Consider the following 72,089-nt stretch of genomic DNA (forward strand, 5'->3'; position numbering starts at 1 on the left):
CACTGTGCCTGCTGCCACTGCTTGGTGGTGCTGCTGCAGATCACCAGCCATGAGCCTGGCTTCTGGCTAAGCAGCGCTCCCCCTGTGGGAGTGCACTGACCACCAGAGGGCAGCTCCTGCATTGACCGTCTGCCCCCTGGTGGTCAGTGCACATTATAGCGACTGGTCAACCAGTCGTTCTGGTCCTTCTGGTCATTTCTCCGTAATAGTCACTGGGCTTTTATATATATGCATGCTTCTTATATAATTTAAAATACCAAATAAGGCTAATTGGTTTAATATCTCCCTTTATACAATGGGAGAGAACAAATCTTTTGAAATGTTTAAAGGACCTTCTTAAAAACTTTAAAGACTGTGTGGTCAAAAACCATCATTTAGAATTTGATACTTGAAAAGTTAGGCAAAAGTATCAAAAGGTTTTAAAGGGTCAAACAACCCTCTCACAGGGGTCGCCTAAGGCCATCGGAAAACACATATATAATTACATATTGTTTTTTGTGATTAATCACTATGCTTTAATTATGTTCAATTTGTAACAGTGAAATTAGGAAGGTTGAGAACCACTGGCCTAGAAGGTGATGTGGGGGTCAGGGGAGTAGCAGGCTGTCCTGCTTCCCTACAAATATAAACACACAGTATATTCAGTATTATATGAAGCAGATAAATCACAGATAATTATGAAATAATACTCAATTATCTATTTGATCAAAGTGACAATAAAAGATTTCAAGGACATGTACAGAAGACTAGCTCTTACTACTGAGAAGATTCAATTTCTTAAGTAATTAAAGACAAAGACCTGTTTAAAACAACATAAAACATAGAAAATCTACACTAATAAAAGACAAATATGTTAATTGACCATAACTTTGCTACGCCCAGGCCACTCCCACCAGCCAATCAGAGTGACTATAATCCAACCAAGATGGCGGCCGGCAGCCACAGAGCTGGAGCAAGCAGGAGGCTTGGTTGCCCAGGCGATGGAGGAAGCGAAGCTTCCTGTCTGCTCTGGCAGGCCCTGAGCTCTGCTCAAGGCTACAAAGTTTCAATTATAGAAGATAAATAAATCTCAGATACCTGCTTTCAGCCAGCCTCCACTGGGAGCTTGGGTGGCTGGGGGCTGTGGCCAGCCTGCAAACAGCCATCAGCTCCTCACTCAGGCTGGCCACACCTGCAAACAGCCATAAGCCCCTCACCCAGGCTGGCCAGGCACCCCAGAGGAGACCCCCACCCTGAATGGGCTGTGGCAAGCCTGCAAATAGCCATCAGCCCCTCACCTAGGATGGCCTCACCCTCATGGGGTGAGGGTCCACACTGGGGGCCTTAGCCAGTCTGCAAACAGCCATCAGCCCCTCACCCAGGCTGGTCAGGCACCCCAGCAGGACCCCCACCCTGATCTGGGACACCCTTCAGGGCAAACCAGCTTGCCCCCACCCATGCACCAGGCCTCTATCCTATATAACAAAAGGGTAATATGCAAATTTACCCTAACAGCAGAGAGACTGGGAATCACTGGTCACTATGACACACACTGACCACCAGGGGGCAGACACTCAATGCAGCAGCTGCCCCCTAGTGGTCAGTGTGCTCCCACAGGGGGAGCTCTGTTCAGCCACAAGCCAGGCTGACGGCTGCCAGCACAGCAGTGTTGGTGGGAGCCTCTCCCTCCTCCTCAGCAGCGCTTAGGATGTCCGACTGCAGCTAGGCCTACTCCTTACTGGCAAGTGGACATCCCCTAAGGGCTGCCCAGCTGCCAGAGGGATGTCTGACTGCCAGATTAGGCCCAATCCCCCAAGGAGAGGGCCTAAGCCAGCAGGTGGTCATTCCCTGAGGGGTCCCAGACTGCGAGAGGGCACAGGTCGGGCTGAGGGACCCTCCCGAGTGCACAAGTTTTTGTACACCGGGCCTCTAGTTATTTTCATAAAACAAAGAATCTTTGATATTTTGGCAGATTACTTGAAAAGGAAAACCTGTTACAATCTTTTATCAGGAGTAGACCAACAATCCAAGAATACTTAATACTTTTAGTAGATGAAAAAAATTGTTTTAGCTTTCAATAAAAACACCATTGATATTAACACTTACTTTTTAGAAACTTTATAATAATAGTTCAATTTTTAGTCAGCTTCATTACACAAGGTATGTCTTTCTTTCTTTTCCTAGCTCTCTTTTTCTCTTCTCATCTACTTTTCTGTATACATTTAGATTGCCCTTAATAAGCAGAAGTTCTAGTTTAGACAAAAGTACCCTTGCCCTGGCTGGTTTGCTCAATGGTTTGAGCATCAGCCTGCAAACTAAAGGGTCACAAGTTCAATACCTAGCCCTAGGGGAAACTAATCAATGTGTCTTTTTCATACTGATGTTTTTCTCTTCCTCTCCCTCCTCCCTCCTTTCCACTCTCTCTGGGAATCAATGTGGGAAAAATATCCTTAGGAGAAGATTTTTTTTTTAAAGTGCACTAATTTCCCTTAAGAAAAATGCATATTTACTCCTCACACCTTTTCTTCGCCAAAGCACATTCTTGTGTATTGTTGTCCCCTCTTATTTTTTCAAGTAGCTTCAATTAAATACATTAGAATTTTAATCTCTTAAAACCTTAATATCTACACTATTTTATTATTAAATTCTAAGAATTAATTGAGAATTCTGAATTGATCTGATTGTAGGACCTAATAGAACTTTATCTTAACCCAATCTTTTATTTAAAGCCTCACTTTACCAAGACTATATTGTTATTTGAATAGGCTTGGGAAGACAGTGCTTCTAAGATCCTATATAATAAAAGGCTAATATGCAAATTGTCCCTATGGACAGGCATTCAACCAACCAGTAGTTAGACATGCGCTGACCACCAGGGGGGCGGCCCGGAACATAGAGGGCATCGGCGACTGGCCAGCACTGCTGGCCCCAATGAGCCCCGACAAGAGTGGGACCACAGTGGGATGATGGAGCAGGTTAGTGGGTGGTATCAGGCCAAGGTGGGTGTGAAGGGAGGCCCCAGCCAGCAGCTGGGGGAAGGGAGGCCCTGGCCAGTGGCAGGCAGCCGCTAGGGACCCTACCCATGCATGAATTTTTTGCACTGGGGCTCTAGTAGCAAAATAAGTGGCTAATGGTGAAGATCTTAAACATCAGTGATTAGAAGACAGGAAACAGACAATTCATCCTATGGTAATGAAATGATTCAGAAATTAGGAGAGAAAGGAAGAAACAGGTTTTTTTAAAAAGAAAATATGAGAACCAGAATTTGCATACAATTTCCAGAATACAGGTCTGATAAAGCAAGATTAAAAGATAATGAGCTAGGACATTTCCTTCTCTCCCACAACCTCATCAAGATCAAACAAAACCTGGCCTGACTAGAAGTCAATGGTAAAATAAATTATCAAAAATATAATTAAGTAAGCAGAGAAGCCTGGGCAAGCTTCTTGGACATTTTTATATGAAAGCTGTAAAAATGAAGCTTCCTGGGGTCATTTCCATCAAAATCACTAACACAGCCTACATCTGGCTTGACTCTAACCAAAGATCTCTCCTCAGAATCAATTAGGGCAATTACAAACTAGTGGTGCACAGGGCTCATTTGTGGTTAATTGAGTAAAACATACTTAATCAACCTTTCTGTGTAAGAATTATGTAGAAAGTCAAAATCTCTAGCACCTATTGGTTCTAAGTTCTGCTGCTTGAAATCTGGCTCTCTTTGGGCTGTGAAGGGGGAAATATGTGCAGGAGGAAAATGGATGGTTCCTTATGGTTTTTCTGGCATAAGAGGGTATTAGAGGAATCTACTTTCTGTGGCCAATAAATACTTACCAGTATTTCTGAAGACTATGTGCGTGTGCTAGAGAGAGCACAAACATGCAAAAATAAAAAGAATCAATCAGAAGCAACTAACCTGGAGGCTGCATGGGTCAATAACCTGACATGAGCTTTGATTCAAACCTCTAGCTCTTAAAATTATTTACAAAGATGTTAATTTATTATTACACCCCAACTGATGATATATTCTGAAAATTAAATTTAAAAAATACTACCAAATTATTAACTTAGTTCAGCATGTTTTTTTTTATTTTCATGCTATTCCAAGAGGCCAGGCCAGGGAATGCAGGCTGTGGAAAGATAGCAGCAAATACAACTCATGCTGGAATTCAGCATTCTCTAAACAACTTTTCAGAGTCAATCTCCAATGTATCTAATTTTTGGAAGACAGCTCTGTTATAGAAAGAATAGCCAAAAAGCATTTCTACTGGGCATGGAGGGAGGAGGCTAAGAGTTAACTATGAGAGGGCTGGGGCAAACCATCAAAGTCTTTAGGCTTTTACTGAGCAACACAATTTCTAACCTAAGCTATGGGAGGAGTAAGCCCCTTGTATCAATGGGAAGACTACCCTGTAACTGTTATCTGAAGCACTGGGCAAAATAAGCAAGAACTATTTTAAAGAATCCAAACAGTTCATATCCTCCCCTTGCTGGATACACTTTTAACAACTTGGCATTAGCACTCACCTACCTCTGAATAAGAAGAGAACAAAGGGAAAGAACAAAGGAGATATAAAACAGAAAACAAAAATGCCCTGGGGTTGTTCTGACTCCAGAGGCTCAGACGGGGTGAATGGTGCTCATCAGCACAGTGGGAAGTTCCCAGGCAGGCAGATCCCATGACCTGAAAGAAGCCTCTGATGTGGATCTGTAATCAAACTAAACAAAGAATTTTAAAGAGGATGAAAAACAGTGGCCTGTTTTTGTGGGAAGACTATTATTTTGCCTTACCTCCTCTGGAATCAGTACTCTGGCAACATACTAATGTCTGGAGCAGTCTCTCCCAGCAAAAACAATGCTCAAATTATTTATGTTTTCATTGTGTCACACTGCAAGAGGCTACAATGTAAAAATAGTCTACAAAAAGAAGCCCCAGGTGACACAGATGGTAGCATCAATTGTTTAGGGGCGGGCGGGGGGGAGGGGGAGGGTGGTGTGGAGATCACAAGCTTTGCATTAAAACTGTTCTGACAAATGAAATCATCGTAAGGAAGAAATAGAACTTTGATTGAATAATAATTCTGAGTAAATGTCAACTTCCCTCATATCCACACTCATCTTTGGCATTAAAGATGGCTTTAGAATAAAATGAGAAGGACATTGTTTCTTGTTTCACATGAATAGAGATTAAGTACTGTAAGATCTTTTGAGAAGCAAGGAGAATTCCCACAAGATCTGAATGGGCTCAGATTTTAGAAAACAAGGATACATGTGGATGCAGACTATAAGAAACTATTCTATCGGCCACACTTGCACTGTGTCTAAGTGTTGTGTCTCTCAGATATGTGGAAACAGAGGCCAACAAGCTAATTGAATAACAGAGAAAGGAAGATGCTAACCTAAGTTGAAATATATGTTCCCATTTTTGTGGTCTACATGGAGGTGTCATAGTATATAAAAAGAACAGATACATAGAGCATTCAGACAACCTTTTCTGAAATGTTTATGGCTGTGATCTCTTGTTAAGAATGACGTTTGTATAGCTTTAATATTTAAGATGTTTCTGCAACTCTTTAGTTTCCTGCCCTTTATATTTAACAATGACTCAGAAGACAGTGAGAGTAACAAATACAGCTGTCAAGTTTGATATATAACTCAGGGTCCTTCTAAACCCTGGGTTCAAATGGCTATGACTTGGCCTTTGCAGTCGCCGGCCCTCTGGGCAGGTCTTATCTCTGGGCTTGACATTGCCCTTGCAGACCCAACTTGCTCTCTCTTATCCTGCTTTCTGTCTGTCTGTGTCCAGAGAGCTAAGCCAAGGATTTCTCTTTTGTGAGTCTTACAGGTTTTCTTGCCTGCCGTTCTTGGGCTGCCCCTCTCTCGTGCTCTCTGTAAGCTATTTTGGCATCTGGCTGTCTTCCCTTCCTGGCGCGTGACTCGCCTTGTGAAGTGCATTTACAGCTGCACACTTTCCATGCTGCATGGCAGGCTGAGCTGCAGGGTGTCATTTTTAGTGACTGTTGTGGTATTTGATGTCCCTTCTGATGTAAATAGAGCTCCACTGTTTCCAGAAAAAATGAAACAGAGCATTTCATGTAAAGCCTTGTGAGTAATGGTAGAAAGCTTGAAGGAGATTAATGAATTAGTCCCACCCTGGCTGTCTTCCCCACATGTACCAGCGTGAAAAGCTGGCATCCAGGACCTGCTCTAGTGCAGCATTTTTCACCACGTTGAAAGGAGGTCTTGGAAAGGGGGTAATGCTTAGTAAAACCCCTGGATCTTCAAGCTAGTTCAGCACCCCCAAGCACAGGCCGGGCCCCCTTTTTTTTCACTTATTGCTATTAACCACATTTGTCAGAGAGCTTACAAGCCAGCAGAATGTCCTGGCAGCCTTCATTTCCAAGGCCTACCCTTAGCATTGCAAGGCAGTGCTGTTATTTGTCTTCTTCTGAATGAAGACACTCTCCTATGTATGGCTGCATTGTGTGGCCAGCTCCATACTTCCTGTGAGTTATTGTGCGTGTGGAATGGTTTCTGAGTGTTTTAAAGATGCCCATAGTTTTTAAAGCTGGAAGTGCTTCTCCCAAGGCTAAACTGATATTGTAATATCATAATCCTCATTTCTCATCTCCCTAAGCAGGCTGTCGAGAAAAGGTAACCCTGAGGCCAGGTCTACAAGCTATTCACACTTCTACACCATTGGTGATGAGCAATGGCTCTAACATAGCCCCTCGGTTGTCACCCACAAGGCCATGTCCTCTTGTACTAGCTTTGGATCATAATTAATTCTATTCACATCCACATGTGTTGTACCACAATTCTGGCCTGTTAATCATTGAAAATATGTTCACACAAAGTGCTGAGACATGTATCCAGGCTGTTCATATAACTCCCTGTATTTCTCTCCTATCGAGAGAATACTGCACTTCCTGGAAGCAGAAACTACCAGTGATGCTGGAACACTACACTGCTCAGTAACGGACTGAAAGCAGATCATGCAGGGATGTGCCCCTGTGGGAGAGAGACGGCAAGTCCCGACAATTGCTGCAGTCAGCATTTCACTCTCTTCTTTACAGATGGTGATGACAAGTTCATTGCATCCTGAGACACATTGCCAGGGAAGAATCCTTGGATATGTCTAAGAAGTTCCTTCTTGTCTAGAAAACCTTGGCAAGGATCTGGCTAAGTCCAAGGGCTTCCTTGTTTTTCATCTGCCTGCCCTGTCAACTTCTGGCAAAGCTGAATATTATCTTGAGCAGCTTCTTGAGTTTTCTGTGTAACTGAGAGCCTTATGCACAATGATAGAGTCATTGAGGAGATTGAAAAAATATTACTACCAAGTGTTCCTTCTCTAAAGGCTCTCACAGTGAAAGGGTGGAATCCATACCCTTTTCATCACTTGATCCATAAGATAAACCCACAGTACCAACTAATGGGGACCCCCTAAGAGGTGTATGAACATTGGCAAAAAGCCAGAGTGAAAAAAAATGCAGTAGGTTTGAAGGTCAGTCCAAGCTCTTTTGAGCTGATCCACCAGTGAGTTGTTTTCTGGATATCTTGGAAAGGAAGTGAACTTGGATAAGAAATATCAAGATTTTGGAAGCTGGATATTGGCTTTGTCATGAATAGGCTTACTTTCTCAGCTCCTAATTTTTCATCTTTTATTGGGATATGTCATGTGCCTATCTCAGAAATCTGTCATTCCCATTTTTATAGTTGCATAAGTGGGAATGCAACTTCTGAGTTGAAAAGAGCTATGCTGTTGAATGAAATGAAGAAACATTAATATTTTATAATTCCTCACTGACAAATAGAATCATACATCATGGCTAAGATGAGCATAGCAGAATGCATCAAGGGATAGAGCAATGAGGACATTCATTAAACAAGGTTCTATATACACATAAGAACAATAACATTTTCTGAGCACTTATTCCATGCCAGACACAATTCTAAGTATTTTATATGTATTCACATACTTACTGCTTATAACAAAATGTATGAGGCATATGCTATTCTTCCACATTTTATAGATGAGAAAACTGAAGCATGGAATGAATCAGTAATTTGATCAATGTCAAACTGTTGGTAAGTGGCAAAGATGAAGTTAAAAGCCAAGCAGTTTGGCATTAGATCATGCAACTTTAACTACAGTGGGGCCTTGACTTACGAGTGTCTGACTAACAAGTTTTTTGAGATACCAGCTGTCTCTCAGCCAATTTTTTGCATTGAGTTGATAGAGTAATTTGAGTTAACTAGCTCCTTAACGAGCTCCTTAACGAGCTCGGTCTTGGAACGAATTAAACTCGTAAGTCAAGGCCCCACTGTATTACTCCATACTGCCTCTGGTCAACACTAATTATAGCTTTGCTTTTACTAGGGATATTGCTTACTTAAGATCATCAATGATCATGGGTGTATCTGTTATGTATTGTGACAATGCTGCATAATAAACCACTCAGGAATTCAGTGGCCTGTACTGGTGAACATTTATATTATTGCAATGCACCACTGGGATTCAGCTGATTTAGGCTGGCATGGTGTGGTGCGAGCTTCCCTGGGTTAATTCATTCTTCTGCAAAGTGGTTCTACTTCATATGCCTCTCCACCAATCTCTGCATCTTTTTTAACCTACATTTTATTGGCTCAATGAAGGCATTTAGTTGAGTTCAAGAGTCAGTGTGAAGGCCCTACCAAAGGTATATGACAATGGATATGAATACAGGAAGAAGTGAAGAACTGAGTCAACAAGTCAGTCTAATGTAATTAGTAACAAGGAAAGTGAATTGGGTTGGGAATCAAGTTCTATTCTATTTAGTTATTAATGTATTCATCTCTTCAGTAAACTCTCGTGGTTTTCATATATAAGCAACTGCTCTTAGACCCTAGACATACCAAGATAAAATTCAGAGTTGCATCTTTAAAAAGGTGTGTAACCTCATGGGTGAAATAGATAAGTCAATAATTACAATACACCATAGTATTGCCAAGAGTATTATAAGATCAAAGTCTAAAGCTCCAAAAAAGGGCTGTATTAAGGCAGGGGAAAGAAGAAACAGGAGTAGTGACTCCCCTAAAAAATTCTTTGGGCTGAATCTTGAAGTGTAAGTAGTTCAGATAAGAGACCAAAAATAAACCTTCTATTATAGGCTGCAGGGTGTCAGGATATGAAGTTAAAGAAGTCAGATCATGAAGGGATTTGCTTGTCACCTTAAACAGCCCAAACTATATCCTGAAGGCAATAGGAGGCTACGAAAAAAATTTAAGCAAATTATCAAGCTTTTTATACATGGTATAAACAATGCCTGGCAATTTTATGATGGATACTTTAGTAATTACTGTATGGGTAAGTAAGTAGTATCACACAGAAAAAAGCTTTCTGTAATGCTCCTTCATTGCGAAGTCCCCAAATATACTCTCTTATTCATGTCCCAGAGTGGAATCAGGCCCTGAAAGACTGGTTCACAGTTGTTGATAAACAACCATAACTACATATCCAAAGGATCAAGTTATTTATATGCACTAAGAAATACAAGTTGCACACAAGCTGTGAAGATTGGAGTTAACAGGGTTGGCACAACCAAACTGTGACCAAACTGTGTGGCCACTCAGTTTGTTTTATTGATTTATTGTCAAATATCACAGTGACAAGGACCAAACACAGAACGGAAACAGACTGCTTGGTGAGCATGAAATCCAAACAAGGGAGTTAGATGAATTGAATGTTTAATGGCAACAGGTGAGAATACCTGTTGTTCAATTTCACAGTAGAGCTGGACTTTCCATTCAGATCAGAAAGACTTTAGGGCTCCCTGGCTCCAAACCTAAGGGTCAGCCTTGCCAGTGGGACATAAGTAACTTGAAGTCCAAAGACTAGGGTCCCCTTTTTAATTCATAATTGTTATCATTTGCTCAGGTTATGGCTTCTCTTCTTGTATCTTCATGGTCAACTGATGCCTCTTCTTGTGTGGCACCTTTTTTTCTTTAAATATATTAATATTCCAACCAGAGACATCTGGTCTGTCATATGCCTGCTGATCTGTTATCTAACATTGATTTATTATTTATCTCCCAGAGAGCCAATTATTTCCTTCATTGTTAACATTCCTAGTGGGCTCTTTATTGTAGTCCCTTCATACAAAAAAAGACAAACAACAAAAAAACAGGGATAGTAGAATGTGCAGTCAACAACTATTATATAAGCATACCTAAGCATTCAAGTTTAAAAAGCAGACATTTTTTATTATTTAATGATGGATCTCCACCAGTAAGTTTTTGACCTGCATTAAAAGCATATGAGTTTTTCTAAGTTATTTAAATCAATATATTCATGAAAACATGTTTTTTATTTGCTGGAAATTTTAACTTCAAGTAATGCATCTTTCTAATTATATAGCAAAGGGCAATAGACACCTCCAGATAACCTTTGAAATAGGAGAAGAAACAATTTGTTTGTTCTCTGATTTCCCATTTTCTTTTTTTATGTTCTTTATTACCATGAGCAGAATTTTTGTTTATAGTGTTGAGAAACCTTCCTGACTCCTAAATAATACTTTGATTACATTGCAATGAATGAAGGAAAAGGATATAAAGTAAGCAATCTTTAAATTTGTCACTGATATTGGGTATTTTATGGCTTCAACTATGTTGCTACAAGATAAGCAATTAAAAGGAGTATTGTGTGCATCCCTGGTATACAAATCATTCAGGAAAGTCAGAGAAGGTTAAACTGTTATAGAAATATTGCTGCTTATGTTAATCTGTTTCTGTTTCTTCTATTCTTTTTTCTTTTAATATGATTTACTGATCAGAGAAAAGTGGATTACCACATTTATCAGAATGCTTTTGTTTCCAAGTAGTAGAAAATACAACTCAAACAAGCTTAATTAATAATTTATTGTTTTGTGGTTGCAAAGCCTTTTAAGTAGTACTTGACCCACAGCTCCAAAGGATTTCCAGACCTTGTTTTATTCTTTTTGTATGTCTCCACTCCTCTTTCTAGGTGTTTCCTTCAGCCAGAAGAAGCTTCCTTCTTCGTTGTCCGAGATGGATGACTGTGGCTCCCAAGAAATCATACTTTCTATCCAGCAGAGAAGAGCATTTCTGCCACAAAATCAGAATAAATGACCTAAGATTCATTTTGATCAGACCAGCTAACCCACAGGCCCACCTCTGACAACTCACCATGGCCGGGGAGCCATGTGCCCCTCTGTACCTGGTAATCAAGTCAATTCTACACATGATCTTTATGGGAGCAGGGAATTGATGTTCAGTAAAATCAGGGTAGTGTACCAAGAGAGGGAGTAAATTTAGAAGTCAAGTAAATGATATAACACTCTGGCTTTAATGTTAAAAACACACACTAAAAACTATTCCTCTTTGCAGTAATGTATTTGGGCAATGTGAATAGAATACACAAAGAATATCATTTCAATCGAGTTTTCCTTGAAAATAATTCACCTATAAAAAGGATTAATGGGAGTAATGAGAATACTTTACCTAACGAAATAGGGATAATTGATATCTACCTTCACCCCCCACAGCGGAGTTCCACAACCATTTCCATTTGCCTTTACGACTCCAAAGTAGCACTGCTAATCAAAAGCTGTTGCAAGCTACCAAGTTCAACTTCCCCTTTTATCTTCTAAGCAGCCATGAATCCACTGTCCAGTTTTGCTTATTATCTTCTCCACACCAGTACAATGATGAATAATAAAAAGGCAGGAGGAACACTAACTGGTCACTGACAAGGAACAAATAACTCACACAACTCCAGCCTGTTAGGAGATTCTGTCATTTAAAAACTAGAAAGCATCTACCACATGCAAATTGAGACATCTATTTCTGCATTATAATACTCTGTTTGGTCTTCGCTCCATATTTTACCTTGTTTTAAATTACTTCCATTGAGAAATTTACACCTTAGTTTTTTGTTTTGTTTTTTCCTAAGGAGATACTAATTATCCTTGGGTAGTGACTAAACCAAAAGTCAGAATTTTCCTCTTCAGGGCTATGTAAAACTGTTATGTCTTCATTTGCTTATATTTACTAGAAAGCATTTATTCTATTTCAAGTGGCACAGAAACCTTACTGTAATTCTTTTGCATGAAATCTAAAAAAAAAAAAGGTTAAGTGACTTGACAGATTTTCTCCATATCCCCTTTTAAGATGGATTGTCATTTTCCAGGTGACTCCAACCCTGAGAGGTGGGGAAATTTCAAAATGTCCACTTCATAGCATCTAGACTCCAATGAACTAAACCATCAAACTGTTCTTTACATTAAATAAATCATGCATTGGCAATAAATATTTCCATAGTCAAGGTTGGTGTTATAAGGATTTAAGATAAAGAAGTTCAGAAATAAAGTGTATAATAGCCAACAGCCTTGGGGGAAAAGAGCGATTCAATTTGGGTTTAAAATCAAGTTTTACACAAGCTCACAAGTGCTTTAATAAATTATTAGGTATTTTATTTAATAAAAACCTGACTTCTATGCTAATCAGCTAAGGAGCAATGTATTCGCTTTAGATTAATACTTCTTTATAATAGAGTTTAATTTACTTTCAAGTGTCCCCCCCCCTTTAACTATTACCGCTTGTACATACAAAAGGAAAAAATAACATATTGTAAATTACAGTTAATTATTTGAAGTAGGAAGATATTCTATTGCTTAATCACAACATAAAACTCCTTATCATAAGTATTTGTTATAATCATAGTTGACTTCAGAAGAGTTGTTGATATTAAAGAATACTTAATTTTGTGTATTAGATGAATACTGGTAATAAAAATAATAAATGAAGAGGATGTTCTACAATACATTTTATAATTAATGTTCACATTCTTTAATTTGTTCCCTATGTCCTTCCTACTAAACCTGCCCTCACTATTCCTAATCCATAGAAGCCACTGTCTCCTGCCTGGTATTTCTGACCTCACCTGTTGGTGATGTGGTGTGTGCCCTCATTTCTCCCACACAAGAGTGAGGCACTAACTACCCAGCTGCTGAGAGTCCAGACTGCTGGCAATTTTCAACGGCGCAAAATTTGCAAAATATCCCAAAGCCAGTGGTTCTCAAACTTTAACAAGTATGAAAATCATTGAAGAACTTAAAATGTGAATGGCTGTGACCCCAGATTTCTCATTTAGCAATTCAGGGGGGTGGGACCCAATAGTCTACCTTTTTAACAAGTACCACCGTGATGCTGGTGATGCCATTCTGGGAAGCACACTTTGAGAATAACTGCCTAAGCTGTAGAGAGCCGCCACACCTCCCTCCACATAGCATCCCAGGTCCATCAGGAGCATAAAACCGGGCCCATTTCCCCAAAAAGACAAATTTAAAGGGTCATCCCAGCTCCAGATATCCTGGTGGAATTGGGTGAGGCACTTAGCATTGCATTGTGCTTCAATATTCCCTCTGCCCAGTCCTATGTCCACTTTTCTCCTGTGGCTGCTAATCCTATGTGTATTGTAAGATCCAAACTGATCTATGTAAAGCATCTATCTAACATCATTTTATGGGGCTCTGATATGTCTAGAATACCCTCCACACTCTTATCTATGGTCTGCATCCTCCCCAACTCTGGATCAATAAAACTACATAGTTTCTACTGGCTGTTGAATGCTGCTGGAGAAAAAGTACAAATTCATAATGCCTTGCTCCCAATGAATCCTCCCACTGCCAGATGGCACTACAATGTGTCTAGGTAGCTTTCTCTCCCATTTTTCATGTTAACTATTTTTTCCCCATTTTCTCCCTACCTCCCACTCCACCATTTTTTTACATATTCTCAGAAGGTGACCTTTTCATCCCCTTACCTCACAGCACAAACCAGATGCCAAAGTCATCCTCCATCTTCTTTTCCCTTATTCCCCAAATCTAGTCTAATATCAAGTTATGATTAATTTGTTTATAAAATATACCTCAAATTTTTCTATCTCTCTCCTTCCCACTGACCACTGATGCCAATGGTGCAGGCAGATATTATTTCTTCCTCTCAAAGTAAAGCCTTCCTGACTAGACCTAGGCTTTTATCACCTCCAACCTGCTCTCTAGGTTGGCAGTGTTTCTGAACATAAAAACTGATTTTTCCTCTCTCTTTGAATATGCTTTTTCTAAACTCATCTACTACAAATGACCCACCCCCACTCCACATATTCACATACCGACCTCAGGATAAAGTTCCAAAGGATAAAGCTCAAAAGGCTGTTCATGGTCCAAGCCCTGCTTATATCTCTTACTTCAGCCTGTATTCCCACAAACAGCACAATATGCCTCAGTTATGCTAAACAACGTGAAGTTCTCGAGCCCTTGCATACGTCACTCATCCAGAAAAAAATGCGTCTGAGTTTCCAAGGCTAAGAAAACAAACAAAAAAAATATGGCAATAAATTTTAAAGCTTTGCAGTCCTTGAGAATACATCCTCAGATAGGCTTGTCATAAAATTCCAGGTCAAGAAACATTGCCATAGCTGCAACTGTCTAAAGTAATAGCAAAAGAATTATAGAATTTTATAATAAATTTAGATCTACTCAAAACACCTATCTAACATAAAGAATAACCATAAAATAAAAGCAAGGCCAAATCTCTTATTTTCCAAATAAGGAAAACTAGCCCTAACCAGTTTGGCTCAGTGGATAGAACTTTGGCCTGCGGACTGAAGGGTCCCAGGTTCAATTCTGGTCAAGGGCATGTATCTTGGTTGCAGGCACATCCCCAGTAGGAGGCATGCAGGAGGCAGCTGATCGATGTTTCTTTCTCACTGATGTTTCTAACTCTCTATCCCTCTCCCTTCCTCTCCATAAAAAAAATCAATAAAATATATTAAAAAAAATAAAAATAAGGAAAACTATGTTCAGTTAAGTTAAATCATGTCCAGTGGCTATTAAAGGTGACAGAAGTAGATTGGAAGGAGGGTGGAAAAGTTGAAGGAAGTCTATAAAATGAACTATTTTTTAAAAAAGGAAAGAAACAAAAGTGATTAAGAAGGCATCATTATGCCAAAACCGGTTTGGTTCAGTGGATAGAGCGTCGGCTTGCGGACTGAAAGGTCCCAGGTTCGATTCCGGTCAAGGGCATGTACCTGGGATGCGGGCACATCCCCCAGTGGGAGATGTGCTGGAGGCAGCTGATCGATGTTCCTCTCTCATCGATGTTTCTAGCTCTCTATCTCTCTCCCTTCTTCTCTGTGAAAAATCAATAAAATATATTAAAAAAAAAGAAGGCATCATTATCAATTTTTAAATCTAATACAGACAATCCACTGGTAGTGAGGGTGTGGAGACAGACGGGAGGACAGAATCGCACACTGATCTCCGAAATAGTCAGAGTCCCTTTTGGGAGGTATTGTTGCCCATGGTTCTGTTGAAGGGGTGAAAACATGACATGGGAGGATTTATGTGGGCCTGTTGCATGTAGCTCTAAGTTAACATCTCAGGAAGAAGTGTGTTTTATATTATTAACTGGTATACAAACACATGAAGCCAACATGCTCATGTGCACACAACTAAATAATAAAAATATTCACAAAATGCACTGATGTGTTTTACTTCATCTTGTTCTATTCTATATCATTGCAAAAAGGGTTAACTACAACCTGCTTAATTGTCTTCACTGCCCATTAATGGGTTGTAGCCCACAGTTTGAAAAATAACATATGCTTGATTTCTTATTATGTAGTCTGAACTTGTGGTTTGTGTTGTGTTACTTTATCCATAACAGCAATGTACTTTATAATATCTCTAGTACAGTTTGCCTTCTTGGTAAATTACATTTGGTCCCCCAACAATACTTCTTATTGGGATTAAGCCATGTAGTAGGAAGAAGGATGTAATGTGTCTTAGCTCAGGCTGCCATAATAAAACACAATTGTCTTGAGGGGATTAACCAACAGGAATTTATTTTCTCATAATTCTGGAGGCTGAAAGCCTGAGGTCAGGGTGTCTGCATGGTCAGGTTCTGGTGAGAACTTTTTGCTGGCATTCAGACAGCCACTTTCTGGCTGTGTCCTTCACAGTAGAGACAGAAAAGGGAAACTCCCTGACATTTCTTCTTACGAGAATATTAATCCCATCATGAGGGTCCCATCCTCATGCCCTCACCTCAACATAATTACCTCTCCAAGGCCCTTTCTTCAAATAACATCCAGATTGGAGGTAAGGCTTCAACATATAAATTTGGGGAGGGAGGTGAGGAGGGAGAACACAATTCAGTCCATAGCATAATGTAAAACCATATAAAGGGTCCAAATAACTTGTATACGTATGCATATATGCATAACCCATATACACAGACAATAGTGAGACGAGGCCTGCTGTGTGGGCCAGGAGCAGGCTAGAAGGGGTCAATGGGAAAAAAGGGGGCATCTGTAATACTTTCAACAATAAAGATACATTTTCAAAAAAAGAGAAAGGGTCTTGCAGTCCTGGTAGAAAAAAGACATGAATAAACTGGAAGTGAAAGGCAGTTGTGTGACATAAAGTACTATCTCCCTTGGAATCAGAATTCTAGTACAGGCTGTTAGAAATATCCATATAATTAGAAGAGGGCTTATTCCTTGATTTTGGGTTATACCTCATAAAATACAAAGCCCCTTGGAGAAACAACCTGACAGCATAAGGCAGCAACCACAGAGTATAAATGAAGGCGAGAACAGAGACCAGGTCCTGACCTCCTCGTTCTCCCAAGCCTGGGGGAAGTGTGGAAGAAATCCAGATGCTCCTGTGACAGCTTGGTGGGTGCGTGGTGGGCATCCCAACGTTGCAACTTTACCATCACAGTGTCAGGCTCCTTGCTGGGAATAATTCAGGCGTATGCCTTGGGTAACAGAAGGAGATGACCAGCATCCCACGAATTTTCTTGTACAGAGAGAAGTTACATTAAAACACTTCACAGGAGATACAGCAAGGATAGAAATCAAGGACTGAAATGAGGCAAGATGATGGACACCTCAACTAGAGATACCTGGAAGCCAGCAGATAAGGAGAACAACATGATGTATGCTCTCAATGTGTCCAAATGTCACCCAGAGAGAGGAGGAAAGAGAGGGGAGGGTGGGGGTGGAGACAAAGCCTGTAAGTCTGAATATGTACCACAGAGATATTGAGAAAGACAGAAACAAATTGTTAACTGGAATAAACTGCGATATATTTGCTAAGCTTGTGACTTAAAATGTGACACTACTACCCTTCACTTTTCTCTCATGCTTACTCTCCATTAAAATGTTCCTACTTGTCATTTATAACTTAAGAAAATCATTAGGTGATTTCTAAAAATATTACAGATTATCATAAAAACCTTGAGTCAAAAACAATGTCATTGCATGCTAATATTTTTGGAACCCAGTAGTTAACTCCTCACTTCACTGTGCTCCAAAGATGCTAATGGATTGTTCTTTGCTACATGTCAATGTTACAGGTGTCATACAAATTTTCACACACTTATCATTTATGAAACTGGTCTTCTTTCTACTGTGATATACAAAAACTTTTCTTGGGAGTCCTCCAAAATACATGAAAAGGTAAATGTATAACAAAGGTTAAATGCAAGACAAATACTGAATCATTTCTGGATACATTTGTAACTGAGAATTGAATGAACTTCATTTGACTACAGAGCACCATAATACTATTGTCAACTGTGCTACACTTAGCCATTTCTAGCGATTGTCGGCTTTTACTCTAAGCTTATTGCATACTCATCACTGTGGTAGTAGGCGCTGCATATATAAATTGAACAGCTCAGAGTTACTGCCCTATCAAACCCGATTGCCTAATCCAACAAAGAGAAAATTTAACAATTGCAAAACATGAACACTGCCAATGTGGCATGTTTCATGTGCGATGGGAGCGGGAAGGAGGGTGCAGACTGGGCTTTGTAGGGGAAATTGAGAAGGGTGTCTTCATTAAGATGTGATAACTGGGCAAAATCTTACATTATGGGGAGGGATGTTGTGCTATGTTTGTTAAAAAGTATTCATTTTTCATACTGAAGAGATCTGACTGAATCTCATAAACATATAAGAATGGAGTAAATTGGTGACACAAAAAAATGTGTGTTTAATTTTGAGGATTCATCTCATGATTTTATAGGTTAGTGTTATGATAAATAAGAGATTTAAAGATAACTTTTAAAATCCATGCAGTAGTTATTTATTTTGAGGAGATTGTAACACACACCTATAATTATGAACAAATACCAAGGATTCTATTATCAAAATGACTACTTGTGGATGGAATCAAATATCAAGCAAAGACATTGTGTACCAAGTCTAACATTTTGTACTTCAAAATATTTAGACAGGGCAAGATGAAGTAACCTGGGAAACTCCTTGATGATTCAAAAATGGCTCAAGTGATATTGATGAATGAGATTATAAATGTATGATATGGTGACCCAAATTCACTTTCTCAAGAATGTTAAATTGGAACAGATTCCAATTTTGAGTGTAAGATTCTGCAAAACATGTAAAATTAGGACTGCGACAATCATGTTTGCCTACCAGCTTTGTTGGGCAAACAGTGGAGGTCTCGCTGGAGGTGCAGAGGGAAGAAGGAAAGGCCATGTGAACCCCAGGAGAAGAAGGGAGAGATGACGACAGTTGGCTACCTTGGTTTCAGGTTGTCTTCATTGCCTTGGTTTGGGGGCTGATAGTTTCAGTCCCTTGCGGAGCCTGGCTATACTTCCTGTCACTGGATTTCCTGAAATATATCTATATTGTCCAGGTTCTGCCTAGGTAAGTATGAGAATATTTTGTCATATGCAAGCAAATGATTTATACACTAGTCCCTTTCAAAAAATATATAGAAGGTAGCCTAAGACCAAGTTAGAAAAGGCAACAGATTGCTTAAAGCATATTATATACAACAGCCTTTGCACTTTTACTTAATGATTCTATTGAATGAAAAACAATAGAATATAAGTAAATTGAATGTTGTCTTTATATTCCCCTGGCATACACAAGCTAAATTCACATGTACATAATCTTAGCTGAATGAGATAGACCCATAGATTTACTTATAATTTTTTTAGAGGAAAAAAAATTATGTATTTTATCATTTTCATGTGTATTCTTTTGTTAAGTAGATTAAACTAAAATGTTCAAGGTGATCCTGGAATCTGGGATTATGATTTATCATCTGGGAAAACATATAAAAGAAGAGTAGTTGATTAGCCATTTATGTCTAAATACCCGAATATATGGAGAGTCTAAATGAAATTTTTCAATTATCCAGATGTTGGACATATGTAGCGTGAACATTAGAAATAGAATAAGCAACTGTCACTTGATAAGTCATAGGTTAGGGCAGCATTAGGCACAAAAATCTTTGAAGAGACAAATGTGGCCATAATGACAGCAACTATATTTTCTTATTGAGTAGCTACCCTTGTCTTCCTAGTCTATTCAGTAAGATTACAGAGGCTCTCCTTGCTACTGGGTCCTTCTAAATTCCTTTTCATATTAACTCTTCAGAAATTTATTCACACAGAAGGGATTGATAGTTTAGTTACTCAGTATAAGCCATCCCAGGAGAACTGTCATTTTAAGCCTTTAATTAAACAGAACAATCTTTTACTGCAGGAATTTTCAAAGCTTAGTCAAAGAAAAGAAAAAGGGAGTATTTGAGAAACAAGGAAGTTTCCCTAATGACTCGTATCATACCAGGTAGGTAACTGTTCACTCTATCTCATTTCTTAACAAATCAGGCCTTGTTTAGCAAAAAAAAAAAAAAAAAAAAAAAAAAAAAAAAAAAAAAAGTATTAAGCAAACTAATTCTCAAACTAATTCTATCTTATCATTGTAATCATTACCATTGCTATTTTCATTCATAAATCATCTTTTCTTATAAGTGTATATATTCTCCCCATAAGAGAAAAAGAAAACAAAAAAGAAAATAAACTCAATGAGAGATTAAACAGATGATATCAAGGAGACATGGTACCAATGACGATTTTTGTGAAAATATATGAAATAAAATAATTACAGCAACAATATCATAAAGACAAGGTAAGAGAAAAGTTATCCAAACTGATTTCCTGCATGTTGATCTCTTGCAAAGTTCCACGGAAATTTGCAATACAAGTGCTTAAGGCAAATAATGCTGGTAGGGTGTCCAGGTGGTGGGGAACATCATATTCCCGGTAGCAGTAGAGACAGATTCCATCTCATGAGTAAGTCAAGGGAGAAGCTGGTACTTCTTGAACCAAGAAAGCTCGGGTGACAGGTCATGTCATTGGGCAATACACCAAAGAGTTGCAACCACAAGGATTGGGCCTCTAATCATGACAGGGAGGGGTGACTATAAAGTTTAAAAACCCCACAGCTTAAAAGCTGAGGTCTCTCCCACAAGTCTGATATTTATTTCAGCCAAAGTGCAATGGGCAAACCCAACATCTGCACTTCTGTTGTTCCGTAAATATTCTAAACTAGAAACCTGGTGCACAAAAATTTGTGCACTCGGAAGGGGGGGTCCTTCAGCCCAGCCTGGGACCCCTCGGGGGATGTCCACCTGCTGGCTTAGGCCCACTCCCAGGGGATCGGGCCTAAGTTGGCAGTCAGACATACCTCTGGAAGCCTGGGAGCCCTTGGGGGATGTCCACTTGCCAGTGGGGAGCGGCCTAAGCTGAGGAGGAAGAGGCTCCCACCACTACCGCTGTGCTGGCAGCCGTCAGCCTAGCTTGTGGCTGAGCAGAGCTCCCCCTGTGGGAGTGCATTGACCACCAGGGGACAGCTCCTTCATTGAGCATCTGCCCCCTGGTGGTCAGTGTGTGTCATAGTGACCAGTCATTCCCAATTGCTCTGCTGTTAGGGTCAATTTGCATATTACCCTTTTATTATATAAGATAGAGACCTGGTGCACAGGTGGGGGCCGGCTGGTTTGCCCTGAAGGGTGTTCCAGATCAGGGTGGGGGTCCCGCTGGGGTGCCTGGCCAGTCTGGGTGAGGGACTGAGGGCTATTTTCAGGCCTGCCACACCCCCTACAAGGTGGGAGTCTACACTGGGGTGCCTGGCCAGCCTGGGTGAGGGGCTGTAGGCTTTTTGCAGGCTAGCCAAGCTCCCCAGCGGGGACCCTCACCTCATGGGGTGTGGCCAGCCTGGGTGAGGGGCTGATGGCTGTTTTCAGGTTGGCCAAGCCCCCCAGCGGGGATCCTCACCCCATGGGGCTGTGGCCAGTCTGGGTAAGGGGCAGAGGGCCATTTTCAGGCTGCCCACAGCCCCTTCAGGGTGGGGGAGTCCCGCTGGGGTGCCTGGCCAGGCTGGGTGAGGGGCTAATGGCCGTTTTCAGGCTGGCCACACCCGCTGGCAACCCAAGCTCCCAGCCTCTTCATTTTTTCTTTTTTTTTCAGCCCCTCCGTGAGCAGAGGTCATGGCTGGTTGGAAGCAGGTATCTGGGATTTATTTATCTTCTATAATTGAAACTTTGTAGTCTTGAACGGAACCCAGGGCCAGCCAGGGCAGGCGGGATGCTTGGCTTCCTCCATCGCCAGGGGCAACCCAAGCCTCCTGCTTGCTCCAGCTTTGTGGCTGCTGCCATCTTAGTTGGGTTAATTTGAATACTTGCTCCTGATTGGCTGGTGGGCATGGCTTGTGGGCATGGCTTGTGTGTAGTGGAGGCACGGTCAATTTCTATGTTTCTCTTTTATTATAAAAGACTAGAGGCCCGGTGCACAAAAATTTGTGCACTCAGGGGGAAAGGGGAGGTCCCTCAGCCTGGCCTGTGCCCTCTCACAGTCTGGGACCCCTGCTGGCTTAGGCCTGCTCCCGGGTGGCAGAGGGCAGGCCCAATCCCTAGGTGCAGCCCCTGGTCGGGCTCAGAGCAGGGCCAATTGGGGAGTTGGTGCTCCATCCCCTGTCATGCACAGAGCAGGGTGGATTGGGAGGTTGCGATGCCACCCTCAGTCATGCTCAGGGTAGGGCCGATTGGGGGGTTGGAGCACCGCCCCCTGTCACACTCAAGGCAGGGTCGATGGGGAGGTTGCGGCGCCACCCCCGTCACTCACAGAGCAGGGTCAATTGGGGTTGGGGAGCTCCCCCCTGTCACGCACAGAGCAGGGCTGATAGGGGAGTTGGGGCACCTCCCCCTGTCACACACAGAGCAGGGTGGATCAGAGGGTTGGGGCGCCACCCTCTATCGACCACAGAGCAGGGCCGATCAGGGGGTTGGGGCACCACCACTGTCACACTCAGGGCAGGGCTGATGGGGAGGTTATGGCTCTACCCCATCTCACACAGAGCAGGGCCCGTGGGGGGAGAGGGAGTTGGGGCGCTGCCCTCTTTCACCCACAGAGCAGGGCCGATCAGGGGGTTGGGGCGCCACCACTCTCACACTCAGGGAAGGGACGATGGGGAGGTTATGGCTCTAACCCATCTCACACAGAGCAGGGCCCATGGGGTGGGGGGGTTGGGGCACCGCACCCTGTCACACACAGAGCAGGGGCGATCAGGGGGTTGGCGAGCTCCCCTGTATCAGGCACAGAGCAGGGCTAATCAGGAGGTTGAGGCGCCTTCCCCTGTCAGGAACAGGGCAGGGCAGATAGGGAGGTTGTGGCCCCACCCCCTGTCACACACATTGCCGCAGGGCGATCAGGGGGTTTGGGCACTGCCCCCTGTCATGCTGATCCCGGTGCCAGGAGGCCTCACAGCTCCGCTGATCCCGGTGCTGGGAGTCATATTACCCTTTTACTATATAGGATAGAGGCCTGGTGCATGGGTGGGGCTGGCTGGTTTGCCCTTAAGGGTGTCCTGGATCAGGGTGAGGGTCCCCACTGGGGTGCCTGGCCAGCCTGGGTAAGGGGATGATGGCTGTTTGCAGCTGGTCACACACCCTTCAGGGTGGGGGTCACCACTGGGGTGCCTGGCCAGTTTGGGTGAGGGGCTGAGGGCTGTTTTCAGGCTGTCGGGTGATGGAGCTCCCAACTGCTTCTTTTTTTTCTTTTTTTTTTATTCTGGGCCAGCTTTAGCTCTGAGGCTCCAGCTCTTAGGCCTCCTCTGCTGAACGCAGGTATCTGGTTTGTTTTGGTTCTATAATCGAAACAATGTATAACTCCAGCTCTGAGATCTCGGCTCACTGAAAGCAGGTTTCTGGGATTTTGTTTAGCTTCTATATTTGTTAGCAATGTTTCTTAAACTGCAAACTCAGAGGCCTGCAAGGCAGGCGGGGAACGTTGGAGTCCTCCATCACTGAACTAAGCAAGCCTCATGTTAGTTTCAAGCTGCCTGGCTGCCGGCCGCCATCTTGGCTGGCAGTTAATTTGCATATCTCGCTGATTAACCAATGGGAAGGTTAGCTGTCATACGCTAATTACCATGTTTCTCTTTTATTAGATAGGATTAACACTTCCCCAGTAGGGCAGGCATATGGGATGTTTATTTATCCTTGTTTTTATAAAAGTGTAAAATACAATATGGAGACTTAATATATGTATATCTATATTGATCCATCAAATACTTACTATTCACTCATCTCCCAACAAATAATTTTTGTGGAAAACTCTGTGTCCGAACTAGATAAGGATGACTGGGTCAGAATCGCAGTGCTGCTAGTCCCTGGCTCTCTCACTTGAGCAAGTTATATTGTCTAAGCCACATTTTTTTTGTATCATATGGTAAAATAAATATGCTGGCAAGATTGTCATGGGAAGTAATGAAAACATATGACCAGCACCTAGCATTAATATGATGGCTATAGTATTTCATCTTAGCCAGTTTGTTTATATTATCATACTTTCTTGAAAAAATAATTCTCATAATTAAGATACATAAATAGATTCTTAATTTCAAAATGGTAAATGATCAGGCAATAAATTATAAGAATATTAGGACCAGATTTTAAGAAAAAAACTATCTGATAAAACATGGGGATGCCTTTATTAAAATATTCTATTACAGCATGAATGTAGAAAACTAAACCATTGTTTATAAATAGGTTCTTCCAAAATTCACACTGATAATTGTTAATTATTAGGCCATTTGTCAGTGATGAATGTATCAGTTCTTGATGAAAAAACAAAACACAAAAAGAAAGGAGGATTTTCAAGAAATCTCCTCATATACAATTTCATAGAACACATCTAAATAAGTCTGTTGTGTGGGTGGGTTACTAGGGAATTCTGTAGCTTAAATACTTACATTATAGCTTTGAAAACACGTGGCCATGTGGAAATTAAACTGTGAGAATTAAATGATCAAATCCATCCTCAAGCACATATTTTGAAGATATTGCATGCTGTCACATTGCACAGAATCTCCCACATGTAAGCTGAAATAGCCAGCTGCTCTGCTTCACAGAGATGCCCATGATGGAGCTGAGGGAATGATCACCATTTAACAGGATAATCCTTTTCCTACCTTGCCTTAGTTGCAGTTTAAAGATCCCTAAATTTAAACAAATAAGCCAAATCTAGTCCAGAGCTCTTAACAAGGGGATTACTCAGGGATATTAAGTAACAAATTAGCCAAACTGATTTATTCCTAAGGATTTTACTATCTGAAATTGTTCTTACTTATTCCTGAAGAATCTACTTCCCAAAAGTATTGTAATAGAATGAAGTTGGAGTATATGCATGTGAAATAAGAAAACATCCTATATAATAAAAGGCTAATATGCAAATAGACCGAACGGTGGAACAACTGAACAACCGAACAACCAGTCGCTATGATGTGTGCTGACCAGCAGGGGGCACATACGGAACATGGTGGGCATTGGCAGCAGGTGGCAGAACACAGAACATGGCAGGTGTCGGCCGCAGTGGGATAGTGGAGCAGGTGAGTGGGGGTGCCAGACCAAGGCAGGGCACCAGTCGCTGTCATCAGGGTGAGCCTCTGGTGGTTACTGAAAATTCTTTGCTCCCACGTGCTGCGGTCCTGCCCAGTACTTGCACCCACTGACAGCACCAGCCCCACTCGCACCCACAGCCAGTGCTGGAGCCACCTCTCCCACCTGCTGCTGATGCCTGGCACTGGTCCTGATCATTCAGCACCATCAGCAGGTGTGAATGGAGGCTGCCAGCTCTGATTGTCCCTGAGGGCTTCTCTACCTCCCCCTACTCCTGAGGGGCAATCAGGCACCAGCCATTGCTCGCACCTGCTGACAGCACTGGCCCCACTTGCATGCCATCAGCTGGTGCGAGTGGGGCTGGCGCTGTCAGCATGTGGGAGTGGGCGGCGGGAGCGGGGCTGCCAGCAGATAGGGGACCAGCGGCAGCGGTGAGTGGGGCCAGACCGGGGCACGGAGGATGGGCCAAGACCCGCCCCTTTGCCCACCGCAGCCTCGTGACCCACAGTTCCTTTCAAGATGCACGAATTCATGCACCAGGCCCCTAGTATTATATATATTTATATTTTTTAAATTGATTTCAGAGAGAGGAAGGAAGAGGAAGAGAGAAAAACATCAATAGACTGCCTCCTTCAGACCCCATACTGGGGACTGAGCCTGGAACATGGACACGTGACTTGACCAGGAATGCAACCATGACCTCCTGGTTCATGGGTGGATGCTCAACCACTGAGCAACACTGGCCAGGCAAGAAAATGTATTTTTAAGAAAAATAAATAAATTGCACTGATTGCCTGTTTTTAGGAGCCAAACTTACTCCAAAAACAGAACCGGGACAGTTTTAGCATCTAGTGGGTACACAGTCAGTTAGATTAGATGTTTCTAAGACAATTCAGATTAATGGTACAAGTGCAACATTCACAGGTACTTTGGGGGAAATGAATAATTTAAATAAATGGAACACATCATCCTCAATGAAGTACTAAGTTTAGAAACATCAATCAATCAACCAACCAATCAATCCCCAGCATTCAATTCTTCAAATATATAATCCTTCTTTTTTTTTCCTCCACCAGAATTCCATTTTACATATGAGGAAACATACACAATGACCCTTACTTATCTCAGGAAGCAGTGCTGGGAATCCAATATTCTAGCTGGTGTCATAGCCTCAAATCTGTCATCTTTGCAAAGCCCATGGTGGAAATTAAAGAACAATTGAAGTGATAGATAAAATACATTCGTGCAATATAATCATAGAGAAAATAGATCACCAAAACATATTTTCCATTACTGAGACAGAATAAAGAAAAATGCTCTAGTAAACAGCTTCTGACTGGGCTGGTGGGAAATAATAGGACTGAAAGTACACGGGCTGAACTTGTAAAGGGATGGTGCATTATATTTTTAAAACAATGAGTTTCACCTTGAGGCATTGTCATCTTTACTGCTTCCTTCCTTAATTGAAGATAGTTAAATAAGTTACTTACTGTTTCCTAAATTAAAATAAAGTTCAGAGGAGGTACGAATTTTTAAAATCAAGACCTATAATAAAAACAGTGGATTGTATAGAGCTCCTATGGCTTTGCCGTCGCTTCTAGATTATACAATTGAATGGACTGAAGACTTGGAAAAAATACACTCAAGAGAGCCATTCGGTATTGACTAAAGAAATACACACGCTTTTAATGTTTTGTTGTTGTAGATTTCATCACTTGTTTCTAAAACGCTATGATCAAGCCGTTGGAAATGCGGATTTCCCAGTTTCTTTCATGGACTCTATGGGATTGCAAAATAATTTAAGCTTTTCCTCTGAGTTAGAATCTTTACTTCTGTAGTTCATCAACCTCATCTGTCACGTATATGTCACTGAAATGAGAAAACCTTAGAAGGCAGGAAAAATTAAAAACAAATTAATGTTTGAAGAAGATATAAATCAAGCAGTGAAGCCAAGAGTGAATTATCAAAAGATCTTTCATCAGGAGTGAATACATATTCCTTTCTCAAGAGGAATCCATTATGTGTTTTTGTTTGCACTATTATACATCAAGTGGCATATTAAAGAAATAGATTTATTGGGATTTAGAATGTGTTTTACTCTGATAGAAAAGAATAGTGGTCCTTCAAATTTAATTTGTAAAGGCTTAAATCATCAATGTCTGCATAGGTCTTGCTTAGTAGTGAATGCTAAGAAAAACAAATACTATTTTTAACTTAAAACACATAAATGAATCTTTTCCCACAAGAAAAAAATATCAAAACAATACCATGTTAGAATAAGCATTACTTATTCTATCTAAAATCCTCAGAATTTATTCAGTCAAATATGGCAGTTTAATGTTTTTATGGCAAATAATACTGTTTACTGAGAGAAAAAGAAACAATTAAAAGTCGCTTGTTTTTCGCACTTGTTTATCTTCTGAGTTAAACTGATTGGTTTTACCAATGGTTTTGAAAGACACACCTATACAAAACAGAGATCCTAATGCAAGGTTTGAGACTGACAAGCACTCTTAAAGGTAGATAGAAATTCAGAGATACAGAAAATATTACTATTTAGTAGTTTTTTTTTAAATTACTATTTACTACTTGTAACTTGTCCAATCATCACACCTATTCTTTTATTAGAGAAACATAAATAGCCATATTGGAGTCTTTATGAAGAAGAGAGAGAGAGAGAGAGAGAGAGAGAGAGAGAGAGAGAGAGAGAGAGAGAGAGACTTGTTGAAGGAAGGACTGTCACATTTAATATGACCTGGGAACAGATGAGTGGTAAAATTTGGGAAAAGTGACTATTACAATAGGGGAGGTGGACTATTGTAATAGGAAGAATAGTCTGACCAACTAACTAAGGAGGAGTAAACAAGGGTAGAGAGAACCAGGTGCAGGGAAGTGGTAAGCATAGCCTGAGGGGACAGATCAGAGAATGTTTTCCTGTGAGGCCAGCCTGTTTGGGACGGGGCTCTTAAAGAGGGGTTGCCTACTGAGAGTGGGTCAAAGTTCAAAAACCTTGGGCAAGAAAAGAAACTTAAATTCAGTTAACCTGCATTGTGTTCTGGTTGATCAATGGGACACATGGTTCAGCTAATTATTTATGAGGCAAAGAATGGAAATTTGGAGACTGTGTCTGGCCTTGTCTTAGGTGACCAGGGGCATCTTGTGCACCTCTGTGTATGCTGTTCCTGGAACACAAAAGGGTGGGGAGGTGTTCTTCAACCCTCGCTGTGCTCCAGGATCCCAGGGCTGAGGCCAATTCACCACTGTCCGTCTTGATGTCACTCCCAGCTCTGAGCCTTTCTTTTTGCTCTTGCCCTAAAAAAGGAACCCTCACCCGTATTCTCTTCTAACAAAGATTCTGGAAGAACCAGCTCACTGTACCAAAGTGCCAGGGGTCAGGAAGGACGAATGACTTTCCTTTAAAGAGGAAAGAGACTCCCTGAGAGGAAAATATCTACACTGAGAATAGCCTCCTAGAATGATCATGGTTCCTCAAATGTGGGGCATGTCACATCATAAAGCCCCACGGCTGCTCAGAGCGTCACTGGTACATGGTGCGATTTGTTTCCAGAGCTCCCAGCAGAGGAGCATTAGATGCAGGGCCTGGACAGGCTGGCAGGAGAGAAGGCCACACCCGAGGAGTTACATACATGTTTGAAGCCTCTTCAGGCACATGTTGGTGACTGCTCTGGTCTGAGCAGGAAGAACAAAACGGTCACATCTGACAGCAGGCCTCATCCGGGTGAGGAGGCCGGTGCAGGTGCTCTCACCATGTGCAGAGGCTCGGGGTGAGGAGGCCTGTGCAGGTGCTCTCATCATGTGCAGAGGCTCGGGGTGAGGAGGCCTGTGCAGGTGCTCTCACCATGCCCAGAGGCTCGGGGTGAGGAGGCCTGTGCAGGTGCTCTCACCATGTGCAGAGGCTCGGGGTGAGGAGGCCGGTGCAGGTGCTCTCACCATGTCCAGGGGCTCGGGGTGAGGAGGCCGGTGCAGGTGCTCTCACCATGTCCAGGGGCTCGGGGTGAGGAGGCCTGTGCAGGTGCTCTCACCATGTGCAGAGGCTCGGGGTGAGGAGGCCTGTGCAGGTGCTCTCACCATGCCCAGAGGCTCGGGGTGAGGAGGCCGGTGCAGGTGCTCTCACCATGTCCAGGGGCTCGGGGTGAGGAGGCCGGTGCAGGTGCTCTCACCATGTGCAGAGGCTCGGGGTGAGGAGGCCGGTGCAGTTAAGTGAGTTGTGTTGTCCTCACTCCTCCAGGGAAGGAAGGACATGCTGCTTGAACTTGAACTGAATAAAGTTCATAAACCTAAACAACGTGTGTCTCATTTTCTTATCAGTAACTCACTTACCACTTTGATGACTTGGAAGTTCATCTGTGAACTCTTAGGCAAACAAGAACTTGAGAAAAAAGTTCTTCCAAGTAGAATACCAAGGAGTGTTACTGTTAAATACACACAACTATCAAAAGCAGCAAAATGCTTCATAAATTATATAATTAACTCGGTAAGGGTGAAAAAAAATTAGTTCTGCCCATACATAACAAAATGCTGATAATTCTCATTTCAATAATTCTCACTCAATTGCATTGCTTGGCAGCATTTAGAACTTTTATCATTACTGTGATAAATTAGAAGTGGGAATGGAGTCTGTGTTTTTGTGTAATTCTGCAGTAGTAATGTCATTTCTGACATACTTTGTCTCTATCATCAAGGTAATATGATTCACTTCTTAATTACCTTTCTGGGTGAAGGTAAAGTAACAAAGAACCATCCCAGTGAATTCATCTCCTTATAAAACATGTTACAGTGAGCCTTGGTTAATGCTAAAGAGGTGGAGAGCAAAGAGGCTCAGATTAGGTTTTCCCTTTCTCCTACTTGTCCTAGTTTACAGGTTGCTATTATTCTGCATTCCGTATATTAAATGTAATTACACTTTAATGTCATCTCCGTTCCTCATACTGTTGAAGTGTGCATTGTAGCTTACCAAGGAGTCTTAAATGTGGGTGCCTGGGACGCTGAAATGAATAAAATGATGCCAGTCCTGTGTTCTGTATCCTGTTATCAAAGCTGCTTTTAACCACTCTCCCAGAAGAGGGGCAGTCGCACCTAAACTACACAGCCAACTAATGGAGACCACCTAGCGAGACTTATGCACAGCCTTTTTTAGACATTTTCCATTATCCTTTATTCAGCAATATTCACAATACTCATTTTAGTTTTGAGTGCATTATTCTGAATCTGAAGCATCATTTTCTCCCCTAATCACTCACTACAAGATGCAGGTAAGTTCCGTCAGCCTCCAGGTCTCCTCTGAAAGCTACCACATCTTTGTACTCCTACGGAATAGACTCCAGCAACAGGTAACGGTGCCTGGTGTCTAAGGACAGGCTCTCTTTCTCCTCCTCGCTCTCATCCTTGTGGAGCCAGTTGAGGGCAACACTGTAGAGTAGACTGACTTTAGCTGACTCTCCAAAAATATTTTTTTTTAAAATTTTTCTTTTTTATTATTAGTTAAGGTATTACAAATGTGTCCACATCCCCCCCATTAACCCCCAACCTCCCCCCCACACAAACTCATGCTCCCATCCCCCTGTTGTCCATGACCATTGGTTTGGCTTATATACATGTATACAAGTCCTTCCGTTGATCTCTTCCCCTTACCCCCGCCCTCCCCTACTTTCCTTCTGGGGATTGATAGCCTGATCGCTGTTTCTCAGTCTTTGGGTCTGTCCCTTTTCATCAGTCTATGTTGTTCTCTATAATCCACAAATGAGTGAGATCATGTGGTATTTATCTTTCTCTGACTGGCTTATTTCACTTAGCATAATGCTCTCCAGTTCCATCCATGCTGTTGCAAAAGGCAAGAGTTCCTTTTTTTTTAACTCAGCGTAGCATTCCATTGTGTATATGTACCACAGTTTTCTAATCCACTCATCTGCTGATGGGCACTTAGGCTGTTTCCAAATCTTAGCTATGGTGAATTGTGCTGCTATGAACATAGGGGTGCATATATCCTTTCTGATTGGCGTTTCTGGTTTCTTGGGATATATTCCTAGTAGTGGGATCACTGGGTCAAATGGGAGTTCCATTTTTAGTCTTCTGAGGTAGCTCCATACTGTCTTCCATAGTGGCTGCACCAGTCTGCATTCCCACCAGCAGTGCAGAAGGGTTCCTTTTTCTCCACATCCTCTCCAACACTTGTTGTTTGTTGATTTGTTGATGATAGCCATTCTGACAGGTGTGAGATGATAACGCATTGTCGTTTTGATTTGCATCTCTCGTATAATTAGTGACTTTGAGCAGGTTTTCATATGTCTTTCGGCCTTCTGTATGTCCTCTTTCGAAAAGTGTCTATCTAGGTCCGTTGCCCATTTTTTTATTGGATTGTTTATCTTCCTTTTGTTAAGTTTCATGAGGTCCCTGTAAATGTTGGAAATTAAACCCTTATCGGTGGTATCATTGGCAAATATGTCCTCCTATGTAGTGGGTCTTCTTGTTGCTTTGTTGATGGTTTCCTTTGCTGTGCAAAAGCTTTTTATTTTGATGTAGTCCCATTTGTTTATTTTCTCTTTAGTTTCCATTGCCCTAGGAGCATTATCAGAGAAGAAATTTCTTCGGCATATGTTTGCGATTTCGCTGCCTGTGGATTCCTCTAGTATTTTTATGGTTTCCCGTCTTACGTTTAAGTCTTTTATCCATTTTGAGTTTATTTTTGTGTATGGTGTGAGTTGGTGGTCTAGTTTCATCCTTTTGCATGTATCTGTCCAATTTTCCCAACACCATTTATTGAAGAGACTGTCTTGACTCCATTGTATGCTCTTGCCTCCTTTGTCGAATATTAATTGGGCATAGTGGTTTGGGTCGATTTCTGGGGTCTCTATTCTATTCCATTGATCTATATGTCTGTTCTTGTGCCACTACCAAGCTGTTTTAAGAACAGTGGCTTTGTAATACAGTTTGATATCTGGTATTGAGATCCCACCTACTTTGTTCTTTCTCAGGATTGCTGCAGCTATTCGGGGTCTTTTTATATTCCAGATGAATTTTTGGAACATTCGTTCTAGATTTGTGAAATATGCCGTTGGTAATTTAATGGGGATTGCATTGAATCTATAAATTGCTTTGGGTAGTATGGACATTTTGATGATGTTGATTCTACCAATCCATGAACACGGTATATTCTTCCATCTGTTTATGTCTTCCTCTATCTCTTTTTTCAGTGTCCTGTAGTTTTCAGCATATAAGTCTTTTACCTCCTTAGTTAAGTTTATTCCTAGGTATTTTAATTTTTTTGGTGCAATGGTAAATGGGATTGCTTCTGTAAGTTCACTTTCTGTAAGTTCACTATTGGTGTAAAGAAATGCCATGGATTTCTTAGCATTAATTTTGTATCCTGCTACATTGCCGAATTCATTTATTAAGTCTAATAATTTTTTGATGGAGTCTTTAGGGTTCTGTATGTACAGTATCATGTCATCTGCAAATAAGGACAGTTTTACTTCTTCTTTTCCAATCTGGATGCCTTTTATTTCTTCTTCGTGTCTGATCGCAACGGCTAGTACTTCCAGTACTATGTTGAACAGGAGTGGTGAGAGGGGGCATACCTGTCTTGTTCCTGTTTTTAGGGGGAATGGTTTTAGTTTTTGCCCATTGATTATGATGTTGGCTGTGGGTTTGTCATATATGACTTTTATTATGTTGAGGTATGATCCCTCAATTCCTATCTTGCTGAGAGTTTTTATCAAGAAAGGGTGTTGGATTTTGTCAAATGCTTTTTCCGCATCAATTGATATGACTATGTGGTTTTTTTCTCTCAATTTGTTTATGTGATGTATCACGTTTATTGATTTGCGGATATTGTACCATCCTTGCATCCCTGGGATGAATCCTACTTGGTCATGGTGTATGATCTTTTTGATGTACTGCTGGATCCGATTTGCTAGGATTTTGTTGAGGATTTTGGCATCTATGTTCATGAGGGATATTGGCCTATAATTCTCTTTCATTGTATTGTCTTTATCTGGTTTTGGGATTAGGGTGATGTTGGCTTCATAGAATGAGCTGGGAAGTGTTCCTTCCTCTTGGATCTTTCGACATAGTCTGAGGAGGATAGGTTTTAGGTCTTCCTTGAATGTTTGGTAAAACTCCCCTGTGAAGCCATCTGGCCCCGGGCTTTTGTTTGCTGGAAGCTTTTTGATTACTGCTTCGATTTCCTCCATAGTTATTGGCCTATTGAGATTTTTAGATTCTTCCTGGTTAAGTTTTGGAAGGTTGTATTTATCTAGGAATATGTTCATTTCCTCCAGGCTGTCTAGTGTGTTGGAGTAGAGTTGTTCATAGTATTTTCTAACAATCCTTTGTATTTCTGTGGGGTCTGTTGTTATTTCTCCTCTTTCATTTCTGATTTTGTTTATTTGGGTCCTCTCTCTTTGTTTCTTGGTGAGCCTGGCTAGAGGTGTATCAATCTTGTTTATCCTTTCAAAGAACCAGCTCTTGGTTTTGTTGATCTTTTGTATTGTTTTTTTGGTCTCTATGTCGTTTATCTCCGCTCTGATCTTTGTTATTTCCTTCCTTCTGCTTACAGTGGGCCTTTTTTGTTGCTCTCTTTCTAACTCTTCGAGTTGTAGAGTTAGGTCATTTATTCTCATTGTTTCTTGTTTCTTGCAGTAGGCTTGTAGAGCTATGAACTTCCCTCTCAAGACTGCTTTTGCTGTGTCCCATAGGTTTTGGATTGTTGTGTTTTCATTGTCATTTGTTGCCATGATGTTTTTTATTTCTTCTTTGATCTCACTGGTAACCCAGTCGTTGTTTAATAGCATGCTATTTAGTCTCCATGTGTTTGATTTTTTTGGATTGTTTTTGTTGTAGTTGATTTCCAGTTTTATGCCTTTGTGGTCTGAGAAGATGCTTGATATTATTTCAATTTTCTTGAATTTGAAGAGACTTTGTCTGTGACCCAATATATGGTCTATCTTTGAAGATGACAAATGTGCACCTGAGGAGAATGTATATTCTGTGGCTTTGGGGTGAAATGTTCTGAAGATGTCAATTAATTCCATCTGATCTAGTGAGTCATTTAGGATTGATGTTTCTTTGCTGAGTTTCTGTTTAGAGGATTTGTCCAGTGGAGATAATGGGGTGTTAAGGTCCCCTACTATGATTGTATTGCTGTCAATCTCTCCCTTGATCTCCTCCAGAAGATTTCTTACGTATCTGGGTGCCCCTATATTGGGTGCATATATATTTACCAGAGTTATTTCTTCTTGTTGGACTGCTCCCTTTAGTATTATGAAGTGGCCTTCTTGATCTCTTTTTATGTCCTTCACTTTGAGATCTAATTTGTCAGATATAAGTATTGCTACCCCGGCTTTTTTTTCACATCCATTGGCCTGAAAAACCTTTTTCCATCCCTTCGCCATCAATCTGTGTGCGTCTTTTTTTCTGAGGTGGGTTTCCTGTAGACAGCAGATATATGGGTCATGTTTTCTTATCCACTCATTTACCCTATGCCTTTTGACTGGGAAATTTAATCCATTTACATTTAAAGTTATTATTGATAGAAACTTGTTAGTCACCATTTTTGTTCTTTACCGCTGCATTCCTTCTTTGTTTCCTGTTTTTTCTATTTACAGCAGACCCTTTAGCATTTTTTGCATTGCTGGTTTGGTTGTAATAAACTCCCGTAGACCGTTTTTGTCTGTGAAGCTCCTGATTTGACCCTCAATTTTGATTGATAGCCTTGCTGGGTATAGTATTCTTGGATTCAGACCCTTCCTTTGCATGACTTTGTATATTTCATTCCATTCCCTTCTTGCCTGATGTGTTTCTGTTGAGAAATTGGTCGCTAGTCTGATGGGGGATCCTTTGTAGGTAACTTTCTGTCTCTCTCTGGTTGCTTTTAAGATTCTTGCTTTGTCGTTGGTGTTTGCCAATTTAATTATTATGTGCCTTGGTGTCGGTCTTTTCGGGTTCATTTTGTTTGGGACTCTGTGAGCTTCTTGGATTTGTGTGAGTTTTTTCCTCCCTATATCAGGGAAATTTTCTATTACTATTTTTTCAAACAGGTTTTCTATTCCTTGCTCAGTTTCCTCTCCTTCTGGCACCCCTATTATTCGGATGTTGTTTCATTTAGCATTGTCCCAGAGTTCTCTTAGGCTCTCCTCCTGCTTTTTAATTTTTTTTTTCTAGAAGCTGTTCTGTTTGGGTATTTTTTTCTACCTTGTCTTCTAGCTCGCTGATGCAGTTCTCTGCTTCTTCTAGTCTACTGTTGATGCTTTCTATTGAGTTCTTTATGGCAGTGATGTCATTTTTCATTTCTTCTTGGTTTCTCTTCATTTCCTCTTGGTTCTTCTTCATTTCCTCTTGGTTCCTACACATATTGTTGAATTGGTCTTCCATTCTTTTCATCCACCTTATGGCCATTACTCTGAATTCCTTCTCTGACAGGTTGCTTGCCTCCATTGCCTCCATTTCGTTTACTTCCTTTTCTGATGATGCTTGTTTTTCTTTCATATTTGGGTTGGTTCTTTGTTTCACCATGATTTCTCTTCTCAAGATGTTTGGTTATGTAGTTCTCTCTCTGCTGCGCTGATTCAAAGGCACAAAATACAACACAACAAGGCACAACGTACAAGGCACCGAACTAAATTCATTCATGATATTAATAACCCCAAATAAAGGTGACCCCCCGAGTGAAGAGAATTAGGGGATAAAGAAGAAAAAAGAGGAAATAGATTAAAGAGAAAAATAAAAAACAAAAAGGAGTGCCGAAATGAGATTGGGAAAAAGGAGAGAAGAAAAAAACAAAAAGACAAAAGAAAAACAAAAAACAAAAACAAAAACAAAAACAAAAACAAAAACAAACAAACAAAAAAGTAAGAGAATGAAATAGAGGTGGGGAAGAGGCTATTTGTATGGGGAGAAAACTCCAAGAGAACCGCAACCAATCTCAATGAACTCCAGCAGCAGATCCCTGGAGACTAATGCAAACTACAAACAACCACCAATATCAAGCGAGGCAAGGGAAAACAGAAGCACAAAAATAACCAGATAAAGAAAAAGTAAGCAAAACAGAAAAATGAAATTGAAAAACAAAACAATTTCCCACACAAACATAAAAAACCCCAATATACTCAAAATCAAGCAAACACTAGCAAAACGACAGAGAGAGAGAGAGAAAAAAATTAGATAGTGAAGAAAGATAAGAGAGAGGTGTATACGGATTTAGAGCGAGGGATTGGAAATTAGATATATAAGTAGGGTGAAATTTAGACAGTGGGTAGAAAGAAGGAATAGGGAAAATCCAAAGCAGGAATAGGGTAAGAGAAACAGGACAACAAAAGGGGAAAAGTGAGGAAGAGAGTTTTGGCTTAAGGATAAATGTGAGGTAGAGAGAAATGATGCTAAAGGAATGATGAAAATAGAGTGTAGAACACTAATCCCAAAATAAAATAAAGAAAAATAAAAAATAAAATAAAAAATAAAATGACACTTGAAAAAATGGTAAAAGGATAGCAATAATACTGGTTAAAAAAATGTAGTAATTAAAAAGGTAAAATCAAGTGATGAAAAAAATAAAAAATAATAAAATAGGTTCTTAATGAAATGGTGAAAAAAGAATTAAAAAAAAATATAAAAATATTCGGAAGTGAAGGTGCTTCAGATCTTCCACTCTTCTTTTTGGCATGCCTTAGTCCTGCCAGGCATTCAGGGGAGTGTTGAACTTCCCTGCGATACACTGTCCCTTGTGTAGTAAACCACAGACCTGATTTTAAGGCAGGTTGTATTTGTTTACCAGACTGCCTTTATTTGTGATCGCAGAAGAGACAGTTCGTGGCTCTGCCTCTGGGTGGCAGTGTGTCTGGACTGACCTCCGAGGCTATAAGTCCTCTCTATCAGTCGGGGTTTTTTTTTTTTTTTTCCTCTATGGTACTTGGAAAAGACCACTGCCCAGAGCTGGTTCCTTGCCACTGCCCGCTGTTTCCCAGGCTCCCCAAAAAGAACTTTCCTCTACAGGCTCTGCAAATGACCCCAACTGGGGAATCCCATGCACTGGGTTTAATAATCAAATGCATGGATCTAAGGGGAACTGTAACAAGAGCCTGATAGTTGTGTGAATTTGCAAGCCTCCACCTTCCAGGTCTGCGCACTCTCCGCGCGCAGTCTCCGCGCGCCCACTCGCCCCTGGCACCAAGCAGCCAGCAGATTGGCAAAGTCCAAGGCTGCTCCTTTACATCCAGTCCAGCTATGGGCTCATTTTTCGCGTTCCCTTCTGCCAGTAGCCCTGTGGGGCCCCTTCCCCACTCACGGGTCACGCTGGTCCCAACGGCTGCGGACTCTGTGGGGCGCAGATTCCGCCCTGCGCGCGTGCGAGCTCGGTCCTCCCTCCAACCCGAACTGCAAACCGCACCTTTAGGGGATGTCCAACCTTTCTGTGAGAAGAAGCAGTGCTCGTCTGAGTTCACACAGTCACGCTGCTTGAGATCCCTTGTTTCCAGGTTAGTAGCTGGTCTCTGGATGCCGGCAACAACCACCCAAGATGGCGCAGTCTCCGCTGCTTAGCTGGCGCACCACGAGAGGCTTCAGCCGCAGTCTCCAACCGTCCTTTTTTTCCTGGGGGTTCTCGGTCTTTCCTAGCTGCAGACAGTCTCTCAGCTGAAAATCCTCTGCCTATTCGGGCTGTATGTTACCCGTTTCAGCTGCTCACCCTTATCTGCTCCAGAACAAGGCACCGGACACGTCCGTTTATACCGCCGCCATTTTCCCTCCTCCTTCTTTTCAATTCTTCTCTCCAAAAATATTTATGTGGCACTGCATTAGCTGTGACTAGATATAAAGATAAATATACATAGGGCCCAAGCCCTCTCAAAGCTGACAATGTATTAATCCACTTGGGAAGGGTCTGATAAATTTGTTCACAGTAAACTGTTATTAGCTGACAAGTGTTAGTTCCATCAGGTGCTACTGTAGCAGGTTCCTTAGCAACCCCGTGTCCCCTCCTTGGATGGTATGTGGCAGGGGAGAGGTTGGGTTACTCTGTATTATTGCGTGGGAATGGCTTCAGAGTAAATCTGTCAGAGAATTATAAAGTTGCCCGACAGAGGCTTCAGAGAACTGGCTGTGATCCTATTTCATCCTGGACCTTTTACAGAATGGGCTCCCTGAAATGTCCCTTAACATATTCCCTGCCAACCAGGAGGCAAGTGTGCACAGCTGACCTTGAGCCAGAAGTCTCAAGAGACTCATTTTCTCATTAAGGCTTTTATTCCCTTTAAAAGCACCATAATGTAGGCTTGAAAAACTACTTTCCTTTAAGAGCTTGTTTCACAGCCTGAAATACTTTCCAGGGTAATGGCCATAGAATTTAGGTTCCACTAGCAGTAATCCTGAAGGGCACCATAGTTAAATGTTCAGAAATTAGGAATTTCAGGCTGAAATAAAGTGGCCTCCTGAGTGAACTTCACATTTCAGTGAGTGGATAGAGGAGATGGGTCCTGAAAAAGGTTTTTTGGGGAAATAGTTTAGATGGCCTTTTTAAAGGAGATACCTGTATTTCTGTTGGTTTATAGCTATCTATTAATTTATCGATGGCTACATAGATGTTTTGATATCTATATATCCAATAATACCATATGGGTGTATATATACATGAATAATATTTTATATTCAATCTGTGGTTATTTAACAGTAAAAAAATAAATAAAGGAGTGACCAACTTATTTACACAAAAAATTGTAGGCTATTTCTTTTCCTAGGTCTATAACTATAAAACAGAAAAAAATTTTTGAAATGAAAACTGGGAACCATACTGAGTACAGAAATTTTTCTGAAAAATTTTCTGGTGGCCTTTATCATTTAAGCAGGTTATTCAATGCATTAGGGTTTAAAATATGTGAGGTCTGGCCTGAAGGTCAGGGTCTTGTCCAGTTAGCTTGGAACAAGGCTTCTTTCATCTGTGAACATACAGATTTAATAAACTGGTTAGAGTGAATGGTAGCTTGTCTTCCTTTGCTGCCGTCCCAGGCATAATTTATGTAAGTTAAGCAGGGAAGGGAAAAAGAACATGGGTGTTCTATAGTTTGTGTATCTTGTAACCTGTCATAACATTTTTCATGTACTCCCTACCATGTAATATCTAGGAGAAGATATGGGATGCCCACTTCTCAGCGGCTCAAATAGGAAACAAAATGTTGTACAGTGAAACCTCCACATAAGGGACTAATTTGGGTGAGGGAGTGTCAGTTAAGGCTGAAAGTACGTTATATAATAAAGTAAGTTTCCTGAGTGCATATGTTGAGAAATTGACCAATTAGTTAGTTTACCTGTTTTTACTTATATGGGCACATTTGTGTGATTAAAATTAAGTATTATGAAAAGTTTAATTTCACAGGAAAGTTTTCTATATGCATTACAATAATTTTAAATTTATGCTTCATAGGTCTAGTAAATGTGTGCATTCACCAGTCACTGGGAGTAAAGGAATACACAGGGCGGGGCACCACGTATTGGAGATGGGAACATGGGCCAGCTGTCTGTAAAACTGCGGCAGGAAGTCCAGCCACTCAACAACTGAACCAGTTCCCAGCACAATGCAGTGGGATCATGTGACCATCCTTCACTGAACATTGTTTAGGAGCTGTGACTCTCAGATTTAAATATGTAGACTATGCTGTATTTGTAGATACATAATATTTATTTATGTTGGCAAAATGTATTATGTTGTTTTTTCCAACATATGGATTATTCATTAAAATTTGTTAAAAATAACGGTGAATTAATAACAAAAAATAACCTGTAAATTTAATTATAAGCAAATCTTGGTTAAAAGCACTTTTAATTAATAGGGTGTTAATTTTCACATATGACATATATGGACCGGAAATTTTGTCCTTTAAATCGAGATCTGCAAAATCAAGGGTTTACTGTAATGGGATATCTACACTGCCTGTCATCACAAAAATAAAAGAGTAAGGTGGATCCTCTCAGAAGCAGACTCCAGAGGCGTTGGGGGAACTTGAGGGGGCGGGGGGTGAAGCATTCTGTCTTGAGGAGGCCTGGCCATGGCTGAGGGCTTGGCATGAAACGCAGCCATTTCCAGTTCTTCTTGGAGCCTTCTCCACAGGCTGAGAACCTAATGCATTGCATGCTGAATATAGGAGATGACAAGAGCTGCCACCCCCTCACATATTTTAAACCCTAATGCATTTAATGGTTTAGATTTTCATGGTTTCAGTTACTCATGGCCAACCACAGTCCAAAATTCCAGAAATAAACAATTTCTATGTTTTCTTTTAATTGTGTGCCCTTCTGAGTAGCACGATGGTGAATCCCGGGTTCCTATTTAGTACTGCTCAGCACATAGACTATTCCTTTGTCCTGCATATACACACAGTATAAGCTACCCACAAATTAGTCATTTAGCACCTGTTTCCATTATCAGAAGTTATCAAGGAGAGAGAAACTACATTCACACAACTTTTACTATAGTATGTTATTATAATTGTTCTATTTTATTGTTTCTTATTGTTATTAATTTCTTACTGTGCCTAGTTTATAAATTAAACTTTACATATGTATGGAAAAAAAACAGTATATATAGGGTTCAGCACTCTGCACAGTTTCAGGCATCCACTGGGGGTCTGAAACAAAGCCGCCAGAAATAAGGGGGACAATTGTATAATTAAAATTTACTAAAAGAGTAGAACTTAAATGTTCTCACACACAAAAAAAGCAAATATGTGAAGTGATGAATGTGTTAATTAACTGGATGTGGAGGAATCGTTTACACTGATACATATATCAATCATCACATTGTACATTTAAATATCTTATAATGTCAATTGTCAATTATACTTTAAAAAATAATTTTAAAAAGAAACAAATGTAGACTATATTGGAATATTAAAGTTATTCAGAGGAGAAAATAAAAAGATTTTTTTAGACAAATTTTTCTAATACCTGTCTCCTCAATTTTCAATGATTTTAATCACAGCCTTAAAAAAACAAACATAAAAAAACCAACAAAGAATAAGGACAGTTTTACTTCTTCTTTTCCAATTTGGATGCCTTTTATTTCTTCTTCTTGTCCGATCACTATGGCTAGCATTTCCAGTATTATATCGAACAGGATTGGTGAAAGTGGGCATCCCTGTCTTGTTCCTGTTCTTAGGGGAAATGAATTTAATTTTTGCCCATTGAGTATGATGTTGGCTGTAGGTTTGTCATGTAAGGCTTTTATTCTGTTGAGGTATGATCCCTCTATTCCCACTTTGCTGACAGTTTTTATCAAGAAAGGGTGTTGGATTTTGTCAAATGCTTTTTCTGCATCAATTGATATGATTATGTGATTTTTGTCTCTCAATTTGTTTATGTGATGTATCACATTTATTGATTTGCACATATTGTACCATCCTTGCATCCTCGGAATAAATCCCACTTGGTCATGGTGTATGATCTTTCTAATGTAATGCTGGATCTGATTTGCTAGAATTTTGCTGAGGATTTTAGCATCTATATTCACCAAAGATATTAGCCTGTAGTTCTCTTTCTTTGTGGTGTCTTTATCTGGTTTTGGAATTAGAATAATGCTGGCTTCATAGAAAGAGCTTGAAAGTCTGCCTTCCTCTTGAATTTTTTGGAATAGTCTGGGGAGGATAGGTTTTAGTTTTTCTTTGAATGCTCGGTAGAACTCCCCTGTAAAGTCATCCGGACCAGGGCTTTTTTGCTGGAAGATTTTTGATTACTTATTTAATTTTTTCAGTAGTTATTGGCCTATTCAGATTTTTTTATTCTTCCTGATTGAGTTTTGGAAGCTTTTATTTTTCTAAAAATATGTCCATTTCATCTAGGTTGTCCATTTTGTTGGAATAGAGTTGCTCATAGTATTTTTTCATAATCTTTTGGAAAAGAAGAAGTAAAACTATCCTTATCTGCAGATGACATGATACTGTACATAGAAAACCCCAAAGAGTCCATCAAAAAACTACTAGACTTAATAAATGAATTTGGCAATGTAGCAGGATACAAAATCAACACCCAAAAATCTATGGCTTTTTTATACACCAACAATGAACTCACAGAAAGAAAAACTAATAAAAAAAAAAAAACAGTCCCATTGCACCAAAAAAATTAAGATACCTAGGAATAAACTTCACTAAGGAGATAAAAGACCTCTACTCAGAAAACTACAGAACATTGAAAAAAGAGATAGAGGAAAACATAAACAGATGGAAGAACATATTTTGTTCATTGGTTGGTAGAATAAACACCATTAAAATGTCCATACTATCCAAAGCAATCTACAGATTCAATACAATCCCCATTAAAACATCAAGAGCATATTTCACAGACCTAGAACAAACTCTCCCAAAATTCATCTGGAATAAAAAAGAGACCCGGAATAACCACAGAAATCCTGAGAAAGAACAAAGTTGGAGGGATCACAATACTAGATATCAAGCTACATTACAAAGCCATGGTTCTCAAAACTGCTTACTGGCACAACAATAGACATATAGACCAATGGAACAGAACAGAGAACCCAGAAATCGACTCAGGCCATTATGCTTAATTAATATTTGACAAAGGAGGCAAGAGCATACAATGGAGTCAAGGCAGTCTCTTCAATAAATAGTGTTGGGAAAATGGGTCAGATACATGCAAAAAAATTAAACTAGATCACCAACATATACCATACACAAAAACAAGCTCAAAATGGTTAAATGACTTAAATGTAAGATGGGAAACCATAAAAATCTTAGAATACTCCATAGGCAGCAAAATATCAGACGTATGTCATAGCAATATCTTTACCGATACAGCTCCTAAGGCAATAGAAACTAAGGAGAAAATAAACAAATGGGACTACATCAAAATAAAAAGCTTTTGCACAGCAAAAGAAAACATCAACAAAACAACAAGAAAGCCCACTGCATGGGAGAACATATTTGCCAATGTTATCTCCAATAAGGTTTTAATCTCCAAAATTTACAGGAAACTCATACAACTGAACAAAAGGAAGATAAACAATCCAATAAAAAAATGGGCAAAAGACCCAAGTAGACACTTTTTGAAAGAGGACATACAGAAGGCCAAGAGACATATGAAAACATGCGCAATGTCACTAATCATCCAAGAGATGCAAATCAAAACAACAATGAGGTACCATCTCACATCTGTCAGAATGGCTATCATCAACAAATCAACAGAGACAAGTGCTGGCGAGGATGTGGAGAAAAAGAAACCTTTGTACACTGCTGGTGGGAATGAAGACTGGTGCAGCCACTGTGGAAAACAGTATGGAGTTTCTTCAAAAAATTAAAAATGGAACTCCCATTTGACCCAGTAACCCCACTCCTAGGACCAAATCCAAGAAACCAGAAACACCAATCAGAAAGGATATACTAGTATGCACCCCTAGGTTCATAGTACAATTTATAATAGCTAAGATTTGGAAACAGCCTAAGTGCCCATCAGCAGATGAGTGGATCAGAAAACTTTGGTACATTTACATAGTGGAATACTACACTGCTATAAAAAAGAAGGAACTTTACCATTTGCAACAGCATGGATGGACCTGGAGAGCATTATGCTAAGTGAAATCAGCCAGTCGTAGAAAGATAAATATCACATGATCTCACTCATATGTAGGATGTAATGATTAACATAAACTAATGACCAAAATGGATCTAGAGACAAGGTGGCACTGAGCAGACCGTCCAACCTCGAGGAGAAGGCAGGGGAGGGGGGCTTAGAGATCAACCAAAGGACTTGTATGCATGCATATTAGCATGACCAATGGACACAGACACTGGGGTGGTGGGGGCTTGCCCTTAGGGTGGGAGTGGCGGGGGGGTTAGTTGGGGGAAAAATGGAGTCATGTCATGTAATTTTTAAAAACAATAAAATAATAAATAAATAAAATAAAATAAACACACAAAGAATAAATCAGAGACTATAACAGTGATGGCGAACCTTTTGAGCTCGGCGTGTCAGCATTTTGAAAAACCCTAACTTAACTCTGGTGCTGTGTCACATATAGAAATTTTTTGATATTTGCAACCATAGTAAAACAAAGACTTATATTTTTGATATTTATTTTATATATTTAAATGCCATTTAACAAAGAAAAATCAACCAAAAAAATGAGTTCGCGTGTCACCTCTGACACGCATGTCATAGGTTCGCCATCACTGGCCTAGAACAAGAAGAAGCGTTCCCTTAACTCAATCAAGAGGTTCCATAAAATGTCAAAATAAACAGCATGTGGTAGGCACTCAGTAAATGCTTTTATTGAAAAATAATATTAATAATGACACACAATGTCTTTGGAGAACTTACTATGTGTTAAGCACTACATTCACATGGTCCTATCACTTTCCTTCCTTCCTTCCTTCCTTCCTTCCTTCCTTCCTTCCTTCCTTCCTTCCTTCCTTCCTTCCTTCCTTCTTTCCTTCCTTCCTTTCTTCTTTCTTTCTTCTTCACCAGAAGATATTTTTAGAGAGAGTGGATCAGAGGGAAGGGGAGGAAGAGAAAGAGGGAGAGAGAAACATCAATGTGCCTTCACACATCTATTGATTGCTCCCACACTAGAACCGGGGATGGAATCTGCAGCCCAGGTACATGCCCTTGACCAGGAATCAAACCCGAGACCTTTTGTGTTCTGGCCAATGCTCTATGTACTGAATCACACCAGCCATGGCCTGAAACACACTGTTTTTCCTAATTTATTTGGCAGCAACACCTGATTCAACTTGAACCCATTTGATGGCAAAACTTGAAGTGAACTGCTATTAGCTATTTCTACTCTCTTTTTTATTTGACCGAGGGTAATATTAATACAGTTTTCTGTAGAATTGTTTGACTATGCTGGCCAATCTCTGTCGTTGGGTATTGTGTAATATATTGAGTAATCTATTATATGAAAATATTTCTTTAAAATTTTCTTAATTTTAGGATATAGTTAGTCTAAAGAGTTTTAGACAGGGGTGGTAGACACTAAGTTCTTTCAATAACATTAGTTTTGGTATCATTATTATATTTGTTTTGTGGTTGAGAAACTGAAGCATGGGGCAGTTAAGTAGTTTTCCTAAGGTCATACAGCTGGTGATGGGTCGAGTTGCAGCCTGAATGTAGGCAGTGTGTCACCAAGATCTATGATTTTCACCCATTATTTTATATTGCTTCTTAAGTAGGTAATAAGACATAACAGAGAAATTATTAAGTTTAGTAGTAAAATAATGGGATCCTTACCTGTAAGCAATAAGAAAATATTTATAGACAAGCAAGAATACGTTGTGCATTTTTGATAGCTGGTCTAATGTGCTGACAAAGAGCTTCAGGCACTAGGAAGCAACACTGGATAGAAGAGGAACAGGACAAGGCCACTTTGTCAACAATAGGGCCTGGGGAGCCCACATGTCAAAGAAACAATCATCAGAGGGACAACTCAGGAATCTTTGTGTTAGAAGCCTAAAGAATCCTCAAAAGCAGCCACTGAAGAGCAGGGACCCCAGAAATCAGTAGATCCACAGTCCACAGAGGTCCTCGAAGTGACCAAGAACCTCTGACTCACCTTCCCCTTCTCTTGGATGCTCCCCTGGTAGTACAAGGGTCTCAGCCAGTATGCTATTGAAGGCCCTTTTTATTTGTATTAATCCTCACGTGAGGATATTTTTCCACTGATTTTTTTTTTAGAGAGAGTGGAAAGGATGGGGAGAGACAGAGAGAGAACCTGGGGCTGGGGATCAAACCTGCAACCAAAGAACATGCCCTTGACCGGAATGGAACCTAGTACGCGTCAGCCCGGGGGCCAGTGCTCTATCCATGGAACCAAACCAGGCAGGGCATGGAAGGCCCTTTTGTTTTTCTCTGACAGGTGAACAGATTTTGGGTTAAGGCACATTGTCAATGTGGAATGTTCCTTATTCCCTACATATAAGATCACAACCTAAGAAGGCTAGTGCAGAGGTTACTGGGAAAAAGGAGAGAAGATAAAGGAGAGTGAGCGAGAGACAGACAGACAGAGAGAGAACTTGCATAATGCTATTTTTCTTGATAAGATTTCATTAAAAATATCTTCCACATGTTTTTAACCTTTAGAAATATAGTAAAGAATAAGAAAAGAAGAGATGGAGAGTAGAATATGATGTTTTCAACAACAAATTGAAGGCAAATATATAATGAATGCTATGAAAGGGGGAAGCAAGGGGAAGATGAAAAAACAGATGCTAATGGCTATAAGAGAAATGAATTTTCCAGAGAGTTCTGTTATATCACAGTGTGTTCTGAAGCTAGAAAGGGCCAAGGTGAAATAACTACAAGTAAGGAAAGGATAATTGAATTTGCTGGTCTCTGAGCTAAATGCTAGCCAAGTAGAATGGATTGCTCAATGCACGGTCTGGAGTGGTGTGCGATTTATCCCAGGGACTCTCAGGCCCTAACTGTGGAACAAGGAAGGTGAGTTCTAAAATTAAGCAAATATGGTGTTATTAAGGGCATAACAATTTATTTTCTAATACATTTTTACTAAGGAATGGTATTTGAAAATAACCCTTAACGTGTCCTGAGGCCAGTGACACAGTGTTGTAGCCTCACTGATCCAAGGAAATGCTAAACCATTTTGTCCAGTGATCAAAAGGTGATGTTAAAACAAGCTTGCTTACCTCAAGGTAATGCTGGAGTTAATTTATATGTAGACTTTGGGTGATTAGCATCAGAGACTAAAAAGTAACTTCAAAAAGATTGAAACTCTCCTTCCCTTTAACCCATGTAAAATGGCTCTTCTCCAATGAACTCTGATGGGTTTCTAACAGGAAATTTTACAAGGCCAACAAATCAGCTAAACAGACTTTTTAATCATTATAAAAATGAAGCATCCTTGCAGAGATCAGAATGCCAATTATTTTATTGAAAATTTCTTTCAGAGAAATTACATTATAAACTCTCAAAACAAGGCTTAGAACTGATTACAGCCCAGTAATGCATTCATGCCACTATGGTACTGGCCAAAAAATGTTATTGAAAAGTAAAAAGATACATTGTTTGATATCTTACCAAATGTGTCAGGAGTTTTGACAAGACAAACTGGTGTGTCTTCATTGTTTTCAGATAAGCTCTGAGGATTCATTTCACATCACAGACCCCTTGAATTATGTTGCAAGAAGAAATTGATGTCTTCTTGCTCTGGGACAAAACACAACAAGTAGAGGAAAGATGTAGCATAAGACTGCTTTTAAAAATAAGTACTTCGGCATGGTTATCAAATTCAACCCTTTGAAGTCCTCACACTGAAGTAATACTCTCTTACTTTTGTGTGCTCAGCGTGCATTTTTCCCTTTTCCTGGCAATTACAGCTCTATTTTTCCTTGCAAAGTGATTCCGGTAAATCTGGCCGCTATCCATCCTGCTCTGAGGGAGGGCAAGTAGTATATACCCAGTCAAACAGATTCACAATGAGAAGCTCAAGGACAGGCATGTGACCCTGTTCCAGCCAGGGAGTTAAGCCCGACTTAGAAATCACTGAAGGAGAAGCTAAATTGATAAGCCAAGAGCTGCCCAGGACCTCTGTATGGTGAAAGCTTGCCAGAGAAGAAAGCCAGCACAGAGAATAAAGGAACTAAGAGATGGAGAGAAGTAGCTGGAAAGAGGGTGGGGTACAGGGAAGGATTGATGAAGTGCTAAGGATAATCTTTGAATATGACTCTTTCTAAAGCTGGCTTTGTGCCCGGCCAGCATTGCTCAGTGGTTAAGCACCGACCTATGAACCAGGAGGTCACAGTTCAATTCCAGGTCAGGGCAGATGCCGGGTTGCAGGCTTGATCCCAGAGGGAGCCTGAAGGAGGGAGCTGATCAATGATTCTCTTTCATCATGAATGTTTCTATCTCTCTCCCTCTCCCTTCCTCTTTCTGAAATCAATAAAGGATATACATTTTTTAAAAAAATAAAAAATAATAAAATAAAACTGGCTTTGCTATTTCTGGATTTTCCTATTGTATAAACTAATAATAATCCTTTTTGTATTTATTATTATTATTTTAAGCAAGTTTATCATTGGAATCCTGACACTTAAAGTTTAAAGATTCAAATTTACAGAAATTGATTTTGCAGGTGAGGTTAAATGTAAGCTTTCAAATTAACTGAGTCAAAGTGAAACATGGGAAAGCCAGGGTATGTTTACTTCGGGGAGGTCATTGACATCACCTATTATGCATCAGCTAAGTAATTGATTAAATTATCTCCCTATATTTCAGGAGCCTGGAAATGATCCCACTGTACTTGGAATTTTAGGTTACCACGTATAAAAATCTCAGAAACACAGCTAAATATTGTATCCTACATCTTAAAAAAAAGATAAAGCATGTGCCAAATGTGGCACACCTAAAAGCAGGAATGAGAAAAAAAAAACTATTATTTTCTTATTTATATATTTGTTTGTTGCTATGAAGCTGCAGTAATCAAGACAGGACAGTATTGGTAGAATGATAGACAAATAGATTAATAGAGGAGGAAAAAATACAGAAATAGACTCTGATTTTTCACAAGGCACATCCAAACAATTCAATGGGGAATGGAAAGTATTATCAATGAATGATCTGGAAAAGTGGGATAAAAGTATGAAAAAAATTAACTTTATAACCACTATCTCAAAATAGTAAAACATTAATTTGAGATGTTTGTAGAGTTATAACATTAAATCAAAATAATTTTTTTTAAGAATTAAACATAGACAAACGTTTCTGGGAACCTTGGATAAATTAAGGTTTCTGAGATAACGCAAAAACCACATTAAAAAAAAAGAAAAAATGTAAAACATAGAACTTTATCTAAATTTAAAACTGCTCATCAAAAGACAACACAAGAAAATTAAAAAGCTAGAACAGTATTTGTAATACATATACCTAATAGATGATTTAAATCTAAATTTCTACAATTCAACAAAGAAAAACTATACCTGTGTTTAACCAGTTCTGCATCTACCTATAGTCTGTAGTCACAAAGACAGATGGATGGAAGATAGATATATAGATAAATAAATAGATAGTTATATGTATAGATAGTGATAAACATATAAATATCCTTATACATGTAATATGGCTCATGTAAAATTAAGCTACTTTGTTACTACAAAGGATTGTTGGAAGAACTTACTGAAATTATATAAAGAATAGTGCCTGTCAAATAAGTGATCAATTAATATTGTTTATTATTTTCAGAATAATATATACAAAACATTTCTCTCATTGCACAGCATAGTAAGACTTATGGACACATTCCAATTATTTAAAAGGCAGGGAGCACAATATTGAGATTTAAACGACCTAGCTTTTAATCCTGGCTTCTGCACACAGCTAACTCACTGACTTTTACCAAAATGTTCTATCTCTACAAGCCACAATTTTCTCATCTATAAATTTAAAGTTCTGATATACACTTTCTCTTTAAAGTCTACTTTAGCCTTAAACGTTCATTATTTTCTTCTTTAATAGCTTCCCAAGCAGAGAAGATTTGTCAAACTTAAAAAAAGAGGAAATTTAGAGGCAAGGAATATGTTAAGGAAATGCGTTTTCCCCCGTAGCTAATCACGCTACAGTTTGGAATTGTTACATTCACAGTTACCCACTGAACCTTTACTGTGTAAAGGCTTGGGGTATTGGGCTCGGGGCTGGAAGACCATGGGATTTCTGCAAACTTGGGGACTACATTGCAAATAAGATTTTATACTTGTGATAGATGTATTTTAAGGCTGTAGCTACAGCACCTTTTCTGTATGGCGATAGCACTATTTTTGTATAGCTCTAACTTACTCAACCTAGACAGCTAAAGGACCTAAATGCTAAATTCTAGAATGATTTTTTCTCCTTGTAACCTTGAGATCCAAGTCCATCTGTCAATGGCAACTCTGCAGCAGCCTAAAAACAAAAAACAAAAACATTTTGGAGCAATGCCAGCTTGTGTTTCTAAGTTGATTCTAACAGCTGTTCTCCCCATTTGAATTCCCCTCTTTACTTCAGCATTGTCCTCTGCACTAACAAAGGAGTCGCTTATGCGCTGTGGAAAGCTACACAGCCCAGTAGATTGGGTGTACTCTGCGTTAGGATTGCCTCTGTCCGCTGCCATACAAGCACAGTGCCCACTGCAGCTTGCACATTCTGTTCCAATGTTGCTGGCAAAGGGCCTAGAAGTGTTGATAGATTGAATAAATGACATTCTGATCATTAAACCACAGGACTGACGTTAAGGCATTAAGCAGATGTAAGGTACCACCATTAAAATACTTATCAACTGACCTCGCAAAAACATATACCTGGGATAAAGAGTGTTCATGTTGAGTCAGAAACATCCAGGAGTAAACCACACTGGCTCCCCTTGGCATTATACTACACCTGCAATCAGGATTCTGATTTGGACTGACTTCAAATTCCCATTTTCAGGAAGGTCTCATTAACATCACCACCTGAGGGCAAAAATGGTAAAATAACAATTGTTTTGTTTTTTCATATAGCAAATAATTTTAATTAGTAAATGCTATGTTCTCACACAGGTTCACAATAAGTACAAAGCTAAATAAAAATGGAAATTATTTTACAAGCTTCCCTACAACTTCAAAAATAAAAGAAAGATACCTTGGGATTTATTTTCAAGATACAGATTTTTAAAATTCTTTATTCTTTTATCAGCTCTGTTGCCCAAGGGGAAATCTGTACAGTAGGCATCATATGTCTTAAATAATGAAGCAAACTACTATAGCTCAAATCTTCCGAGCAGCTAAAAAACCCAATTGTGTGTAAGAAATGCCAGAAGAGTTTGTTTTACTAGAGCTATAAATTCAGCAGCATTCAAGGGTTAGGCTCATTTCAACTGAGGCCGAAAGGCACATCTCTTGAAAACATTTTAAAGGGGACTTGAATGGACTGAGTCTGAGGGAAATTCCCCATGAAGCAAACACCTGCCTTATAAACCAGTTCTAGAATCCTCCCTTTATTTATTTATTTATTTATTTATTTATTTATTTATTTATTTATTTATTTATTTATTTTTATTTAGAGGCTCAAACTCCACAGGATTTAGCAAAAAACAAAGTTTCATCCTTCTCAAGAAAAGAAAAAATATTTATTTTAAAAGCTTCTGGTAAAATTGTTCTTAGTGCAGCGGTTCTCAACCTGTGGGTCGCGACCCCTTTGGCGGTCGAACGACCCTTTCACAGGGGTCGCCTAAGACCATCCTGCATATCAGATATTTACATTACGATTCATAACAGTAGCAACATTACAGTTATGAAGTAGCAACGAAAATAGTTTTATGGTTGGGTCACAACATGAGGAACTGTATTTAAAGGACCAGAAGGTTGAGAACCACTGTGACCTAGTGGAATATTTTCTTTATGAGCCAATTTACACATCTGCATTTCAGATTGAATACTGCAAAACCAAAGTTAGCAAATCAAACATTACAGCTTTTGCTTCTAATGACACTTTGTTACATCAGACAGAACATGATGCCTTAGCTGGTGGAAGAACAATGACTAAAGGCTGATATTAAACAAAGGAAGTACATTAAGAATAACTATAAAAATAATTGTATAGAAAACTGCCAGTAAACATTTTAGGCATCATTTCCACATGATTTCTTGGTGTTTCAAATTGATGTCATATTAAATACTATCCACTGAGATTTAAATTCAATAAAAAAATGTCAATTCAAGATGCTGAAGGTTTAAAGGATATTTAGTCAGTAGATTTTGTTTCAAAAACCTCTATTCAGCAGAAAAATGTGTAATTTTAGTGAAAAAAAGGAGCACATTTACTTAGATGTTTTCATCTGGGAGCTCTGCGCACTATGGAAACATTGTACTGGTCACAGAGCAGCTCTGTCCGTGGCTGGGAACAACAAAGGAGCTCACTGGGACTTGGTGTGTGCTCAGCGTATTGAAATAGGACATCTTGACTAAAGTGCTTTCTAGCTTGAGACTCATCACAGATCTAAAATTTACATGTCACTTGGCAACAAGCCTACTTTGGGGCAAAATCAAAATGAATTCAATATGAATATTGCTCAAAATAACCCCTTTAATTTTAAGAGATTTAACAGAAAATTTTCTTTTGCACATAAATGATCTCTATACTTTGTATTAACAAATTATAAAATCATTTTTCTTCTGAAGTATTTAGACAAACCAGTGTCCTTGTTCCAGAATATGTTATATTAGACAAATCCCTCACTAAAAACTCCTGACTCTTTTTTTTTGGGGGGGGGGGGGCACAGTTCTAAAAAGTGTGCCTTTTGGACTTTCTCATCTAGAACAGGTTAAAAGCAGAATATTAGAAGAGGCATGACCATATTGGCAGGTCATCAAAGAGCAGCCAGAAATGACAGATGACAGCCTGGCTGAGAGGCAAGTCAGAGGAACCATAAATACACCAAATAATTATAAAAAGTAAGAACTTATACAGTATGCATATATGCATTACCTATGGACACAGACAACAGAATGGTGAAGGCCTGGGGTGAGACATGAACCAGGTGGAGGGAGGCCATGGGGGGTGGGTCAAGGGGAACATCTGTAATACTCTCAACAATAAAGATTTTAAAACGTAAATACAACTCACTGACCTAGGAATTTAAAAGGCATAGTATCTTGAGGCAAATGTCTCCTTAAATAATTACTTTCCTATTTCCTATACAATTGATATGCACAATGATGACCCGGTGTCATCAAGAAAACATTAAGTTATGCACCCTGCCCCAGTAAGGTAAGAAGTATTTAGCACATCATAAATATATTCCAATAATAGTTAGCTTATAAAAAAAAAACAAACAAACAAACAAACAAACAAAAAAAACAGAAAAAGAAAGCAGGAGTATTCTGGGTAGACTCTTTTGTGGAACACCTCATTCCCAGTGATGTCAGAACTCTGAGGCCTAATTATATTAACACCAGAATACACTTAATATGATTGCCAGGTGCTGAATGGTTGGCAGCTCATGTTATAAAAGGTAAAACAAATAACTAATGTATAACCTTAAAAGTATCCTACTGCCTAGCCGGTGTAGCTCAATTGTTGAGCATCAACCCATGAACAAGGAGGTCATGGTTCAACTCTGGTCAGGGCACATGCCCCGGTTTCAGACTCAATCCCCAGCCGATCAATGATTCTTTCTCATCATTGATGTTTCTATCACTCCCACTCCTTCCTTTCTCTAAAGTCAACAAAAACATATTTTTAAAAATAGTATCCTACTGCTACGCAACCTTTATGATTATAATGTTTAAAGTCTCCAAAATATTTATTTGAGTGACTATTTCAAAGTTTATTTGTCATTCCGTTTTGGTTGATCATTTGTGTTGCTGGTAATATCATAATTAAAGTTACATGGCTTAGGATGTCTTGTTATATAACTAACAGGAAAAAAGATGATGAGTTAAGTCTGAAGGCTATGTATTTGTTTAGTTAGCTGGCTACCCAGAAGTAGGACAAACTTCAGTTCTGTTAACACAAAGGCGAAGGTTTCCCTCCTCTGTGAGTCCTCAGCTGTGCCCTTCCAGGAGCGTGCCTTTCTCTCAGGACCAGTTTTCTTCCTGGTTGCAAAATGCCTCCAGCAGCTTCAGACTTCATATGTCCACACATCTAAATGTGTGGCAGAACAGAGAACTTTTTCCCCTTGACTTCTCTCTCATAAAGACTCAGAAGACATCTTTTCTGTTGTCCCCAGGAAAATTCCCTTCAATTTCACCCTCATGAATTATGTTCATCCTGGCACCTGAGCCCCATGGCCAGCAGAAGGGCATTTGCTGATTGACTTAGGTCTGGGTCATCGAACTAATCACTGTGGGGTGCCGCTGGGACCATCAAGGTCAACCCTGGAGGCTGTGGTGGATCACCTTGATTATGGAGGAGTCAACACCTATATGGAAATTGGATTACTATGAGGATGAGGGGAAAATGCAATGCTAGGTGGTAACATTGACTATTACATTGAAAAGGGCATTGCAGATATAGAAGGTTTTCTTTCCTTTGGAGTCCTTCTTTAGAATAGTTTGTCATGCATAATAAAAATATTTTTATATAATAATTTAAAGTTTGAATTTTTTAAGCAAATGAGGAAACATTTTGGAATATGTAAGATACATTTATCGTCTTGTTTTCCAGGACAGTACCCTCCCCGCTTCCTAGGGAAAGTGTTTTGAATGGAGCAGGCTTAATTGTTTACATACCTCTACTTCCCCAGCAACAGTGACTGGTTGAAAGATAAGCATCTGATCCAACCTCAGCCTATCATTATTCCCTACAGCCCTAGCTAGATTGTGTTTCGTCCAGAGGATAGACACATGGTGTAAGCCAGATTAGGCTATGTGCCAAAGAGTTTTATAAATAGAAATTGTGGGAGTGGGGGAAGGGTATTTGAAAGCTAGTTTTGTTTCATCTTAAAAAACTGAATGCTCAGAGCTGCTGGTGACCACTGTTTTAGCCTTGTAGAGAAAGGAAGTTTCAGTGAAGCCAGAACACAAACAAGAGCAGGAAGAAAGGTGGAACAAAAGAGTCCTGAGAGCATTGACAAAGATTTTCTCCTGGGCTAAACTCTAACCAGATGCCCTAGAACTCTTTCAATTAGGGTTTCATTTTTAGACTTCCATGTTCATCTCTGCATTGTCCAACTTAGCAAGATTGCTGCTAAGCTGGTTTAGATAGACCTCCCCTCACACACACACAGCCCCAACCCCACAACATCAGATCACCATCAATATCTCACTGGGTTCCTCATCCTCCACCATTCCCCAGATGATGTCTAAGCACCTGGTCTGCCTTCCACAAGACTCCTGTTAAGACGCTTTAGCCAAAATCTCCCCTTACCCTGATGTTTCTTTAGTAATTTTCCATCACTGACCCAAATCCCACTCCTTAGTTGTAAATTCCCTCTAACTCATGCTGGTTTTGGAGTTGAGCCCACTCTCTCTTTCCCACTACAAAACCCTGTTTCTAATGCAGTGACATCCCTTAAATACCATTTTTTTTTCTTTTAATCCTCACCCTAAGAAATGTTTATTGATTTTAGAGAGAAGGAAAGGGAGAGAGAGAAACATTGATGTGAGAGAGAACATTGATTGGTTGCCTTCCCTATGTGCCCCAATTAGGGATCAAATCCACATCTAATTATGTGCCCTGATTGGGAATCAAACCCACAACCTTTTGGTATATGGGATGAGGCTCCAACCAACTGAGTCACACCAGCCAGGGCTTTCTTACCATCTTTTACAAGTGTCACTGGATACATTTTTCTTCAACAACATCCAAGCACCAATTCCAGCAACATTCTGGCCCTTTGTGTTAATTGGGGTAGGCAGTTTCCAGAAATATCATCCCCATTTACTTTTATAGATAACTGCTACTTATTGCCAATATGCTTTTATCATATGTTTCATTCATAGTATATTCACCAGAAATCAGTATTTGTTATTTAAAAGATCATAAAATAAAATGCATATAAAATCTGAGAAAAGTAGCAGAAGAAGAGAAAATCTGGTATAGTGGAAGGAATATAATATTCAGGGTCATGCCAAACTGAATTCCATAATCTGCTCCTCCTACTTTGTAGTCATATAATTTTTGGACAGCTATCAGAGCTTCAGTCACTTTAAAATATTTATAGATGTATTAATGTCTAGCCAGCATCTAGCGAAAAGCCCAGCATTTAATACATATATTTTCCTTTATTCATGGAAAGTAAAGATCTCTTATTAATTTAACCACAGTTGCTTAACTCAAGGAACTCACATTACTCACATCTCTGTATATAATTATCTTAATTGTTAACTAAGAAATTTAAAAATCTATAATTTTTATCATTGGTTTAATATTGTTATATCTTAACCAAATTAATATGAATAATTTATATCTTTGCAAAAATAAGAGGCCTTCTTTTAAAAATTATTACTTAGACAATAAATAAATAGTACCGGTCTCCATGGAATTTCTACCTTCTTGATGCTATTCAATTGCTCTTTGAACCATTCATGAGACTGACTCTATTTGGCTGGTGTTATTAAGCCAAGTCCAAGGAAACAAAACTGCATGAGGCTTGGGTATTTCTGAGAAACTTGTCCCAAGTCTTTATATTCTCTGCTTCCTTTGATAATACTGTTGCAATAAACTTATATCTTTGGGGATTTAAAAGCACACTTAGAAAGGTAAAAAATCTACCTGTGTGAAATCACTGGCTATGTGAAGTTCCCAGTTATATTTACTCATAAGAGAAAACCATGCAAATTTCATGTCTTAATGATCTTTTATGGTAAAAATCATTAAATTTGTATGATTTATCAGCATTACTGTATCAATAGTTATTCCTTTGTAGATTTTTCCAACTTAATTTGCAAGCTAGATAGGAAATTCATGAGTATATATTCTTGAAGTTTGCATTATTTTTAAGGATTTAATGAATCATTTCAGTGAGTTTGCTTTAATTCAAAGAGAATACTTTATTGCTTAGCCTTACATTCAGGAAAGTATTTAAAGCTTTCCTTAACATATGCAGATATGAAACAATAGTTTTTCAAAAGCTGAAATATTTTTACATCAGAAGAGATCAGAAAAAAAATGGATAAAAGTAGAAACACAGCTGTTTTTCATTTCCTTACATGCATTTTTCAGCTAAAGGTTATTGAAAACTTGAATAGTAATCTCTTCTGATGAGAGAATCAAAGAACCATGTTGGGATTTTGTTTGTTTGTTTGTTTGTTTTTAAGTAAAAGAATATTGTAATACATACTTAGAATGGTAGAGATAGGTGTAATTATGATAGTACATTTAATTTAAAGCTTCTTTCTTATTTTTATATTTGGGTTGGCTATAAATATGTATAATCTACAATTATATATACACATACAACCTAACACCTTTATTTTTTCTATTTATCTAAAATTTTAACAGGGGAGAAAAGTTTTTTCAAGTCCTAAATCCCTAATGCCTGTACTGCAACACATAATCTGGAAAACTTCTAGACATTTTATTTATAGGAGAAAAAAAAGGTAAGATACTGCATAAAGCTAGGGATGCCTAGGGAAGACATTTGAGAAGTATAAGGTATTAGAGAACATTGGAGAGCGGCAGAGTGTGTGGGCTGATTTATAGTACTTTGATTCTTCTTTCACTTAATTCAAATTCTTGCCTGGAAAGGAGCCCACAGGTAAGTCCACACATGAACAGACACAAACGGAGCTCAGTATGATTGGAGAAATAGTCATTGACAGTTTGCTGTGCTTTTGTTTTTGTTTTCAGAGAATGGGCAGATATACTCAAAGTAGAAAACATTTGTCTTTATTTTCTTCTCTAGATGCATTTTTTAATCCTCTCTCAAGAATATTTTTTATTAATTTTAGAGAGAGAAGAAGGGGGATAGAGAGAAACATCGATGTGAGAGTGAAACATCAATTGGCTGCCTCCTATACACACCTTAACCGGGATTGAACCCCCAACCTGGTATGTGTCCTGCCCAAGAATGGTACCTGAAACCTTTTGCTGTACCGGGTGATGCTACAACCAACGGAGCCACCCGGCCAGGGTTAGCTGCATCCTTGGGTATAAATGATCTACTGAGGTTAAAGGTCATGGATATTCTCACACTGTATCTCAAAGAGGTAGGGGGAGGCAGTAAATTATGGCATAACTCAGGACTGGAGTTTTGTTTTGTGGTATCATGTGAGGTTTGCAAGGGAGTTAAGGATATAAGTATGTTATTAAGTATTTTTTGTCACAGTAAAAGCAGCAGGTGGTCATTGAGACAGTATCGGCATCAGGAGCGGAGGGATGAGAGAACTTAAAAGAATGAGATTGTGGTCATACACAGGCATGCTGGATTTCAAAAAGTCAGCTGCTCCTCCTCCTGTCAGATCTCAGAATATGAAGAAGTGATGATGACGGTATTCATGCTTCAAACATTTTTGAGGGTATAGGTGATTGGAGAATGACAGCTACGAGGAGGAGTAGAGTGTGGCATGAAACACAAAGAAAGTAGGGTTTTGCACGCAGTTAGGAGAACAAATGTTGGGAAACTGCAGTGCTGTATTTCACGAGAAGGATGTGGTCCCTGTTGGGCAGTCATGAGGGTACGCTATAAAACAGAATGGGTATGCATTCTCTGGGCTCAGCGCTGTGTCAGGCGAGACCATGTCCTGTTGTTTGCTAGCCTCCTGCATGCTGGCTTGACATTGATACCTTACCTCTTAATGAATAAATTCACTGAACAATCAAGGTGGCAGAGCTAAGTAAACACGGGGAACATTTTATTACTTATTAGAGATATTTGGTCATTTCTAAGGTTGGCATATTGCTGTCTGTATTTTCACTTCCATTTTCTTCCGATAAGTCATAAAATGCAATGGTTTCCTCCTTAAAATGTCTCTTACATTTATACATTCCAATCCATTCCCTTTTTCTCAGCAGCAGTTCAGAATTGGGAATCTTAATGATTTTTTTTCCTCCAACTCTCACCTCTCTCTCCTTTCAATCATTTTAATGCATCAATTTGATTAATCGTTTCAGAAGAATGATGTCATTCTCTAATTCCCCTGCTCAAGAACACACACAGTATTGATCCTCCACTATTTAGTTGTATTAAATCCTTCCTAAATCTGTGTCTCCAACCTTGTTCCCAAGGATGCACCCCGCCCCCAACCTGGCTGATGCTCTCGGTCTGCTGATATGCAGTGCTCATGCCCATCTGTGTCTTTGCTAACACTATTTCACCTGCTTTAGCTGACTGCTTTTTCCTTCACTGAGTCCAAATTCTGGCTTGCATTGTGGCCAAATTATAATTCCATTTCCAAATATTGAAATATTTAAAACGTATTTCAGCCTAGCATGACTTCTCCCTTCTCTCCATATTATACATGTAGCCATTCTCATCCTTTGTCTGTCCATATAGCTTTTAAGCTCTTTGAGGGAAAGTGTCATTTTATACTTGTCCACTACGATCGTGTTCAGGAAGATAATATTGGTGATCTATAGTGAATCATACATAGCTGTTACTGTGCTCGTAGTGTGCCATTAGAAACACAGTACATTTCTTGAATGATTGCCTTGACAGTTTTTATAGGATTTCATCAAACATTGACTTTTTGGTATGATATTTTTTATGTTGCTCAGTTCTTTTCCATATTAGAATTTGCTAAAAGTGCTGCTAAAATCAGTTCATAATAAAGTTATCACTAAAATTATCAAGGTCATAGAACAAATGGACTGATTATAGGTGGGTGCTAACTTTCAAAGAGCAGGCTTTGACTATTCAATTTTTCAGTCTCCTTTAAAAGGCACACCAGTGACCTCAGCTTTGAGTCCCAAGAGAGCCGATTCAAGTCATACTTCATAACTAGGAGGGCCAGATGCTAGTCCACTCAGTTCTGTTGTGAAAAGATATCCAGAAGCATCTGAAGGTCAATAATGAGGAAAAACCCAAGCTCAATGAAAGAAATAAAAAAATCAATAATTTAAAGTGATGCGTAACACACCATTTCGTTGCAGTTAATTCTATTTTCCACCTCTTTACTGTAAGACAGTCCAAACATAAGAAATTCTAATTCTTTTCATACCCTGAAAAATATTTTTATGAAGAATTAAGTGTGAAAGTGACTTAGGTTCAAATCAGTAATGAAATTATTGCTCTGCCTCCAGTCTATATTGCAGAAATTCAGAGTAAATTTCTCGAGTCATGAAGGAAAGCAGACAACCAAGTAATTCAGGATAGATGACAACCCTGCATAAACATTATGTGGATTTTGTCCTAGTTGTTGTTACCGTTTTTTTCCATTGTCCTTGGAAGTTAAAGTCATCTGAGTAAGCATTCTTGTTTTTTCACCTGCAAGATGAAATAGCTAAATCTGATCAGCCCTCCTAGTGTGAGCCATTGCGTAACAAAAATTAAATTATCATTTCAGCATATTAAAGCCAGTAAACTTCATTGCATGAGCCATTTGTAGGAAAAATATCAAGAGGATAAATGATGTGTTTAGGTGAAAATTCTCTCTTCTGTGGGAAAAATTTTGTTCGTACAAAAGTTAATTGAGCATATTCTCTGTGTCACTGTGCTATGCACTGAATTTTGAGTTGAGAAAAAGAAGGCCATAGTACAGAAGGCATTGCTCTTCGAGGTTGTATAGTAATATGGTTAGGGAGATGAAACACACATACGTGAAGTGTTTACAGCAATGAAAATGTGACACTTAAAAAAAGGTAAGTCACTAGGAAATGTTAAGTGCTATGAGTTCTTAGGATGGGGACATTGGTGGGTCAAGAAATCAAATTTATTTCAGCTCTTGTACTGAAAACCAATATATACCCATGTGCTGGATGCTTCTCTTACATTGTCTCCTTTAAAGAAATCAAAGTGGGTTTTGGGCAGGAAGATTTGAGTCACAAAAGGAAGAATGCAAAGCAGAAGTCTGGGATGGGATGGCAGAAGCACGGTCAGGTTAGCAGGAGCAAAGAGAAGTCTGGAAATCAGGGGTGTGAAAGTCAATCTAGGGGTGCACACAGAATTTAAATACTCTCACCTCCTCAGTGCAGCGCAATGATCGTCCTCCTGAGACCTGCACCAGCTCATCAGCTTTGCTGTTTAAAGACCTTGTTCAAGAGCGTCATAGAGCGAGTGTCCTTTCCTTTGGGCTTGACTCAGCACATCACTAGCAACTACCACATCAAAGGCACTTTTCAACCAAAACTTTGACTAGTTGTGAACTGCTGTGTATTCCAGTGGTAAAGTCAGGATAGGTTTAGTGCCTGCACTTAAATAAATATATTGTGGGTGCTTATTCACATGTAGATTTATTTGTTAATTATATCTTATTAATGCCAAGAATCTTGGGTGCCTATGCATACATATGCATATATATGTTTTTTTCTTCTTCAACTTCCGTCTCAGTGTGCTATGAACTAATTTCTTCATTCACAGGCCAAAGATCATATTCTGAGAACAGGGTAATTAATTCCCCAAAGTTGCTGTTACAACAACTTTAGCAGTTATACGCCACACCATACCAAATAGAAGTGATTATGAGAAAGGGAAGACACTTGTACTGTAACTTGTTTCTTCTAGCTCATTCACCAAAATACAAAGATATTAGGTTTTATTTCTTTAAAAAAGACCCCCCCCCAAAAAAAAGCAAAACCTCCTTGTTTACACAATGATAAGTTTTTGTTTTTATTTTTTAAATGCTGGGAAAATCAATCTGGTAGAAAGAATCTTACATAATCATGTCAGAAATTAATTTCATAGAAAAAAATCAGAGGATCTAACAGTCTGATATAACTCTGTGAAAAAGAGATAAACTCATGCAAAGCTTGAAGAGGCACCCCAGAGTTGTATACATATAATTGTGCATTTCAACTTGAAGATAAAGTATTTGACATTGGTGAACATTCACTGAACATCTGTAAAGACAAATTATTTTTTCAAAATAAAGAATTGCTTGCCACTCCTTAATAAGCTTGATCTTTGCTATCACCTTACCCTGTAGTCACTATATATTCTCAAGTTCTCCCAACCTGGTTTTACTTGTCACTCAGACATCCTTTCTAACAATTTTTCCTAACACTAAAAGATCACCTTTTTTTGCCTAACTTTCTGTTCTATCACTATCCCTCTAGAAATACTGTGATTCCTTTTTTCCAATCCAACTTGCAGGTAGCTAAGAACTGAAATGGAAAGAAAAATAATTAAAATTCAGCTTAACCACGGGTCAAGATTCATGTGATCTGAACCTCCAGATGAGGTTAAACAACTACTAAATAATTCTTTTACACATGTTTTAACAACTCCTATAATGAATATTATAACCATTCTCAGTTCTTCACAAGTTCTCAACTTGACACTGCATTTTTATTCTTTCAGGTGAAGAAATGTGTTAAGGAGCTCACCACTTTCCTTCTTTTTCACCTAAAAATCTTACTTGATACCTCCTCCCTCTTTTCTGACTCTTAGGCACAATTGTAGATGCAAAATAGTCAGGGTGAAGTAAATAAAAGATAGGGAACATCTATATATATAAAAGGCGTGTGGTTGTGACGCCCTCACACTATAACCACCATCAGCAGGAGGCTGCGTGTGCAGCAGGTGCATGCAGGTGGGTGGGGCTGTGTGCGGTGCCAGGTGGGCGGGGACTTGACTCTGGAGGACTTGATTGGAGGCGTGGTTGGGTTTCTGGGTCCTGCTGGTGCTGCAGGCAAGCTTCTAGGTCTCACCTCCCGCAGTGGCAGTGGAGGCAGCTGCAGACTGTTTCTGGGTCCCGACTCCCACGGTGCCCGTGGGGACTTGACCAGGAGGTGCATCGGGGAGTCCCGAGGCACCGGCCACAGGGCAGAACTCAGGGAAGTTCTTCTGTGTGGCACCGGCCAAGCGGGGCAGGACGCCAGGACTCGGGGGAGTCCCGCACGATGCTGGTGGGGTCCTGGGTCTCGTGCGATTTCACGCGCTGGGCCCCTAGTAGTCAATAATATTGTGATAACGATGTATGGTGTCAGTTGGGGTACTAGACATATCAAGGGAGACACTATACAAAGAATATAATTGTCTAACTACTTAGCTGTACATATGAAACCAATAGAAAATAAACCTGAAAGAAAAAAAGGATTGTCCTTACTCATGTCCACGTCACACTGAATCTGTTCTCTCAACTACAGCTTTCTCCACTTCTTCTGAACTTACCTCTGCAGTTTTTCTCTCTCTGGCTCCTTCTCTGAAGTGCAATGTATACTACTGCCTTTCCTAAGAAGAGAAACTATGCTTTTTTCCTCCAAGTGTTTTATCAAGCTCTCTTTTCTTTTTCTAACAAACATCTCAAAAATATAATTCATATTAGCTAGTCATTAATTGCCCACTGCCCACTCCTCAAAATTTTCCAGTCTCCTCCTCCTATCCCCCAGCATTTTACTGCATTTTCTCTTTAAGAATCATCATTGACGTTCTAAATGGGAGATCTAATAGTGGCTTTTTATTAAAACTAGAACTGGTCTTACTTGTCAGCAACATGTCTTACCATTGCCTATCTTTTGTAATTGTTGCTGTTACTTTTGTTCTAAAAATTAACTTACCTTTGTTATATAACTTTGCACTTCTGGGTTCCTTATACGATTCTCTTGGTTTATCTTCCTCATACCAAATACATGTGGGTTCTTGGAAAGGTGTGAGTTCAGAAATTTTATCTTCTAACTTTATTTACAATCTCTTCTTTGACATTAAAATTACATCTCTGGTTCCTAAATTTCCTGAGATATACATTGAAATCGCGACACGTTTCCACATGAATTAGCCTCAGCACCTAAAACTTAAGAGTTTCAAAATCAATATCCTCATTTTTCCTCAACTTCTCTGCTACTTGTTTCAATGGCACTTTTTTGTGTTACTCTTTTTCCTCTTTAAATTTTTTAGGGTTATCATTGCTTTTTATATTCTTCTGGACTCTCACTCCCCACACTATTACAGAACTCCAACTAGTTACCAAGACAGATAATCCTTCCTTTGCAAGGTTCCAATGTACAAGAATTTCAGTCACCGTGCTTTAGTTAAGTAATAACAGCTTAAAGAACATGGTTCAAAATTCAGTTACCATGGTATATTTACCAAATGATTGCATAAAATATAAACTTCCTGATAATTCCTCAGAGTATAAATCATTACGTAAGTAACAGCTGTGCATTATAACCAGTGGCCAATAATATCACTTCTTTCAAGGTATGTTGATGATTGGCCACTGTAGGTCTGTTATTCAGTTCACTCACAAATTACATGCACTTGTGCTGACTTCTTTCTTCCCACAATAAACCCATTTAACAAAAATACATAATTGGGAAAGGAAGTTGGCCAAGAAAGGTGAAAAGAAATGATAAGTGATTATGCTGAAAGGGAAATTCGAGTCAAATGTAAGTGATTTTATGGAAAAAATGGTTGGGAGTGTGATGCTACCAAGATTCAGGAGCCTGGATATGCAGCCAGATACTCAAGCGTCTGCTGAAGGTGGGCTTATTGACAAAGATGAGAAAAGTGGTTGTAATGAAAGGATGACGGCGTCGCAGAGGAAGTGAGGCTGGCAAAAACTGCACTGGAGGGAATTCTCAGCGATGTGTCCTGGCACTGAAAGTCCATGTGTTAATATGGGAAGCTGGTCTACACTTAGAAATACACTTCCTCTCACCAAGGCACAGAAAATGTTCTCTTCATCTACTAAGTTATATAACAAAACAAACACTGCCCAAAGGACTCCACATTTTCTTCTTAAATGAACCAACTTTAATATATATTATTTTAAAATTTATATAGCTCTTTCTTCAATAACCTTGATATGTTGTATACAAAAATATCCAACATGTTGTCAGTGTCCCAAATGTTTTTGATTATTATATGCTAAGTAACTATTAGTTTCATCACTTTCCCCCCTTACATTTATATACTACAATAGGAGAGATTTTAATGCTTTGACAATAATTTTTAAAGGTTGTAAAAACAATTACATTTTTCTTTTTGATTGTAAAGATCCTTTTGTATAGGTTCACAGTTATTTTTATGACCCTATTACTATGCAAAGCAAGGACTGGCTGCACTATTGGTTAGTTTCAGCGGTCTTGCACGTGTCCTGTTCTCAATATTGGGTGTTCTTGCTCAGAAACTTACTTATCCTTCTTAGAGTAAGGGCATCTGCAGAAAGCAGAAGGGAGTTTAAGGGCTTCTAGGCGTTCTCCTGAGAATCACCCACTTCAGTACTATGAGTAGCTGTGATTATCCACAGCAGCTCCGGCAGTATCTGGGCACCCCTTTGAGAATAACTGGCTTTGTGTTGCAGATAGCCACGGTGATTAGCAGTGGCTTTTCTGTAAGGCTTATATTTCTGGAAGTTCTGAAGTCCTTAACTTCGCTTTACCAGCCCTTCTCTGTACCTATAATAAGCCACTTTGTATCTGCAATACCTGTAGTGATGTCCGTTTTCCTGAATGCCCTGAGTGATACAGTATTTGGCCAGAAGTATTTTCTAGATAAAGAGTCACCTAAAGATGAGTCTTGATCTTGGTTATCTTACCTACTGAGATTCGGAGGCAGAGTGACTTCATTGTTAGTGGAGAATAAGATGGTTGTCCATAAGGTACAGTGGAAAACCATCACTTAAATAGTCACCTGTATTACCTGGATCACAGAGCCTAATGAAAGCAAATATGGGCAGTTCAAGTGACCCTGGGAAAGAATGCCAAGATAGAAATGAGCAAGAACTGTGAGCACAGTGAGATTAAAGGAAGAAAAGTCTCAAGTTTTTAAATTCTCAACTCAAGGCATGATCAGAAAACTAGCCTAAAAAATTCTTTTATCTCTTATAGCCTCAGGACTGATGTATTCAAACATCAGACCCAAAATTTGAGGCTACAGGTTGCAAAAGTATAATGCAAGTTAAATTCCCAACTTCACCAGTTCTCTTCAGTAAAAAGTAGGGCACTGATCTGTGTATAAGCCAGGAGAAAACCAGAAAAAAAGAAACAGTTCTCAGAATTTAAAACACAGGGAATTAAGAGCAGGAATTTGTTTATACTATTGATGGAAGAGGTTTAGAATGCATTTCTGGTGGCTGATTCATGTCCCCACCTGTGCAGTTTTCCTGAAACCCGCCCCTAACTCCAGGCCATCCCATCTCCGGAGAAGCAATTTCACTCAGCTTTACAACTGGTTTCCCAGGTGCCAATGTTGTTATAAAGAACATTTTAGATTATCTTCCTTAGGCACTGCTCTTGTGTGCACCATAACACAATAGGCGGAATTGGCTACTGTTCTGTAGACCTGCATCCTAACCTGTAGTGGGATCATGGGCAAAAGGCTACTCTGAGTAAACAATTTTTAATAAATACAATGAAGGCTGTTACATTTGTTACTCTTGGAACATTTTGTACAAAGAAGTGCTATGTGGAATTTTAAGCTGAAAAGTGTTGCTCTGGATGAGATATCTGGGTGCTGTGGAAGCGTATCTAGTCTTTGCCTCAGGTCTGTGCCCACCAAGTAGTTCATATGGGGAACCCCCAACCCAACAGCACATTTAGATTTTAAGGACCATGTAGCACTAAATGATATTTTTTTATACTTTGTAAATAATTCTTAATGAATACTCAGTAAAACAGAATCCACTCTTCTTAGCTGAAACACTGATATAAATTAGTTATAACTTATCATTCTACCAATATATTTTTTTCTGCATTGGCTCTGAAGTAGTATCCTGACTCATGCTGAACAAATTAATATGGGTTCAGAGAGCATTCAATGTAATTTCCTAATTTTAATATAATAATACACTTTCTTTCTGTATATCTATGATCTAATTCACCTACTTATTTGAATCTTATACATGCAAGACCTTGTTCTTGATTTTTTCATCAGTTAAATAATTTAGCTTCATTGATAAGTGAGTAATTTAAGACTGGATTGTCTGCATATAATAGAAAATCCTAAATATATTAGTAATAACATAAGGACTTATTTTTCTTTTACATAAAATAAATCTAAAGAAAAGGAAGTCCATGGTTGAATGATTGGTCTAGAAAAATCAGGAGTCTAGCATCTTTTAATTTTCCATCTGCCTTTGGCATGTAAAGTTGTCTCATGATCTAAGAGGGATGCAGATCTCCAACTATTTTATCCTCCTACCAAGCAGCTGAGGAGAAGATAAAGGTTCTTATTAGTAACCTAGAGGCCTAGTGCATGAAATTCATGCACTTGGGAGATATCCCTCAGCCCGGCCTGAGCCCTCTTGCAGTCCAGGAGCCCTCAGGGGATGTCTGACTGCCATCAGTCAGATATCCTTAGCACTGCTGCGAAGGCAGGAGAGGCTCCCACTGCCACCACTGTGCTCACCAGCAATGACCCCAGCTTCTGGCTGAGCAGTGTTCTCCCTGTGGGAGTGCACTGACCACCAGGGGGCAGCTCCTGCATTGAGCATCTGCCCCTTAGTGGTCAGTGCATGTCATAGTGATCAGTCGTGCTGCTGTTCGGTAGATTTGCATATTAGCCTTTTATTATATAGGATGCCTCAGTTTTGTTTTGTTTTGTTTTTGTTAATCCTTACCGAAGGATACTTTTTTTATTGATTTTTAGAGAGAGTGGAAGGGAAAAGGGAGGGGGAGAGAGAAACATTGACGTGAGAGAGACACATCTATTGGTTGCCTCCCATAACACGCCCTAACCTGGCCTGGGGATCAAACCTGCAACCCAGGTATGTGCCCTTGACTGGGAATCAAATTCACGACCTTATGTAGGCTGATGCTTTAACAACTGAGATACCGGCCAGGGTGTAAATGCCCCCATTTTTGTTTTTTAAATATATTTTTATTGATTTCAGAGAGAAAGGGAGAGAGAATTATTGATTACCTTCCTTTTGAAAGCCCCAGCCTAAGATCAAGCCTGCAACACAGGCATGTACCCTGACCAGGAATTGAACCAAGACCTCCTGGTTCATAGATCGAGGTTCAACCACTGAGCCATGCTGACCTGGAAATGCCCGTTTTTAATGTTCCCTTTTAAGAAGTCATCCTGGAAGTTCTATCCAATTTCTTCCTTTGCTTATAATTCAGATATATGGATGGAAAATGATGTGTTTTGGAACCTGAATAATGGTTCCGTTATTATAGAAGACAGAAGGATGGACATTGGATAGGAAACTTGCAGACTGTCACGTAATAAATCTACTTGTTCATTTGAGACTACAGTCAGCATATTAAGTTGTGAAATTCTACTACTTCTCTTTATATCTCTAGCACCTGGCATGGTATATGAATATATGGATGAATAATAATGAATGAATAAACAATCTTATCTTTTTGGAAACTGGTTTTTGGCTAGACAGCCAGAATATCAAGAAGGGGATCATATCAATCTTGTACTAGGACTATGAGAAGTACTAGAAATAACTGCCCAGGGGCCCAGGAATGACCTGTATTTGGGAATGATCCTTCAGAAGAAAGAAACTGAAGCTCACCTTAATTTCTGTTACACCTTGTAATAAATATATATCTTTTACCCAATTTTAATTTTTAGTTTTGTCCAATGTTGAGTTTATCTTAACTTTTTATATTATGTTCAGATTTCTGACATAAATGTTACTGACATGTATATATATATATATATATATATATATATATATGTGTGTGTGTGTGTATATATATATATATATATATATATATATATGAACACAGGTTTGATAAAGCACATGTAAGAATTTATTGTTTTTGTCAGAAAAGGAAAATTCATCATTTTTTCACATCTATTTTTAAATGTTTCACATATTATACTGAGTTTTAACTTCCTACTGTCATAAGATTGGGCAGAAGTATGTATGAATCTAGAAAAGCCAGGTTTTAGATGAATGAAATATCAAGGGAAGCTCCTGTGCTTCTCATTATCTCTAAGTGGTTCCTCAGCAACTAGTAACAAAATACAGAAATGCATATCTACAGAATGTGCCATCGCAACAGTGCCATAGTTAAAACAAAATTACACCTATCTCCCTATCATCTATCTACCTATTTATCTAATCTATGATCTAACTATCTATCATCTACCTACTGCCTTACTCCAAAATAATATTTAGATGACTTGCAGATATATACTGTAATAAGCAATATAAAATAAAATTTAAATGTATGGATAACAATAATTAGAGCAAAAGAAAATTAGGGGAGCAGAATATTAGTTCAATCTAGGAATAAGACAATTAAATGGAATGCACACCATGATCTCCTATAACTCTCTTTCTAGAAGTTGGTCATTAATTTGGTTCTCATATTTCTCATAACTTGGGAAACTCATTGAGATCAGTGTTTGGGGAGCCAGTATATATCTATGAGGAGAATTCTGAATCTAGGGAAATAAGATTCTCCACTGATGGTAAAATTATGAGGTCAAGAAATTACTTTAATGGAAATAAAAATAATTTCATTAAGATGGCCTTGAAGGAAAGTAAACTACACACACACACACACACACACACACACACACACACACAATTTTTAAGGGAATTTATCAGTCATAGAAGTATAAAAGAAGGAAAGTTATGTAGCTTCAAGTTTCTCTAAAATATGATTAAACAAATATAATGTTTTTTGTGGAAGTATAAAAGAAGGAAAGTTATGTAGCTTCAAGTTTCTCTAAAATATGATTAAGCAAATATAATGTTTTTTCCCAAGATGTTTGGCAATATTCCTTGTGGAAACATAGAGTTAAACAATATCAGGTCAGTTCCCTTATTATAGGAATTCTCGGGGTCTCTAATATTTAATTTGAATTGTGAGTCTGTAAGGGGGAATTAAATGTGCGGGATTTTCTACACTTATGACAGATGTTACATTATGTTTTTATTGCAGTGTTTCCTCTTCCTGGACACAAAAATATCCATCATCCCTCACCATTAGGTCAGGACAATGTGAGTGGATTCTGGTTATTAAGGTGGGGCAGAAGGAATCCATAGCACTTCTATGCCTGGACTATTCTTACAATTCTCCAGGTTTCTCTTCTTCCACGGTGACTTTGAGGTCACCTATTCCAGACACTGTAGCTGTGAGATGGAGAAGGGACACCTGTTCTGCAGGTGATGTGAATGAAAAATACACTTCTGTTTTGCCCAGTTACTAAGATTTTAGGGATTCCTTGTAATTTCAGCCTGACTTCTAGCCTGATTGCAGTCAGCTCCTAATTTTTAGAGAACATTCACAATCATGAGATGCTGCTCCAAGGTAAATGGTTGGAAAATATGTGCTAAGGTATCTGAGTGGAATATTTTGCCTATAGGATTATTAGTAAGTTAAATGTAGAAGAAGTTTTACCCCAAACCCTGAGTCTTGGCTTTAGAATGTTTTAGTTGCTTACTTGAAGGCCACCACTCCAATAATAAGTATATCATTTTGGAGACAGTAACTCAATGCAGACCCATAAGACATGAGTCTTAGGCATTTACTTCCATGTGGTCATGATTTTAGACCTTTGCTTCACTGGCCAGGGAAGAGGATGATGAAGGATGACTGGTCATGACTATTTCTGTCACTTGAGAAAACTGCCACCCAGCTCTTAGGCTCCTCAGCTCAGTCTCTCAGTTTTGGTTTGTCTTCCTGAAACACCGGATGGGATTTGCTGTAACAATGTTTCCTCTGTAAAAGGGAGCTGTCTGTTCCAGAATCAGGCTTCTTTTACACAATTAAAATATAGCTAAACTCTTGGATTTCACTAGTTTTTCCCTCATGTTTCTGTTTTCTGTTCCAGAATCCATCTTGGATACTGTACTACATTTTAGTCATCAGGTCTCTTTAGCCAACTCTGGTCTCTGACTTGTCCTGTCTGGCTTTCTTCACCAGTCTTTTAGCCCCACATGAATCTAGGTGCTGTTGTGAAGGTAGTTTGTAGATATGGTGGTTAACATACCACCATAACTGAGACTTTTCTGGGACAAAGAAATTCTACGTCAAGACTGCAGTATCAACTCTTGCCAGAGTTTCAATTTTGCTAGACTGCTCTACAAATTTTGGGCTTGCCAGTCCCCATAATTATGAAAGCAAACGCCTCAAAATAAATCTATTTATATATGCCTTGTATATTATTATATCAAGAGATATACACACAAAAAACTTATACATACCTATAAACACATACAGCATCGTACATGTATAATTTGCTGCTATATTATACTAGAGGGCCGATGCATGAAAATCATGCAAGAGAAGGCTTTCCTTCCCCTGGCTGCTGGCACTGGCTTTCCTCCGGCACCAGGACATGGGCTTCCCTCACAGAGGAAGGCCCTGCCCACCCGCCACCGCCCACCTGTTGGTGGCCTGGGCCTCCCTCTGTGGGGCGATCATGGGGCAATGGCTGGGCCCCCAACTAATTGCATCGCACCAACCTTGGCTGGCCTGGTGCCAGTGGGTGTCATAGCGTGGTCCCAGATGGTTGTCTGGATTGTCATTTGGATGGTCGTTCTGCTGTTTGGCCGTTCGGTTGATTTGCATATTATGCTTTTAGTATATAGAGTAATCTCTATTATATTCTCTAAATCTGTGGGTTTCTATGATGTTTATCTTGTGGTTGGGAATTGCATTTTGGCCATTCTCATTACATCTTATCCAGAGGACATGCTATCAGCATGACTTACTGCTGATGCCGACTGGGATCACCAGGCTGAAGTGGTTTTCCACTGCAGTTCATTTTCCTCCTTCCTTACTCTGCTCTTTAGAAGATACTGAGAACATACATTCCACACATAAGGGAGGTAGTTGGGAGTAGGGAGAATAAAACTGTGCCTCCTTGAAGGGAGTACCTACAAAAATTATTTAGCATTCTCCTGTGCAGACTTGCCTCTTCTCCCCATTGATTTTATGCCCAGTCATTTATTTATGTCAGAATGAACTCATGGCTACTGTATATGTTATACAATACACCCAAGTAATACTTATTTTGTTACTCAGATTCAGTGTTAGCCAATGGGTGCCTTGGGTTGGCTTGTGTGTCCCTCTGGCATGCTCCTATTCATTCAGGCACTACTCATGCAGGCTCCCCATGTACATCCCTAACTCCTGCGTGTGCGCACACACACACACACACACACACACACACACACACACACACCACCTCTGCTAACTTAAAAGTTAGGCATTCTACTGCTGTTTCTATATAGTGAGTGATGCCCACTTATCATAAGAATAGAGGAGACAGTGACTCTGTGTGTATGTGGGGGCGGGGGGACCTCTATATCATGATTGGTTTTAATCAATAGTTGACAACATGACTAGAGGCATTTGTGAAATGAAATTACGTGCAGTGTTTTTTATCATTTATATTACTGGAGTGAATAGAAAGTGACACTACAAACTCAGTTAAAAAATCCCTCGTGAACATAAATAAAGAAGTAATAAAGGTATTTCATTCCCTTCCTCTTCATTTTCTAAAGTTAAAATATAAAACATTAACAGCCAAATAATTTGAGGTGAGAAATGTTCTAAAGGAATTGAAACATACACTGCATTTCTTCCAAAATTTGTAAAACTCAGTTAAATACAAGTAAAATTGCTTATTTAGATTTGGGTGCTCATAATACAGTCAGAAAAATATCTAAAATAGAGTATGGGTATCAAACAGAGATCAAGTGATTCATTAGTTCAAGATAAATGTTGGAATCAGTGAGCTTTGTGGGTTTTCATTTTACTCACAAATTATATATGTACTAGAGATCCGTTGCATGAAATTCTTGCACAGGTAGTGTTCCTAGGTCAGGCCAGTGATCAGGTTCCCCACTCCCGGCCTCCACGCCTTCTCCTTCCCTCGCTCCCTCAGCATCCCACCACTGCCAC

The sequence above is a fragment of the Myotis myotis genome, unplaced genomic scaffold (assembly GCF_014108235.1).
Source record: "Myotis myotis isolate mMyoMyo1 unplaced genomic scaffold, mMyoMyo1.p scaffold_m19_p_2, whole genome shotgun sequence".
Lineage (NCBI taxonomy): Eukaryota > Metazoa > Chordata > Mammalia > Chiroptera > Vespertilionidae > Myotis > Myotis myotis.